The 63,230-nt window shown below is 35.5% G+C and overlaps 6 protein-coding genes across 9 annotated transcripts; 1 reads left to right on the forward strand and 5 right to left on the reverse strand.

Annotated features, from left to right (window-relative positions):
* Positions 1–496: 496 nt before the first annotated feature.
* Positions 497–3,439, reverse strand: LOC135594417 (aquaporin NIP2-1-like). Its single transcript, XM_065084793.1, has 5 exons — positions 3,231–3,439; positions 2,930–3,154; positions 1,316–1,510; positions 1,145–1,206; positions 497–987 (listed from the first exon to the last, which is right to left on the reverse strand). Exons 1-5 carry the CDS (start codon positions 3,387–3,389, stop codon positions 723–725), a joined length of 906 nt encoding a protein of 301 aa, XP_064940865.1. The 5' UTR covers positions 3,390–3,439; the 3' UTR covers positions 497–722.
* A 14,612-nt stretch (positions 3,440–18,051) lies between these two features.
* LOC103999197 (chlorophyll a-b binding protein 7, chloroplastic) lies at positions 18,052–27,971 on the reverse strand. Its single transcript, XM_009420866.3, has 6 exons — positions 27,788–27,971; positions 27,470–27,636; positions 26,547–26,693; positions 22,907–23,039; positions 20,038–20,130; positions 18,052–18,567 (listed from the first exon to the last, which is right to left on the reverse strand). The coding sequence occupies exons 1-6, from the start codon at positions 27,911–27,913 to the stop codon at positions 18,265–18,267; spliced, it is 969 nt and encodes a 322-aa protein (XP_009419141.2). The 5' UTR covers positions 27,914–27,971; the 3' UTR covers positions 18,052–18,264.
* A 556-nt stretch (positions 27,972–28,527) lies between these two features.
* Positions 28,528–35,307, reverse strand: LOC103999198 (F-box protein At-B). 3 transcript variants are annotated; one of them, XM_009420869.3, is made up of 4 exons: positions 35,004–35,307; positions 33,387–33,532; positions 30,105–30,204; positions 28,528–29,986 (listed from the first exon to the last, which is right to left on the reverse strand). In XM_009420869.3, the coding sequence occupies exons 1-4, from the start codon at positions 35,190–35,192 to the stop codon at positions 28,625–28,627; spliced, it is 1,797 nt and encodes a 598-aa protein (XP_009419144.2). In that variant the 5' UTR covers positions 35,193–35,307; the 3' UTR covers positions 28,528–28,624. The 3 variants fall into 3 exon arrangements, with proteins under 3 accessions (XP_009419144.2, XP_009419143.2, XP_064940274.1); XM_009420868.3 differs by having other exon boundaries at positions 33,327–33,532; XM_065084202.1 differs by having other exon boundaries at positions 33,327–33,452; positions 35,004–35,144.
* Positions 35,308–38,448: 3,141 nt separating this feature from the next.
* Positions 38,449–51,560, forward strand: LOC135593885 (NAD-capped RNA hydrolase DXO1-like). The gene is made up of 13 exons (XM_065084203.1): positions 38,449–39,015; positions 41,540–41,784; positions 41,882–41,947; positions 42,280–42,358; positions 46,137–46,216; positions 46,332–46,355; positions 46,553–46,677; positions 47,547–47,760; positions 47,873–47,926; positions 48,292–48,338; positions 50,278–50,362; positions 51,058–51,121; positions 51,232–51,560. The coding sequence occupies exons 1-13, from the start codon at positions 38,673–38,675 to the stop codon at positions 51,333–51,335; spliced, it is 1,530 nt and encodes a 509-aa protein (XP_064940275.1). The 5' UTR covers positions 38,449–38,672; the 3' UTR covers positions 51,336–51,560.
* Positions 51,561–51,848: 288 nt separating this feature from the next.
* On the reverse strand, positions 51,849–53,397 carry LOC135593886 (myb family transcription factor PHL8-like). The gene is made up of 6 exons (XM_065084204.1): positions 53,067–53,397; positions 52,918–52,994; positions 52,782–52,839; positions 52,625–52,703; positions 52,479–52,533; positions 51,849–52,381 (listed from the first exon to the last, which is right to left on the reverse strand). The coding sequence occupies exons 1-6, from the start codon at positions 53,149–53,151 to the stop codon at positions 51,956–51,958; spliced, it is 780 nt and encodes a 259-aa protein (XP_064940276.1). The 5' UTR covers positions 53,152–53,397; the 3' UTR covers positions 51,849–51,955.
* A 3,779-nt stretch (positions 53,398–57,176) lies between these two features.
* Positions 57,177–59,896, reverse strand: LOC135594418 (uncharacterized). Of its 2 annotated transcripts, none has more exons than XM_065084795.1 (4): positions 58,938–59,896; positions 58,420–58,785; positions 58,002–58,222; positions 57,177–57,499 (listed from the first exon to the last, which is right to left on the reverse strand). In XM_065084795.1, exons 1-4 carry the CDS (start codon positions 59,734–59,736, stop codon positions 57,251–57,253), a joined length of 1,635 nt encoding a protein of 544 aa, XP_064940867.1. In that variant the 5' UTR covers positions 59,737–59,896; the 3' UTR covers positions 57,177–57,250. The 2 variants fall into 2 exon arrangements, with proteins under 2 accessions (XP_064940867.1, XP_064940866.1); XM_065084794.1 differs by having other exon boundaries at positions 57,177–57,502; positions 58,938–59,894.
* Between the last annotated feature and the right edge of the window lie 3,334 nt (positions 59,897–63,230).

The raw sequence follows: 63,230 nt of genomic DNA on the forward strand, positions 1-63,230 counted from the left end.
TTATTGTTGATGTTGATAGGAAGAGGGGATAGAGATATCAAACAGAGGAAGAGTAAGACAAGCTTTCAATCTTCTATATTTCTCTCAAGAAAAACTCTTTACAAATTTCAGAAACTCTATTACACTCATGACTCAACATATGGGGTTTATATAGTCCCCAAATATACATTATATTAATTGTATTCAAGATGAATCATTCTCTTTCAAGAAACCCTTTCAAAAACCAATAACCAATTTGACTTATCCTTCTATAGACTTCTAATCCATCTTTTCTTCTTGATGTAATGATTCTCCCACTTGATGCAATGAACCTTTTTATGACACTTGAACAAGTTTAATTCCAACATATTACATAGCTAATGGGCTACATAATCACAGGTGTGTTCTTGTGCTAAGTAGACGAAGTTGCGAATTCCAATTCTTTGGTAAGTCCACTTGGAAGCGGAGAATATTTGTAGCATGAAATACCATTGAGCAGAGACAAGGAATCAAATCAGAAAAAGAATAGAAGACCGCAGCTAATACGAAGAACATACTGATCCATAGGGAGAAAATTATCATCTGCTAAGAGTAGTATCCTACAGCTACGAGACATGACTTGTCTTAAATCAGTGCCATAGCGGTACAAGAGAGATGACCATATCATCCGCTAGCATAAACTACAATTAACCTTCTTATTACATAAAGGAGGAAAGGCACAATGAGATCACTCCATCAGACAACTAAACGCCGGATTCAAAAGCATCATTAGTCGGACTCGCCATGTCCTGGCTCTGCACGCGACGCATCTTGAGGGAGGGTGACTTCTGGCTGTCCTTCTGTGACGATAACGAGTGCTCATCTAGTCGTATAAAGCTGTAGGCCAAAGCCCCTGCTACTGTGCCCACGGGCGGGCCAACGAAGTACACCCACAGCGAGTCAAACTTGTTGCTTGCCAACGCCGGTCCCAGCGTCCTTGCTGGATTCATTGATCCTCCCGAGATGGGCCTGCAAGTGTAGAGATACCTTCTCGATTATGTGTCATTACCATATATTTTGGCTATCTTAAAAGCCTATACTTCTCTAATCCTAGAAATTTCACGGCTTACATAATCGCTGCTGCTTCTAATGAAATTGTATATGAAAATTAGATATCTTAATTTACCCCGCTAAGATGGAGGTGATGCAAACTGCTGAGCCAACTGCGAGGCCTGCTAACTCTCCTACCTGTGGTTGAGCAAAGGAAATGTGTTCAAGAGATCATCCAAGGGCACACGTAAGAAGGACGAACACTGAACTGCTAACGAGAATGAGGAAACTATATAGAGGGACTTACGGCTTTTGTGTCCGTCGCTACCGCCGCGGTCACGAACATCATGTTGAAGGTCACTACGATCTCCGCCACCAAGGCTTTCGCGGCAGTGTGAGACGGCGTCGTCGTCCCTAGATCATGAATGGGATCGAGCAGCTCACGTAGGATGTACGAGGCGGTCGTAGACCCTGCTATCTGAGCTAACATATAGAAGGGCACCTGCAAGTGAAGATAGAAGCAAAGAAAGCTCTAATAAGTGACTTACTGCTCGAAGAGAAGACCAAAGAATTATATTTAACTTCAGATTGGTCTGTTCCTTCTGCAAGGGTTGCAATGCAAATAAAGAATGAATAATATCAAGAATTTACTAGGAATAGTTCCTATTTTTCACTGTCTCTTCCTAATCACGCCTATTTTGGACGCTTCTGTTCTCACGGTCAGAGTTACTGTTGTGCAAGGTTTTGCTGGAAGAATTGAGGAAGATGAAATTACTTTAATTCTATCTGTCACTAATTGGAGCTGCCAACTGTTCCACCATGCTCCATTATTGCAACATACAACTCATCAAACTATTTTCGACCACCTCAAGTTGCATCAGTTGACTGTTCCATAGAATGATGCAACCAGAGAACTATTGATAAAGGTATCCGCTCCCCAGTAGGCCTTAATTCATGCGTACATGTACAGAGGGGAAACGAGATTGTTTAGTTGGACATGACATCTCACGGACAAGAACAACAATAAAGAACGTCTTCTCATCTATATCCTTCAACTCATTAGAGAATCTACCACCATCTTTCGCATGTCAGAGTTTAACTTATATGTGTCCTATTATATGTTTATGCATCTAAAGAAATAACAAAAACAAGTTATTGGCGAATCTTAGCATGATATCGTTGTTTAGATTCAACGCCCTACACTAGAGTTGATAGTATGGTTTTATAGTATAATGCAAAACTGGGATCCATTACATGAAATAAGTTTTATTGGCGAAGCTCAGGATAACATTATTCAGCAGGTTCAACTCTCTAAAGTTGGTAGATATTTTGTTTTATAGATCGATACCAAAGGGTCTTTTTCTCTGATTTGACGTCCTACTTAGCCCAGCTATGACTTCATTATATAATCGCATAGGAAGATTAATATAGTAATTGATACAAGATAAACCTACGTACATCATAGATATTAGAATCTTTTGATGACTTGACTAATTTGGAGGTGATCATGTCGACATATGGAGTTAGAACAAATATGTCAAAACTTGTGACATCAAACAAAACACTGAAAGGAAATTTTTAAAGCGAGTATAGGTGTGGTTCATCATATATTGTTATTTTACTTCCGCATGACATGAGAAGTATGCTATTTTACACAACACCTTCAAGGCTTTCAAGAAATGAAATCAGCATCTGCCATCCCTGCGACAATATGTGCGTTGTGGTTTGCATGTATAGCTAATATGTTTGAGATCATATCAGAAACACTCTTGGAGTGATATTATCATGTATAGCGAGAAGTTCTCATTTTGTAAAGCGTATATAATTTGCAGGTAAGGGATACATAAGCTGTCTTTTGATCGGAAAAGGTTTTTATTTTTGTTGTCGAGGTTCCTAATACAGTGAGCAAGAAATGATTCACCTGTATCCATGGGAAATGCCGGGCCACGGCGAAGGCTAACGTGACTGCGGGGTTCATGTGCGCCCCGGAAATATGGCCAACCGCATAGATCATCACAGTGACGATCAAGCCACCGGCGACCGATTGCCCTAATTGCGACACCACGCCCGGGTTGTTCTTGTTTAACGCACCAGCTCCGCAGGTCACGAACACAAGTAAAAATGTAGCTATCATCTCAGACACAACCTACAATCATGCATATGTGTGAAACGTAGCATGGACAATAGAAGCCAAAGATGCAACGGTGAACTCGATACCTCACCTTTCTGGGAAGAAATGGTGGAAAGAGTTCCTTCAAATTTCTCCGACGATGGACTCTGGGGGGGTCGAAGAAGCTTGGGGTGGTCAACGTTTGAGCTGTGACGACGTCTATGTCATGGATTTCGTTGGAGTTGTTAGGCCTTACATGGGAAGAAGCCATCTCCAATCTCCAAACAAGTCCGGCAGCTCAGTTTTTGCTTTGCGTTCTTCTTGGGCTGGGCAAGTACTTATAGAGGGAGCTACAGGACTCGATGATGATGGACAAAGGGTCGGCCATTTTTATAAACCTGCATGCTAATTATTTCGTAGCGGGGAGCTCAGCATGACGTCGGTCATGGGGAAGGGACTTCTGCTCCTGCCAGTTTCACTGTTCATCTTCTGATGACGGGTGTCATCTGGTCTGTCCTTTTCCATTAACGAGGTGACCGATTGCTTCCATCTCGGATGAACCCCATGTGAAGGGTGACAGTGAGTGGTAAACCTACGTCTCCTTTTTGCATGCAGTCGGCTGAAGAAGTCCTTCACAAGCGTAAGCTTCCGCCATGCCTAGTTTCTATCATCACCCGTTAACCTAACCCACAGTGAGGGCTGCGTCACTTAGGAACCAATAGTTCCATCATGTTCTCATTTTTGACCCAATACTTATTTTAATTACTAATTATTAAAAAATATTCATGCGTAAAAAGAGATTAATATTGATAGGATTGGATGACATATATTGACTTTAGCTTATAATTTAATAGATTAAATTGATGTATCTAACACTAGTTATGATATATTAACCTAATTCATGTCAATTTGATTCAATGTGTCGATTGCTAAGTAGCCAATCATTTATCCTTCTAGATAATTATTATGACTTTTAATTCTATGTCTGACTAAATCGAGATCGAAAAACAAAAAGATTAAAATATTCTTGCTGTTCTTAAGATTCCACAATGCTTTCTGAGATTAATCAATAATTTAAAATGCAAATCATATCAAACAGGCGATTGGCTACAATTTAAAATGCAAATCATCAAGAATCACCTAATCTAACATCCATATATTTATCAATAATAGCAAAAGTCCAAAGGTTCAAGAACAAATTTGGTGACTCATCTACCTAATACGTTAGTTCATCCTCAATAGCAGAATTCAATCTCTTCTATACTCTAATAGCTTGAAGGCAAAGGTTATTCCATTCCTTGCAAGGCGTAAGGGAAAAGATGTTGACATCATTTTTTTCATAGGTTGATTTCCCATTGAAAAGTTCTGTGGATGATAGATCGTAGTACGGTCATGTGGTGCTCAAAGTATTAGCTCGAAAGAATGACGCCTGCATTGCCTAACCACAACTTTGATTGGCCATTCTATTTTCCTTTTTTTTATTTTGCACGCTTGACATGCCACAACTTTGATTGGTCCCAATGAGCGACTCCAGAGTTGACCAACCACAACTCCGACATGATTCAGATAAAGTTACATATATACATATATTATGTATACCCTCCAAAGTTGATGATGTCCTATTTGCTTCTCTAAATATCATTATAATTTATCTACGTACATAATTGATCAATTGATATTGATATCCGTCAAAACAAATGGGAGATGTGAGAGGATAAATAATTGGTGAAAATAATGAGGAATTTCTTATGTAGTTAAAAAATTATTTGAATTTATTAATGTTCGTGATTAATAGTAGTTATCTTGAATTTATTGATTGGATGTTAACTAGAATGACATGTAAAAAATAGATTTTAAATATGTTATTTTAAAAGTTCACTCCTAATGTATGGGACATCGAGTCTACGGTATAGGTCCCTCATCGAGATTTAATAGTATTACAATACATCATAGTTGTTTAGCGCGTTCGAGGGTTCAGAACTAACTAGGGTTTAGATTTAATATAAATCTAATGTTGGGAGACTAGGATATTCGATGAAGAGTCTTGCAAAAACTATATCGAAGCATATCAAACAAAAGCCTTTATAATACTTAAATTAGTAGAGTCGGAGAATTTGGAAAGTAGAAATATGTAGCCAACTTAAGTTATTCCAAAAAGAAGTAAGAGCGCACCTATAGCCCTTTTATAACGAGTTCAAGTAACATTCGAGTTAATTGAGAGGTTAATATGTGAGACAATTGTATAGAATCATCCGTTATTACTCAATCGTGGAGAAGTTTGTATTACTATACAAAGACTGACTTTGGACTATGTTCTCGTGTCTATGCCTATCAAAGGATAATTAGGTTGTCCGGCCGTCAACAACGCCAATCAAGTAGCAACATGCACGCAGACATGAACATTGAATGAATGATGCAGACTTGTTTTCCATCGACCTCGTTGCTTCTTTCATCCATTTGCAGTTTAACAACAGTCGATCTAACCCTAGTCACCGAAATATTAAACCAGCCCATATCATGACAACCGAAGCTGTGTACTTTTGATATCCTTGCTCGGTCTCATCGGATTGTCGATTGAGAAGATGATCTCATACTCTCTGACATGAGCTTCTTATCCCGAAAGATTTCTTCCTACTCCAAAACTATCTTTGATTATGGGTCTTCAAACTTGTTTCTAGCACCAGATATTTTGATTTGTTATCGATGTTTCACTGTCGCAACACATCATGAAAATAGGTTAGGTTATCTCAGTCTCTTGAGTGAAGAAGATCAAAGTGTACATTAATGACAGTGAACCCCAACTTAGCAATTATCAATCTTTTGCGGTGGAGGCAGACATGCATGCAATGACATATCCGACGTAAAATAAATGATCTGCCAAAGTCCAACCACTAAAAGTAAAAGGGTATATAATATTTCAATCTCGCAGTATCTTTCTGTCAGCATGTTTGAAATAGAGTGAATCCTAGGAAGGTCAAATCTTAGAGAGCTTTCCTTGGGACAAGCATCTCTGATCTACCCTCTCAATATCTGATTCCATAATGTGTTACATGACACATCATATCTTGGGAGAGTTAACTAATCCAAACATCACAATAATCCAATCCGTCACCACTCAGGCTCCATTGGATAAGCCCGTGAATCAGAATTTAACGCAGTTCTTTTCGCCGACATTTCGTCACATATACTATCTTATGTTCTTGACTACACAAAGTTGTTAATGTCAACAAAAGTTTTAGTTCCGATAATGTGCTATGTTTGTACTGACATCGAAATGTGCAATTTGGTGGTGTTAGAAACTCGACGAAGTGAATGAAACCTTGAGAGCTCCGATTTCTTCTTAAGAAAATAAAATTATATTAGTATAGCTACCTATTACAGACCAAATTATGCTCACAAAAAAAAAAAAATCAATTCCAAAGGTAAGTCAATCCTTCAAACACTAGTAATTTTAATTTTCATATCAGTAAATGTGAAAAACTACATGATCTTTAAGCAAGTCAAGATAAATTAATCTAGCTGAAGTTTGCAATCTATAACATAGTCTTGATCGAATAGGTAGCTTACATAAAGCATTCCAAATATTATTTTTTTATATTACAGATAGACTTTAGCTCAAGCAAAGCCCTGAAAATTAATCTGGTGGTGGGTGGATGGTTGCCCATTCAGATCAATCTTCAAGATTTGTCATCACAAGGTGCAGGTGATATATTTGTATTTGGTTTGAGAATTATACTACTTGTTGATGACCTGATGTGCCGTGGTCGATGAATCAACATGGCTTGGTCCACGGGTCGATGTCGGGAGTTTACGATCGGTTGGAGGAAGTACTGAGTCCGACTGTATTAGGAAGTCAGGATGCGGACATCGTCGGAGGAAGACGTCGCTCGGTCGAGACGCTGACTCCGTCGATGGGAAGACCTCTCTCGGTCGGGGCACTGACTCCACTGGTGGGAAGTCCTCTCTCGGTCGGGGCACTAAGACCATCTTCCGAGGGTGGCTGAGTTCCTACATAGAAGACCCTCATCGAGGGATTCCCAACTTTGGCCTCTCGTAGCTTAAGTTAGTCATTGCCTGATTCTCTTTTTCTTCTTTTTTTCTCCCTTGGCCAGATGCCGATCAGGGGCTTTTATACTGCTGTGCGAGGATCGATCGTACGCGGGTTTAGCGCGACGGTTGATTCTCGAGTAACGAGTTGGTACCTTTGTACGGCCATCACCCGGGACGCATGGAACAGCACCAGACGACGTCGTCCTGAGCTTTCCGGGACGGGACTTGCCAAGGGGTGCCTCTAGTACGAACTTCTGTCTTAGTGCATGGAAGTCCTCCCTCGTGCTGATGTGGCAGGGGCGTGGGTGCTGACGTAGCTGGAATCCAAAATATGCCTTATCACTACTCGTTACATCATCAATCCAAATTGCTATCCCTAATCAAGTGAGAAAGTATGTACTTATGCGAATTTTTTTACATTTTATTGAATTCAGAAAAACCATAGCTATGGACTGGACAAAAGACCCAAATCACCCTGTTTACAAAAAGCTAAGAACCTAGAGGTTCTTCCCAGGAAAACTAACTAATGTGCTATGCAGTTCACTATTCTAGGTACAAAACTGAGCATGAACACTTGGAAGCTAGATATGAGAAACTTGATGTCTGGAAATAATAGTCTTTAGTTACTAAGGAGAAGCATTGAAACCATTGATAATAGAGATGAGAGTTTGAAGAGTCTGTTGGGAGCCATAGCTTGCTGTACTATAGCTGTATAGCATGCTTCAATGTTTCTAGGATCGCCAAGGCTTCGGCCAATAATGGATTTTGAGCTTTGCATGGAGAGCATCCTACAACCACCATAGTGTATGAAGGTGAGAGGAAGCAATAGTCGAGACCTATAGAATGGATAGGGAGATAAATAAAGTAACGCACTGTAAGATGTAGTCGTACACCAACTGATGAGTTTTATGAGCCTAAATTCTAAATAGTGTTTCGGGCTAGCCGAGTTATGCAGTGTAAAAGTTACAAGGATTTATTGGCCAAGAAAAAAAAGAGAGGTGGTCTCCTCTCCTAATGCCTCGATTAAGCATAAAAATAATATAGAAGATATATAAGAGAGAATCTAGTCTATGAATCAAAGGGCAAAGTTAATGCTCAAAACAACATGTTCAATATCAGGTTTGAGGATAACTAGGAGATTTTTACTTTGGATTTGACAAGGGTGTGAATCAATTTATTAGCAATCAAAATATTATTGTGAAGGTTTTGCCCCGTAATGAAGGTAGACTGTTCTGGACTGATGAGATTATAAAGAAGGGGTTTGATGTAGTTGGTGAAGACTTTAAAAAGAAGTTTGTAAATAACATTGTGACAAAACAGTCTATCTATCTGATGGAAGAGAAGACAAGAGTTAAAGAATGAAGCTTTTAAGGGCTGTCCAAAAAGTATGAAAGAAGTTAACTCTAATAGCATTAGAGTTATTCTTTCAGGGATAAAAACTAGATGCTGATGATATGAAAAGAGAAGAAAGAGTTGAGAATGAGGCCTGGTATACCAAATAGAGAATATGTTGAGAATGAGATCAGTATTATCGAACACAAATCCATCCTCATTAGTGATGTGAATAATCCTATTTTTCTTATATCAATGAGGTCATTTGATGAAAGAATTTGGTATTTTTATCCCTAGGTTTAAACTATTAGATCTTGGCTCGCGACTATCATTTAAGATGAAGTTGCTGATTGAGGGCTGTAACTGTGCTATAAAAAGAGTAGAGATAAAGTCTTATAAGTCTATGATGTTTTGGGAAGCATCCTTGAGCTCAAGGTCTGAGAGCTTAGTCATGGCAGCTTTAATGGGTAATGATCATTAAACTTTCTCTAATTAGACAAGAAAATACTCAAGGTAGACAAGGATAAGGTTTAAGGGATGTTGATCAGGGTGGAAGTAGTTATTTATGATATGATCGACCTCAATATTCTTCAATCAGTAATTTTCAAATCAAAAGAGATAGGAGACTTGTATTCTTCTAAGAGACTGACTGTCTACCTTAGTTAAGATAGGAGAGTGGTCAAAATAAATCTTGGGTAGGTAAGAGATCATGATCTTAGAAAACAAAAACCCAATGATAATTAGCAAGAATCTGATCAAGATAAGCAAAAATTCTATCTTTGTAGTATGATTATTGCAATAAGTAAAGTGGCTATCTAAAAAACACAAATCGATCAATCTCAAATTTTTGCTTTGTTTAGAAAGTTATAGGAATGACCTCCTACTTTGTTTTCTAGAGAGGTAATTGAATTCTTACTTGTAAGGGTTATCTTGAACTTATCCGGTTTCCAAAGGATAAGGATACCTCCCAATCTCCTTGTTGCTAGTGAGAATTCTTTAGATATATCCTCTTATAAGTGGGTTTCCAATAAGACTATTAGATTCAATTTATACATACAAATCAGACTAAAAATGGAAGTTTGGCAATCTTTTTATAATCCCCTCTGTAGTTCCATGAAAGAAGATTAATGAAAAATTTTAAAGGAGTGAATCAATAGCTTTGACACTAGAGTATGCAAAGTCTAAGAATTTTCACAAGCTTATTATGATATTTGATGAAAATTAGAAAGTGATTGAGACTTTCCTAAAGAGGTAGATGTCAAATCTTGTTGGTTTTGTCCAAAAAGAGAACTAGCACATTCTTTCTTTATTTCACCTTTCAAAAAATCATCTTTACCGATTACTCCCTTGTCAGTTATTTTCAAAAAATCGACCAATGTATCGAAAGCTAGAGGAGTAGAGAAAGAGGAATAGGGATTGTTATACCCCGTTATGATAGCCTAAGTAGAGAATTAGAAACCATCTTGTGATAAGAGGGAGGAGACGAAAGTGACTAGAATTAAGAAGGTCCAATGGGGCGAAGGGATTTGAGATGGAGACGAGTAAGGAATTTGACTGAGGGGAGGAGCAATGTTTATTATACTGAGACCAACCCTTAGCACCCGTGGTATGCTAGGAATCCAGAGGAGATGACAGTAAATTGTTGCTAGCCTAGTGCCCAATGAGATTCTAGCTCACCAACCAAATGGAGACTAAAAAAGGTAGAGAATAGTTAGCTAGAAGGTCCAAATGGCTATATAGCAAAGATGTGTTGGCTTCAAGAGGGAGTTCTCAAAATAGCTAGGGCAAAAAAGTATTGGCCTTGAGAGGGAGTCCTTATCGAGACTAGGGCTTTATTTTGGACTATTCACTAAATATTGGGTGTGAGACATTACAGTGGAACCTGGCTACATTAGACCCAAAGATTCAATTGAGATAATAGATCAGATAAAGGATACTCATGGGCAACCCATTTGCCCTTATCTAGGTTATCAAAAGGAGGTCTAGTGGGTTTGGGCCAAGGTCTCCTTTGGACCTAGACCCACGACCCATATAGTGGGTCGTCATCTTCCTTAAGAGACTATGGAGAAACCTTAGGTTGCTCTGATGATGGCTATGAAGGTTGAGGATGAGATAAAAGATCGCAGTTGGAGGTGCAATAATTGACTTACCCATATTTGAAACAGATGTTAGGAAGATTTTCACAAGCAATGGATTGAAAGAAATGGGTGCTACCTACATAAATCTAAATACCTTGAAAAACATGGATGGCTAAGTTTAGAATAATGTAGAGTTAAGGAAGAGGGATTTGAGAAGTTCCAGTGAGGGAATCTTACTAAGAAATGTTATAAAGGCTTATTTGTCATTCCTCATAAGATTGAGTGATCTCCTTGACATCGAGCTCAACATGTAGGTCAAACCTATGATGGATTCTCCCAAGCTACTCACCTTCTTGAAAAGGCTCACCTAAGAGGAGGGAGGAGATGGGACTATAGACTTAGGGCGGTAGAGTGTCAACATAGCTAGTAGAGGCTTGAGCAAAGCAAAAAAATATCGTTGGAGAGGAAAAGGGAGAATCTACCATGAGAAAAGAATCAATGTGAGGAGTTGTTGGATAGAGACGAGGATACCTGAGGGTCAAGAGAAATAGGGGGGGAGGGAAATAGGGAGGTCGCTAGATAAGTTCTTACATGAACCTATCACAAATGGGCATATTGGAGGTATGTTTGTAAAGTTGTATTGATGTGAATTAGTATCAATTGTAATGAAAGTAGGCTTAAGATTAGGAATATCAATTTAAATTTTGCATTCTTGCCGATTCCAAAATTTTTTTAATTACAAATGCAAGTACCAAAGTGGAAGGATATTCTATAATTTTTTATTTATTTGATAAATACATTAGCCATTCAAATGCACGAGGTCAACTCATCAATATGCACGAAGCAAGGAAATGGATGAAATCTTGGACTCACTTTGGCGTTGAATTCGATCGAGTTTAACCAAACCCAATTCTTATATGATACATTATGATTTACATATGCATTAATATCTTATTCACTAGCCAACACATTTAATTGTCATTTGAGGACTCATTATTCAATGCAGACAACAAACAATTAAACTAAGAGATGACAATAACGACGACAATAATCCAATTTGACCATTATCCAATCAGAGAATCATAAACCTCAACTGAAGAGATATTTAATGAACTCTCTTACGACACCAAAGTTTTATGGACTTACAAGACCTTATAAGTTCTTATTGTTGCCCTCTTGATTTCTGTCCATTTAGTGCTATACTAAAGCTTGCATGCCCATCTCAGAAATTAGTATCTGATTCCTTCAAAATCTCTCTCAAGCAGGACTTGGAATTCTCAAGGTTGGACTTTAACCTCTATTATACACATCATAGAGATAGTGTTTTATTCTACCCATACAAATTAAACATGTAAATCAAATGGTCATCACCTATCCACTTCATAATGATTAAACCATAGTAATATAAGGTTGAAATATTTATAATATTTTTTTATGACAGAATATATTAAACATATAGTGTAAATTAGTCATTTTAAGCTTAAAAAACATTTCAAAAATACAAAGATTCATTTTAAAGCTAATTTTAGCTTATTCAAAACAAGATTATGTCAAATCCGAGTTTTCTTTATATCAAATAGCTTCTCATTTCTTTATCCTTTGGAATGTTACCTGAGCTGACCTAACCTACTGTGACTACCGGTGTCAGTCAGTCGGAAGCTTTCTACCGTATTCGTCGATGGGGGTGAAAGCCTTCTCTCTCTCTCTCTCTCTCTCTCTCTCTCTCTCTCTCTCTCTCTCTCTCTCTCTCTCTCTCTCCTTTTGTTCATCGTCCTCGCTGCTGAATGCATGCCTGCATGCAGTTTATAATTAACGCAACCGCGAGACACGGCCACATGTGGGTGAGATCAAGGAGGGAGCAGACCATACATGCAATTACGCTCCACCACCCTTGCAATCACGTCCGGCGGAGACATCCACTTTGGTGTGCTCAGCTGCGCCATTACTCCCTCTCTTCTGCCATCGCTTTCGCTCCTGCCAAACAATCGTTTTTATCATCCGCTATTCTCCATCTCTTCACCCGTCATAGTGTACGATTACTAACCTCTCTGTAGCCCCTCATTCACACACCACACACACAGGATTTACTAACATGGTGAGAAAGAAAAGGCTCCAACACTATCAAGTTCCAAGAACAAACATCCGGGTTGTACCACGTAGTAAATCCCTTTCCATCTGGTGCAAGTATCTGTTCAAGCGTACAGGCATCGTATGGATGTAATTGGCAAGAGTACACGCATGTGGTGGGCTGCCCAAACAGCGTACGCTGCTAAATCACAAGCCTTCTCTGATCTGATCTCTCCATCTTCATATCTACTCCACTAGTCATGTCTCTCTGCGATCACATGTGACTGAGCGAGCACCCATTGGAATGTGCGACGGAAGAGGGAGGGAGGTACGACGCCCCATGTGGCCGCGCCTACACAGAATTCATCACATGGTGAGCCATCTCGAGTGGGCTTGTAATGTTACATGCTCCCTGACACCTTAGTTAATTCGTAGGACCACAGGAGCTGGACATGTTAGAAAACTACTCCTCCTTTCACCCTAACCTCAGAGGAAAGGTGGATTGGATTGGAACAGACATGGAAACTGTACTGCTATTTGTGCCTCTCAGCACACGTCACATGAGCGTCTTCATGGGCTGATGATGGCCCACGCCTTGTCGGTGACGTGGGTGGAGTTTGTTTCCACGTCGGAATCCTCGGTAAAGAGTTCTTCAGCTCTATTTCACACTGCAGTATGTATCTATTTCTTGCCTCCAATCTATAAAGTCATCATCCTCTCCCTTCTTTTCTCTCTCGCCTTGCTTCTCACTTGTGCCTTTGCTCTCCATCTGCTGGCGTTAGAGGGCACGATGTCCGGTACAAGGTCCAGGATCTCGGAGGAGGAGCTCAAGGAGCTCATGTCCAAGCTCCAATCTCTTCTCCCCGAGACCCGCCGCCGCCGCAGCGAACGCAGAGTAAGCTTACTGAAAACGATGTTCGCACAGCACGCTATATTCTCAAACTCCCGACGTGTTGTACAATACAAGTTGAGACTTTTGCACGCGCGCGCGTGATGTGCAGGCTTCAGCTGCAAAGCTACTGAAGGAGACATGCAACTACATCAAGAGCCTCCACCGGGAGATCGATGACCTCAGCGACCGCCTCTCAGAGCTGATAGTAACCATGGACATGAACAGTGCTGAGGCCGAGATCGTTCGGAGTCTTCTCCATTCCTGAGCCGAGTCCGGCAATTTTATCTTCGTGTAGTTATAGGTAGAAGAAGATCTACATCATTATATATGTAGTGTAGCTTCGTCTATATAACTTCTTAGGACCGGAGGTAGTATCGATCATCTCTGAGGTCTGGCTCGAGTTGCTTCGTCTACAGACAACCGACCCACCGCTACTTGGGAAAGCATGCTACTCCATGTAGCTTCTACTCGATTACTATGTATAAGTTATTAGTAATCACTTCCATGGCTGCATCGATCCCACGTTCAAGCTTGTTGCTCCACATGTTTATTGCAGTGCTCGCTAGCGATGAGATCCATCTTATGCTCCACAATTTGGTCAACATATAGTCCTCGTTCCCACTTTTCTAGCTAAACACACCACCATGTCCAACTATAGATTCTTTAAACTGTTATGTGGTAGGCCAATTGCATATGAGGCTTCCCTTTCAAACTTTCGAGCATTATCGTGGACACACTTTAAGAAGATATATATATATATATATATATATATTACTGATTAATCTAGAAAAGCAGGTGGCTATAGACAGAACTGCTAAGAAGGAATCGGCAACCTAAAGAATCAAAGAGATGAATAGTTAAGATATCTTTGATGAAAATCCAAAAGTTGGTAGAAATAGTGTCTCGTAAATCTCGTTGTAATGGGTAACGATAGGAAGTCTCGTGTTCTTCTTGCCCAAAAAAAATATAAAATAAAAAGAAAAAAAAAGCTGACGTTCATTTAGATTTCATAATTTAAAAAATTTATATTAAAATTCTTATAATTTCTCATTTGCTCTAATGTTAGCTGCATTGACGAAAATACAACACGTGACAATACGAGTTGGATTGATATGAAAGGTTAAAAATATAATTTCAACATTCCTTCTATTTCCGATGATTATATCGGTAAAAAAATAATTTTAATGTCTCAAGTGTTGAAAACATAAGGGATGTTGAAACCACCATTTTGTCCATCAATACGTGATGTCATGTGTTGTCTTCTATGAATGCAACTGTTATGATAAATATGATTATTTGTTTCACTTTCAGAACTATAAGAATCTAATATAAATTTTTTAAATATAATGCTAATAGGATCTAAGTATATTGGACAATATGTAATTAACCCTCACAAGGACTTAAAAATTATAGTCTTTCACGGAGAAAAAACGAAGTCTTTCGAAAGAAAAGCTATATATATGAAACTAAAATAATAAGATAGAGACTCAATGAATAGAAAATCAAAATAACAAGCAAAATATTTACATGATTAAAATTAAATTAAAATTTTTATTATGTAAGATTAATAAAATATAATATGTAATATTTTTATCTTTCTTGAGTTAATCCAGGCCTAGCTCAAAGTCCATTATATATAATCGTATATAAATCTAGAACAATTTTTCACTCACGTCTCTTCAAATATGCTATACAAATCTTGTAAGTAGTTAAAATATATTTTTTTTCTCGATATATCTCCTTAACAACATAAGATACATAGTGTAGTACTCCAAATCACCACATATTGCAAAACTTGAAAATTCTATTTGATTCTAGAAATAAACTTCCATCACTCTCATCCACCAATAAGATTTTTTTTCTTTTATTACCATCTATACGTTGGCAACCATAAATATCGACTTTTGTTTTCTACACTACAAATCGACATAAGTAATTTGTCATAAGTTTGCATGTGAACTCTGTTTTCAATCCTTCAAGATATTTAATGTATTTCTTTTAGATAATATAAATCTTGATACAGTATTCCTTTATATTTTTCGAATAATTAGCCTAATATATTCATGCTCTTTACATTTAGAGTATTAAACATTATCTAAAAATCTCAATTTTAATCTTGAATTATCTTATTGATATCACCCTTATCAAAAAATCATTCTCGTCGATCGCCACCTTAAATAGGTAATGGCTTACCATTAATATTCCTATACGTAATTTTTTTCATGATATTATTAGATACTAAGACTTCTTCAACTTGTTCATAGGTTACAATATATTTCTCATAGAATATCATCTCCACAAAATAATAATAATAATAGGAGTTAACGAGTGGTATTAATTTATGTTCTTTATCAATTTTCAAATAATAAAATAATCCGAGAGAGAGAGAGAGAGAGAGAGAGACAGAGACAGAGACAGAGAGGTTGGGTCCAAGAAAAGTATTTCGAAAAGCATACGAACAATAATTGAAGTGAGGGAGGGAGGGGGAATCTTCTAATTACAAATCGATCGGTGCGTACCTGTCGGCGTTCCGTTGGCTCGGTGCACCGTTGACAGGGAAAGGAGGCTGTCGTTCTGTAGCATAAGCTGGGGTCCACGTATCTGATGGCTTTTATGATCGACATAAAAAGCCCACCCGATCCGTGGGGCCTCTCTTCTCATGTCTCTCTGACACATGTTACGAGTTAGTTGTGTGACGGTTGTAATCAAGAAGAGGAATTACGACAGGAAAGAGAAAAGAGAAGAGCAAAGCCAATTTAGAGCTCATTAAAACAATTTTCTTCATACAGAAAAACAATTTAGAGCAGAACGCCAATGGAAACAGTAAACAAGAATTAAAAATACCGAGAAATTGCGAGGGAATAGTTTGTGTTAGATCGGATAACTAATGAGGTAACAGTGGCACGAGACTGCAATCTAAATTTGGATGTATCATATGAAAAAACCTGATAATAAAAAAATTACTGAAAGTGAAAAGTTCAAATTTTTAGCTTAGCACAATGTGACAAGAGAGAAGTCATCTGACTGTTATATCATAACAAAAAAATAATATTTTTTAAAAAATTATTAAGACTGAAAAGTTCATATGATTTCATTAAAGATGAAAATTTTTGACTTTGTACAATCATATGTTACACAAGAGAAGTAGTGAGGACATTGATGAAAAAAAGTACTGAAAGCGAAAATGTACCCTTTCAAGAATTAGAAATTTTGAGTCAACACATGTGATACCAGAGAAGTTATATAGACCAATGTTCTGAATACTATATCATACCAGTGTGTTAATCAGCTATCAATATGATATGTACTAAGCTGTCTCGAACATACAAACACATGATACATTAAGATGTACTAATGTACCATATGTATTGATCCTCTATCGGACCGATACATATCGCTCATGCGAAACAGTACAATACGATATCGGAGAAAAACACAGCCACTAAAAAAATAAAAGTTACCTGAAGCGAAAATATTCATAAGATTTTACACAGTAGTTCAAATATATAAAAATTATATTTTTCATTGCAGTATAGGATCCAAAGAAATGTATGAACATTGTTTTGCAGAACAATATCACAGCAAGAAATTTACCCAAAATATAAAAGTTTACTCGTTTTACATGAGTTAAAAATATATAATTTTTTTTCTTTCCATTACAATATGACATGAGAGAGACATTTATTCCAAAAGAAAATCTAAGTGTTAGAATTACCCAAAATATAAAAGTTTGCATCATTTTGCACCCTAATACAAAATTCCAAAATTTAGTCTTTCCATAATTTTATATATGATACAAGTTGCACAGACACTGTTTTGAAGAAAAATAGGATGGTGAAAGAACTTACACGGAATCAAGAAATGTCAAACTCTAGAATCTAATGAACATGGACAATCAATTCAACAAAATTGACTCATGGAAAAATGAACATCAAAGCTAAACAAAAAATTTATTTTTTTTCATTGATTCACTTTTAAACAAAAGTCATACTACTATGTTTTGGTGCCTAGAGCATGACAAGAAACAGAAGAAAAATAAAAGCTGCTTCACAGCTTTGGGTTGTCATAGCATAACATCATGGAAGTCCTCCGAAATGTCGAATGGATTTAGGTAAACTTCACCATTGTTGCAGTCAACATTTATATAACTTTTTAAGAAGCCAAATGCTTTCCGACAATAAACATTGAGACTCTCATAAACATAATTTCGTGACACAATCCATTGTTTAGTTTACAATTGTCCACACAAAACTGGTTAATTACCTAATATTTAGGTAAGCATGTCACTAAGGTTATACAAAAAATGAATTCTCCTCAAGCAAGACAGTAATATACAAGCCAAAAGTACCAAAACACACTACTAGGTGCCTCTAAGAGTCTAGACCAATAGAGAAATGCAGCTAGCATATCTTTAAATTTACAAAATTTTAGAAATTTCTTTGAAATTTACATCATTTCCTTGTTACTGAATTACAAGAACTCACCATGTCAAAGAGGAAGATGGAAGAAGCCACTAAGGTCATACAAAAATATCATTTCTCCCAAGAAAAAACATAAGAAGCCATAAGCACAAAAACACACTAGTAGGTGCCCCTAGACCAATACAAAATGCAGCTAGAATATCTTTAAATTTACAAAATTCTAGAAATAATTTGAAATTTACATCATTTCCTTGTAACTGAATTAGAAGAACTTATCATGTCAAGAAGAAAGATGGAAGAGGCTTGTCACATTAACTTGATGAAAGCCGTCACATTGTTGTGAAGGGGGTCACTTACGTGTTCAAAAAGGTTCTGTATCGGACCTTTACCTGTTACGGCTGCTTGAAGATAGAAGCCTATCCAAGCCACCATTGCCAAACGGCCATTTTTTATTTCTTTTACTTTGAGTTCTTCAAAAGCAACAGGGTCTGCAGAAAGTCCCAGAGGGTCGAAAAGCAAGCCTCCTGGATAATTTATGTCACCAGGCAGGTATAGACCCAATGGCTCCAGGGCCTCTATCCCACAATATCTAGCATACTCTGGTCCAACCTATTAATAATAATCATATAACAAATAATACATCTTGAAAGTATCTGAAACTTCACCATTGTGAACAATTCAGTTTTAGATGTGAACATTTGTAAATCTTACAACTGGGGCAGTATGGAGAAACACAATGCTAAAATTTCAGAACAATGTTTCAATTAGTTAATTCGCCAAATAACTAGACAATGTAGTTTACAACATATATTTTTATTCCAATCTATCTATCTACGTGAAAAAAATATAGTGGTGAGAGATATATTTCAAATAAAGTTGAGATCCTTACACTAAACAGTAATATTTGCAGAGAAAATGCCCTGATAATAAGCTAAATTATAATGCACTTAAAGCATGTTTCATCACCTACACATTGTTTAAAATCAATTCAGGGTAGCTAATAATCATAGTATAGAATCATGTGTTATACTTATGTATAGTATAGAATCATGTGTCATGTGCCAATACAATGATTCGTTTAAGGAAATAGCAACATCATGTTTAGAAACAGAATGTGTAAAATATAATAAAGTACTGAAGGGAACACATTACTCCACAAACAGTTTAATGTGGACATTAACAATTTTTTAGTACCATATATATCAGCACCCAATCCGTTAATCATTCATTGTACAATACTTAATACAGTATAGAGTCATGGGTTTTGTATAAACTTATGACCTTCAGTATTAGATACTTTAGTAAATCATTCTGTTCCCAAAGCATCATTTCATAAGTTTTATCATTGTCACTGGAGGGTCTAAAGTGCATTCTCAATTTAACTTTCTACAGTATGGTGTATCACATTGCTAATCTAATGAACACAAAATTCATCAAGCTAAGAGTTCTTAAAATAAGTAGAAAATTAGAAATTGCAAAACTTAAGTACAGAATGATTCCAAACACTAGCCTGAAATTTGGATTACAAAATGAATCATTTTTTGGATTGGTATAATAGTAGACATAAGATATAGTTGATAATTTGGGGTTTTAGATTTACAGTTTAGGCAATCGAGTATAGAGTTTGAATTTCAGGATTTACAATTTAAGGTACAAAAAGGTATGGCATGGCTCACAAGGTTTGTGATTTAAAATTTAGGGATTTGGACATAAGGTTTAGTCTATAATATAAGCTTTAGGACATACCGCAGAGGGTTCAGTATTCAAGTCTAGGGTATAAGTTCTGGAAAGATGCAGGCAGTGGGAGTGGGTGTTGCAACATTAACATTGGTGAGGATGGCAGCTCCACCACAGACGAAGAAGCTTTCTTCATTAACCAAGTTCCCATTCAAAAACTAGCTTATCTCAGCATAACAAAGCTCCTCACCAATGCACTATAAAGTTGAATTGTAAATAATAATTTTGCCAAGTTCATAATTTTAGCTCAAGTAAAATTCACATTGGAATTTATAAACACCATAATTTCTGTCAAGTTTACTCTAGGGCCTTTAATGAAAAAGTTGTGTGTATGCTTACTACCATTAGAAGAGCTTGACAGATTGCTATAATGATGACTCCTTGACCGCCAACTATATGAAGTCCAGGAATGCCAAGGTAGTCAAGAGTATCACCCTGGAAGTGAAAAATTGTGTTTAAGAAATACATTTTTGTGAGCTTGATGAAGTATGCTTGAATATTACATATAAAAAGGAGTTATCAACTAATACAAAAATTTGAAAGGAGTACCAATCTAAAAAAAAGCTTACAATCAATATACAGAACCTATGCAAACAAATGTTATTTTCGAAACTCAAACAAATGTTATTCAAGTATTCTATAAAAAATTATTATCTTTCGAAGATATATTAAAGATTCTATAAACCCAATCACATCGATAGGTCAAGAGATATCTTTTCAAAATTCATAATTTAGTGAGATAAAGAGAGAACTTAAGTGGAAGGTCAAAAAATACAACTCTCCTACCTAAAAGAGTTATTTTCTCAATGCTTCTTCCCTTCTCTATGAAATCAATTGTCACATATGGGACTAGAAAAATTGGTCTACATGCATTACAATATGAAGATAGCATTGAGAGAGCTATTGCATTAGGGATAGACAGGATGAAGTTTATGTTATTTTCTTGATGCATATGCCACAATGGATAACCAATATCATGGTCTAGCTTTAAGCAAGAAACAATCATGGAGAGCTCTGTGAAGCATTAGTTTCTTCAAGTTGACATAGTTGTCCCATGAAGAAGCTATGATAATTATTTAAATGAGTAGTCATCACAAAGCAAAGCTATCAATGTAGACATTCAAGGATCTCAACCAACTCAAACCTGCACAGAAAACTGATGGTGATGAGTGGTGTCCGTTATAAGATTTTAAAGTTTAGTTCAGGCTAAGGTCTTTGGTAGAGAAAAGACTAACCATCACTACTAGAGTAGCAAGAACAAAGAATAGGAAGCCCAGAAAAGGCAAGTTTAAAAAGCAAAATGAAATCTTCCAAACCATGTCTAAGAGTCTACTTATCCTTTGATGCTATTCATGCTTTGCGTCAAGGCAAATGATGATGGAGACACCACCAGTTACAGTAACATAATATGCTTTAGAGACAATAAGAGCAATCATAGAAATTGGCAACAAGTAACCAGGATGCAGCATCTGTTCACAGACAACAAATGAGAAAAGAATAGATAAGGAGTCAAGGGCTAATCACTACATAAAGGCAGTAACCTAAAATTAGAACTAGCCACCTATCACCAAACACAATCAGGGGTATCAGAGGAGAGACATAGACAATAGAAAATAGGCCTGTCACTTATGCTTCAACGCGGATCAGCTCCATGCGCTCATACTAATGTTGTAGCAGCACATGATTAGCACATAGCCATTGACAACACTCAAAACATGCCGATCACAAGCATCATGAATTTGAAGTCACACTTGCATAAACTATTATTCATGAGAGAGTGTGCTGCACAAATTCAACAAAGGATATGGTACAAAATCAAAAAAATAGAAAGATAGTTACTAAAACAATCAAAGCATGATAGCAGAACAATGAGTTCAGATTCTGAATATTACAAATTTACAACAACATATAACTTAAAAGATTTGAATGTAAAAGAAGATAGAATAAAGAAAACAGAAAGTGAGACCAATAAATAACATCTTTCATCTACAACAAACTTGCAGTGAAAAGCCACTTTAGCAAAATTTTTGGCTGTGTTCATCACCAAAACATCGTAGTCAAAAATCAATAGTACAATGATTTGCAGAATGCTCATAGAGAATACAACTAATGGTGAGGAATTAAGCACATGGATTTAAGGTAGGAAGTTAAACAGAAAGACGGAACAAGGTGAAGTAGAAAAAGTTATGGTGTTTAATATGGACAAGTTAGTTTACTGCAGTAGCAATGGAGAAACCCTTTCCACTTTCTGTTAGTTGCAACTATTCATTCAACAATGATGGTCAATACAAGGAAGACCAAGATATAGTATATAAAGAGATTGAAATTGCAAGGCATCCAGAACTCATGCAAAGTATTAACCAACAAATAAAAAGGGGCCAATGTTGCCAAATGGAGTCTTTAGTGCCATGGCAGACACTAAGCATAACCTAATTGCCATATCCTGCTATTGTAGTACATGGTCAGGCTACTATAAACCAAGATGACCATGACATTGTGATGATACTTGAGAATCCCATTTCTAGAACAGTGTCAAATCATGATATAACAAACTTGCATCCACTTTCAAAATCCTAGCGTTCAGAAAGTAGATATCAAGTGCTGCAGAAAACAAAGATGTGTGCCTGGGACTGTAGTTATTTTCATGGTCTCAAGTAGACTCAATAAGTATCTTCTATACATCTGTGCTAGTCCTTAAGCATATGTATTAAAATCCACATACACCATAATTCTATGCAAAATGCAACATGTACCCACGGATAACTATGGTTCACAGTACCACCAATCCTCTATAATACATAAATGTCATATTGATAACAGACAATGAATAATATTCGTGTTATCATCATACTGTAGTGACAACAATGATCACATTAAATTTGTGATGTTCTCGCACCTGCAGACATATGCAGAGATTTTGCATTGCAGTGTTGTATGTTTTTTTTATACATTCACAATGTCAATTTTTCAATGAAAGCTTTATCAAGCATAATGCCTAGTGTTCAGTAAATGCTTGTTTGAACTCTTTGATCATCTATGTTTTGGGGTTTAGTAATGGCTAGTATGAGATTTTAGTATGCTATGCAAAACAACACAAATCATGGGCCAAGTTTTGCACAGAGACCACATACACCAGATTATCAACAGCAAGTATATTAATCTTTAACTGAGATCACTTGCTTAAATTTATGAGCTGCACTAAACCACTCACCTGAAGCTTTGCGTACCCAACTTTCCACCACACAGGTTCAACAAAATGAACAAAACCAAGTTCTTCTAACAACTCAGGAACTATTACACCAATAGATGCCAACATCGCCCAACGAGCATGCAAAATTTCGAAGCTGCATGGTACATATATTAAAGTTAAGAAACATTTAACCTCAAGAAAGGCATCATTTACCAACAATCATAGAAAATAATCATGCAACCATGCGATCACATGAGTGTTTAGCGTTTATATTCTAAACACTAATAAAAACTGTCATATCAATATGACTTCTCATGTTGAAACTTGAAAGTATTTCTTTTTCCTTACCATATATACAGATTGACCATAGCTCTCAAAATGAATTTTAAAATCCCAATTAAAAAGGATTGTATCCTAAAATTTTCATCTTTAATCATCATATAATGCATGGTGTCTCTTCAATTACCTGAGAAAATAAAAATGACTCGTTATTTCCATCTCATTTGCCTCTCAATATTCATGCTATAACTGCAACCAACAAAAGCTCATTTCCTTTGATCATGACCATTAAGGTTGTGTTTGAGAATACATTTGAAATGTGCATTGACAGCCCAATGCACATTTCAAATGTGAATTGGTGCTTGGTAAACTTTTTTATAATCATATCTGACCTAGATGCTGCATTAAAAATGCCCAAATATTGATGTTACCTTAGGATAGTATTAGCATATCAGCATTTGTGAAAAGCCATATAATTTTTCAAATTCCCAAAGTACCCTATGACATTATCCAAAGTCATAAGATTACCCCAAAAAATCATAACCCTCATTTCCTCATCCATTCTCTCAATTTATGTCATCGCCTCTTTTCTCATAAGTCTAAAATTTTATTTATTTATTTTTAAATTTTATTTTGCATTCATTTATATGGTTAAATTTTTTTATTTATTATATATCTAGGCCATACAAAATTTTGTAAGATTATATACATTCATTTATTATTTTATTTATTTATTTATTTAAATGAAAATATATGTATTTACCTTTCAATAAATATTAAAAATATTAGAAGGATATATTTATCACATAATATTCAATGGACTTTTGAAAAACAATCTTACCAAACAACATTTATGTCAATGCAGATTTAAAATACAGTTTTCATCTACTGCTTATCAAACACTTAAAGTATTCCACAACTGTACATTCACTCAAACTCCATTCTCCAAAATCCAAATGCACATTAAGAATACAAATGTATACCAAATGCAACGTAAATATGGTGTCTCTTTATTTATCATCTATACATGATAAATAATTTGTGATTTATTTCCACTCACATTTGGCTCTTAGTATTTTGTTATACGACTCATAACTATGGTCAAATTTTAGTTATACCAAAGATTATATACAACTAAAGTTCTTTGTCTTCAATCATGATTATCAAGAATGATATGTCTTCAATTCCCACCTAGTTAATGCAAATAGTTGCAACTAATTTCCATTTAGATTTGAATCTTAGCAGTCTGTTCTACAACTCTAACTAAAGTGGTATTTTAGTTGTACCAAATACTATACTTTTTAATCATAACTACTAAGCAAGATTTCTATGAGTAACTATGACTCACTTTTATACACATCCAGCTGTCAATTAACTTTTGGTAACTCCAGCTCTTTTAAAGAATTATATAAACCATCAAATACTACCATCATTATTTGAATTCTTTTTCAATTCTATAAGAATGGTTAGAATTAAATCAGAACCATATAAATTCCTACAAACTGGCCTCTTCACTTCTACAGCTTCAAATCTTGCCAACGTAATTAAAACTTTTCAAACAAGATGTTTAATACATTGTAATTTCATCAACAATTACTAGAATAACTACAAGGCCATCTCGTCACATTTCCATAATTCATGAGAAGTCAACAAAAAAAGTGCAACGTCACTTCTCAATCACAAAGATATTTTATTTCACCAAATCATGTCAATTGTTATAATGCCTCTTCATTCCCAAAAAAAAAAGTAATATATAAGTCTAATATATCTTCATGTCCTTAGAGTATCAACTTTCTACAATGTGAAGAGAATATCTTTATTTCTATTAATATTTGGCAGTTACTATACCATTTTATTACTTGAACTCTTTCAACATAATATCTTTTCTACCAATAGGTTGCATCAAGCAAAATTCATGACTATTCGGGTAAAATCTATGATGTCAAATCATAACTGTACATTCAGCTGAGTCAAATTGCTTGGATTTTGCGAGTTATTTCAATTGCTTTGGATTTTGCATAATAAATTTCAATTCACAAACTTCATTTTCTTTTTTATTTCTCAAGTCATCTTCTTAATTCATTCTCCCTAATATCTAGAATTCCTGTTCTAATTATCTTTCATCAATGCTTGAGATTTTTCAAGTCTACATGTCCCATGTTACAAGCTTCCAGGGCCAATATTTTCTCTCGGTTCCTTCTATCCATCATATCATGCCACTCAAAAGAAAAGGCAAAATCAAATGGGCAAACTCCCTTTTCCTTTACTTCTATCCTTTTACTAAAATCTCAGCATGTCCTATTCATGTACTCGCCTTTCATATTTTTTTCTTTATTTTAAATTAGCTCCATCATATTATATGTTCTTGATAATTGATTTCACTCAAGCTAATTAGATTTTCCTTTCTTTCATGAATTATATATCAAAGAATAAGTTCAATCACATCCATATTCTTTTACTATAGAGCCTTTAATCAAAGATTTAGACCTCCAATTTCATTCCTGATTCAACACGTTCATGTGCCAATTGTGCATATAGCAAATCTCATGATGACACCATGTCATGGTTGCCGACCACATTAGATCCATCTCCAGCCATTTGTCTAATTCACTTCTTCCTGTGATAAATACCCTTCTGTTTCAACTTTATATTCTACCTTTTGGAAAATGGATCATTGAGCTTTTGCTCATGCACCAGATACATACACAAGTTTCCATTTAGTTAATGTTTAATTAACTAAACAAAACTGTCAAAGTGCAATATTTAGTAACTAGATCATGCAAACACATTCTTCTGAAATGCATCTTGTAGAACTAATTTATCTTCTATTACAGGATTTAGGACTCAAAACCTTGAAATGAGCTCTCGCTTTTAGAAAAAGAGAAGTGGTGAAGACAGGATTCAATCCCAAGACCTTGCTATCTAGGTCAAATTCTTTACCAGCTGAGTTACCAGACATCCTCATGATCTTCATGTCTATATCCTCACTCTAGCCTTACATAAATATTATCATATAAAGGGTCACAATTCAAGTTTTGAAGGAATCCATCTAAATTACAACTTCCACAGGGACATTAATGAAAATTACACTTACAGATGTTGATAACCAGTCTGAAATTATAAATTAAGCTGAATATTTAAGTGTGAAATCATATGTATTTATGGTATAAGACTATTCAAGAAAAATAAACAAATCATAAATCAATAAGAAAACAAAGATCACAGAGTTAACAGAGAAATGTGCTATGTAATAATCACCAGGAATAATAAAAGATCTTGTTCTCTTTCATATGAGAGATAAATAAGAAATTATCTTTGTGCCACCAGGTGAGCTATGAAGAAAGGCAATGGTCTTTTGATGAGTGATACATAGTTCACCTACTTAAAGTACTTCTGCAAAGCCACAGGATCCTTGCCCAGACCTGCAACGTCAAAGCCATAATCACCAGGAAGCTCTCCTGTAAGGTAAGATGGGTACTTGTATGGAATAGGACCAAGCCAGCAAGGACGTTCACGCCCATACCAAGAACTGAAAAAATAGTTGAAATCTTTAATTAGGGGATGGCATTCTTATATCCTGGTGTAAAAGCTTGATAAAGCTGTGAATGCTTAACTGTAAATTTTAATGAGTTTCTTCCTATAATTACAAAGCCAACTGAAAGAAAAAACTGGATAATATTGGACCAGGATAGTTTACCATAATTCAATAGATATAAACAGACAAACAATAGGAAACCATGCACACCCAAAGTATATCCTGCTATGCTCCAATTTACTTTGTACAACTTTTAAGATTTTTGCTGTATAAATAATATAGGCTCCATATTCAAGGATTATCAAGTCCACGCAACACCATAAAGATAATATAAAAGGTTGGCACTTTAATTGCATTAGTTGTACAAGCTCCAAATAAGAAGCTTGAAGACAAATCAAGATATGGCATTTGGAGCAACATCCAGATGAATTTCTCAATTACAAATGTACCTCGTTTGCTATAGCCTCAACCATGAGGGGGAGGTATTGGAGATTATAGCATCCAAGAAGGGCACAGAAATAAATTGAATAGAGTTTTTCGTTTGGAAAAATTAATACAAATAATTCTACTCACATGATTTTTCATGTAAAAAAAAAAAGACCACAGAGAATGGCAAAACTTTGATACCACTTTCCTTATCCCCAAAGAAGAGAATGGCAAAACTGGTTTGAAGATCTTAGATGTGCAATCAGCGGTGAGCTCTTTTTTATTGCTGTGTACAAATCCGTCGCCACCAACACATTGTAACCAATCAAGAAATGGTCAAATACCTCGCTTCTCTGGCCTTTTGAGCGAGGACTTTAAACCTCAATGACTTCTCCACGGCGTCCCTCTTGGTTTCACTGAGTTGCCGACGGAGCTTTTCTCCCAGGGAGCTATTGGCGACGGCCTTCACCGCGGTGAAAGGGATCGCAGAGAAGATGAGGACCCCTGCAAGCTGAAACCACTGGAGATGAGAAATTGTCTTGTTGTAATTCGAAAGACAAGAGATCGTAGCGCGACGCGACCACCGCGAGGGTTAGGGATCCCCTCGATCGGTGGGAAGAGTGCAGCAGAACAGAGAGAGAAAGAGAGGAGAGAAGTAAAACCTCTTGCCACGACGCTTGCACGACGGAAACAGATTTCCTCCTCCGGCTATTAAGCCTCGAGGGAAGCGGGTAGCGAGGAACGCGGGGAGCGAGAGAAGAGACAGGGCGTGGTAAGAGCATGGCCATAGCAGCAGAATTGTTATCGGGAGACGGTGGTGGAAGTTCTGTGAATACAGTGAAACGGAAGAATGGTTGGGTGGGAACGGGGTGGGTTGGCTCTGTGACGGGCTAGTAAGAACTATACCCGATCCGACCCACTAGTAAATGAAGATTTCTAAGGAATTGCTATCATAATGTCATGTCGTATGTCAAATGTACCGTGTATTGAGCTACCCTTATCGTTCCAATGAAACATTTATACTTAAAAGCAAAACATTCCTTATACTCTAAAAGATTATATTTAAATCTTTATATAAAATATTTATACTTCAAAAAATACATGATATTTAGACTTTATCTTATTTTACTTTATCATAAATTATACATGATATTTTTATTAATAAAATCAATAATATATAAAAATAATAATATTTAATATTTTACTTTCATAAATATAAGAATCTTAATGTAACCTTTGAAAGTATAAGAAATGTAATGTTAAAATAACTAATTACAATAGATAATCTATAATTAATCCATCATCCTTATAAAATATCAAAATTAAATATGATTAAAAATAAACTAAGTTTCGGCAAATCAATTATGAAACACCATAGGATTTAGTTATCAACCCTCCAGACTGAAGCTGTAATGTAAAACCCAATAATTTATCTAACATTTTTGCCAGGAGTACAAGCAGTAACAATTAGACAAGTTAATCTTTACAACACCTTTATGTCAGATACATTCATGGCATTGCCAGCCATCCTTGCAGCCAATCTCACAGCCACTAATACATATGCTTAGCCCAGGTCTTTCAATACCAAGTTCTATGAATCTATATTTGCCGTCCGCCAATAACTTGGTGCTTCCAACACCAAGCCATCGGAGACCACAAAAAAAAGGACCCCTCAGCAACCTGAATGAATCAGCGGACAACCCACAACAGTTATACAAGTCAAGTTTTCTGAGTGATCTTTTTCCTTCAGATCTTTCGGGTGAACCCAAAGCAGAGATAGATGTGTCGGTGACAGCAAAACAGTTTCTGATACATAGGTTGATGATTTGCCTGCAAACTTTTGCAACTGCAACCACAGCTGTGTCTGATACTCCAGGAAGGTAACCCAAATCAAGTGTTAACAACGTGTTACCAAGAACACCATCACCACGCAGCATCATAACTATGCCCCTATCAGTGATCCTTTTGCAACCCCTAAGACACAAAGACACAATTGGGGAACTCCCACCACCAAGAGCTGACAAGCCACTATCAGTAATGTCAGCTCCACAAAGATCCAATGTAGTCAGCTTAGACAGTCTAGATATTGAGTTCAGCCCAATATCTGCAATGCTTTTGCAGCCAGAGAAGTCCAACACTTGTAAATTTCTGCATACAGAAAGAGACTCTGCAGTTTCACCAGTAATAAGATTGCACGAAATCAATCTCACCTCAACAAGGGAGTTTGGAGCATCAGCGAGATCATGAAATGCCAAATCCGACAAGAAAAAAGCATTCACAATTTGAAGTCTCTTCAGATTCTTGCAAGAATGAAGAATAGAAACATAGCCAGCATCAGTAACTTTAGAGAACCCACCAAGTCTTACTGATTCAAGTCTTTTACATCCTTCAGCAAGCACAAGAATACCAATATCATTTACCCTTTTGAAAGTGGTCAGTGAACTCCTATTACGCGAAAGAGATAGACCAATCAAATTCCTAAAAGTGCCAAGTGACTGAAGTCCACCGTTGGTTAGGTCATTCATCAAAGAAGGCTCCTCTGGTGGATTGTCTTCAAGGCATAGCTCAACCAATTGGTGAAGATTATTCGTGATGTTGAAGATAAGTTCATCTGTTATATTATTTAAAACAAGAGATAATGACTGCAGCCAATGAAACATGGGCTCGAAAGAGGATATGCCAACACCAGCTAAGGATGAATGTGATCCTCCATCAACTCCAATGTTCTGGATAAGCACCTTTGCTTGCCAATCCGATATAGGCTGCAACAGCAATGCTTTGACATTTTTGGGGAGGGTCAGTTGGATGGAAGAAATATTACCGGAATGAGAATAGTCAGCATGGAATTTTATACTCACAGACTGCAGAACAGCAGATGCAAATTCAGTAGATCAAAGTTAAGACAACTCTTCTGGTTACAGAAGTAGTATATTGATTATTCAACAAGTAGAAATTATGAATCTTTAGTCAAATATTCACCTCCAAGTACAAGCACCTATCAAGCATCTGTCCTATGGCCTTATGGCAGGAACCAGCTGATTCATGTTCATTGGCTTGTCTCATTTCAACTGTGAACATCCTGACATGAAAAAAATGTGGGTGTAAGAGAGAGAGAGAGAGAGAGAGAGAGTTGTAGGATATAAGCTATTGCTTCACGTTATGTGAAATGACGACATGTATAGCACACGAACATAATGAAAGGGAATGATGACTAAAAGAATAAATAGCGCACAAACTTTCTCAATCTACAAGATAATATAGTGGTATAATATATGTGATGACCGATGAGCCTTGAAGTTACCTTGCCTACAATAGCATCTATCATAATTACCAATTCTCCAATGGCCAATTTTCAAAACTAAAGACTAAGATTTCAAAACTTTGTGGTGTAAGTGTATTTACAGTGTCATACATAACTAATGAGTGAAGTTACTAGGAGAGGACAATATATGCATGCTATTCCTTGATTTTTATGTTGCAGAACCATGATCTGTAATCTTATGTTTTATGACTAACACATGTCTCGTGTTTTAAGAAAAAAAATCCTAAAGAGCAGTCTAATGCATGAGGATCTTATCAATATGGAAATTGGGAAGGATCAGTCTGTGCAGCCTTAACTTTGTACCCCAGAGAAATTATTTTCTCTGTTTGAACAAGATCTTTATGATTGAAATTGTGTACTAATTCTAGAATTTTTAGTTACTATATGCTTTGATTTTTTTGTTGTATGATTGATAAAAGGTTGCAAAAATATCATAAAGTTCGAAGTGGGTACAAAATATATCTAAGAGGTGATAGGATCAGGTATTGATTGATACTGATCCAGATCGCTGCCTAGATCAGAATTAAGTTGATATTGGTATTAGACAAATGATCCAAACTTGCACAATAAAATGAGTTGAAAAAAAGTATTCAAGAGAATTTTCATGTTACAGCATTACCCAAAAGTCACATTTTAAGACATTATCACAACACAGGGAGCCCACAAAATACTTAACACTGTTATCCAACTAGATGAAGTTAGGAAAAATGTTGATGGAAAGTCACCGCAAAAATAGTCCCTATAAATTCATTAATATATTGGCACCCTCTAGAAAGCTTCTAAACGGTACACATAAAAAGTAAATCCAACGAACAAGCATGCCACAGCTATTGACAACATTAAAAGCATCATTAAAATTGCCAAGGAAGTCAACACTCGCTGCAACATAGAGAAAAGACCATTGTTCATAGTACATTGGGCAAGAATGGAGTGTGAAGATTTGCGGACATCACGATCAGATTCTCAAGCATTAGTGTGGTACAGGTATTTTTGAGTCATATTTTTGCTACACCTAAAATATTAGTTTAGTGATGATATACTTAATTTATCTTATCTTAGGTTAAGGACTCAATCTCATGCAACAGATTTCACACCTAAACAGTTGGAATAGTGATGACCTAATTCACTTATCTTAGGTTGGATCATCCTGCAAATTAGACACCTAAATAATTAGTATGGTGGTGGCATGCCGAGTCACTTACCTTTTTTATTCTTCATCCTATGAATTTTAACACCTAAATAATTAGTCTAGTGATGGTTGAGGGTCTGGATCATCGTCATACAATTTTAAACACCTATACCATTGTATGGTAGTGGAATACCTTGCTTATCTTAAGTTGATGCTTTGAATTTTTATTATATCAATTACATCTAAGAAATTAATCCGGTACTAATATACTTAAAAATTCATCCAGTAAGTTTTTACATCAAGACAAGTAGTTTGATGGTGGCATATCCAATCCACTTACATCAAGACAAATAGTAGAGCGTTTGAACCTTCATTTAATAAGTTTTAACATCTAAAACATTAATTTGATGGTGGGTTATCTGACTCATTTAGACAAGGTTTGTAATCTCTTATATAAATTTTATAAATAAACAAATAGTCTGATGGTGGTGTATTCAATAGACTTACCTTAGGATAAAAGTTTGAAACTTCATCTTACAAATTTTTTAAAATGTTAGCCAGTTTAGTTGGTAAAGACTAAGATCAAAAATTCACCTTCGTCACTTACCGTTTGCACGAAAAGAAAAAAAAAAAAACAACTACCACCTTGACACTAACTGACTAAAGTAATAAGAGGCTATCCGCTAGGATAGACTCTTATCAGGTATTCTCATATTCGATTAGAATTGGCCTCCTAAAAAAATTAGATAAAACAAAAAAGATATAGCTTTTAAGCTATCACTAAAATAAAGACAAAATAAATAATGAGTTTACAAGCATAACCTCTTGCACTTGCAAGAATTCCTATTTATAGTTGTGGAAGAAGACTTATACTTGTCACCCTACAACATCCTACCCAAAGAGACAAAAGACTCTAAAAATATGACTCATAATAGGAAAATAATTTCCATAATTAAAGAAAGCCTTGATACACATTGTCATTGTTAATGCAAGTCTAAGGAGGATCGATGCCCACACCTATATCGGTAAGTAAAGAAGGAGCCAATTTTTGCGATTGAACCCTAGTAACTTATGTTGCAAAGGAGCAACCTCAATATACCACTAAAACTCATCCTTAATCAATCCAAAATAACTAAAAGTAAAAAATTGTATCCTAGTGTCCTCCCATCACCTTTCCTAACTCGATTAAGAGTGGGTTGGAAAGCATCTTTTCTACACCTATTCCAACTAAAAATTGACCAAGTTTGCAACAGTCCAGGTAAGCTGCTACTTCCACCTCTTGTAGCCTATAATAGTCTTCCAAGGGTTTAGCCATGACAATTACATCCAAAACTGTTGTGAGACTCAACCCTAGTGAGCTTTCTTGCTCAAATATGTTGAAATGCCATGAATATTGGATCACTATCATAAGTGTTGACAACAACCACGGACAATTTGGTTTCACGAACTTATTGTCTCAGCACTAATGGCTCAGTTGACAATGAACTTGAATCCAAATTGATTATATATTTGACATAGGTTTTTCCTGGTTTTAAAAACTTTGCAACATAGAGATAGAGGATTCTAATATCAGTGATTTGTGGTAATATTTTTTCCTTATGAGGATAAAAACTCATCACAATTAAAATTTAGTTATTTTTTATTATGAATGATAAATAACAGAATTATTAATTAAGTAGTTCAGCTGAACAAGTAAAATCAACAATCCATCAGAACATTCAACCAAATTTGTGTAAACTTAGATTTATACCTTATTTTGGGACATTTCTCTGCTATAGCAGTAAAAACAAAAGAAGAAAACATGAAGCACCTCAACAGAACAAGTTCTTGGATACTTTCTTTGGCGAAGACTTCGACTGAATAATCATCAAGCCGTCTACAATCAAGAATAAGAGTTTTGAGGACTTTATTATTGCTGAGGATTCTATTAAGAACCCAGGTGGTGGGAGACAAATCCTATAATGAGGACCAACAAAAGTTATACATCATGCTTCAGAATTAATTTTAAGCTTAAAACCATGCGAAAAAGAGAAATCAAAAGCTGAACCTAAATAAATACCGACAGAAGTAATACATTATACTTGAGCATTAAAATTCAGCTTAACACCATGAAAGAAGAGAAATAGAACAGCTGAACATAGATAAATGTCAGATAGGAGAAAAAGAAAGAAGATAAAAAAGGGAAGAAGATAAAGCAGTGGGTAAGATCAAGATTCTACATTTACCACTCTAAAAGTTCAAGAATATGTGCTTTAAATAACATTAAGTAAAAAATAAGAAATCAGAGGAGTCAACGAATGAATGATACATCTATGTTGCTGCTGAAAAGAACAAGTATGTAAAGACTAAATATCCCATTACATTCCAACTCTCCAACTAAATACCAACATTTTTGTGATCCAACAGTTAATTTGAATGAAGTTAAAAATATGTTTCAGTTACTAACATGATTAACAAGGAACTAATAGCTTCTTTTTAGAGAAAACTAAATGGATTGAATTCAACCCCAGAAAATTAATCAATTAGAGAGTGGTATAAAATTCATCGAGTTTGTGAGATTCTGGTTTATTTGGAAACATAGAAATAATCATATATTCAGAAATAAATCAAAGCAGATGAATATTGATCTTGAGACTACCTCAAGAAGAAACTAACTTTTGCTGGAAGCTATAGCAACAATCTTTGAACTTCTTCTTCATCTTTTTTGTTTCTCTGTTTTTATTTGTTTCCTTCTTTTCTTTCGTTTCTTTATTTTTTTCTTCTATTTTGGTATTCATTTCATCTCTTAAAGTGAAACTTTTACTTTGACATGATTGTTATAATGAACAAAGAATGCGGATAACACAGGGCATTCGCTAAAAAAAAAGGTAAAATAAGCTAATAAAGATTACACGACCTAATCAACCCCTATTACGAATTTCCACGCTATACATTAATAAGATACACAGAGAAGAGGAAAGAAGCCAAATGATCTTTAACACAAACGCTATCCATGTTTTAATTCCTTTCTCTCGAGGGGAAAATTACTTGTAATGTCTCTAGCAGGAAAATGGAGGAAACCATAAAACAGTGTTTATTAAGAAAGAAGAAAAGCGTCAATCTGTGACACCAATCCGGGTATTATCGTTTAGAACGTAAATGTTTTTCCATAAACTTTATAAAACCTCCTACACAAATAAAAATCTAGAGATTGAGCGCCAAGAGCCCCCAGCTATAAACCACATATACATATTCGTGCATAAGCAGGGACATCTTACTAAGAAGAAAATTATTTATCCCAAAAAAAAAAGATAACTTGCTTCATTAGTAACATTTCTCGACGAGAGAAATAAAAACACAACAAGATTTCAACTTTAGCAGGGTTTCATGAAATATAAGTGGAGAAAATGAGGATATCCTGCTAGAGAAGAGGGATTCGAGAACTAACGGAGAGATCGAGGGTAGAGATAGACGAGAACGACTGAGAGACCGAGCAGCGGAGAGCTTTGCAGACGGGAGCCAAGGAACAGAGAGACTCCAAGTCGAGCCTCCCCATGATCTCCAGGACTAGTCCTTGGGGGAGCGTCTCCATCAGCTTCCCACCGCCGGCAGCGCTTCGAACGATCATCTTCCCCATTGCCGAAACAGGGTGGAATGATTATTAGGTCGGAATCGATTTCTCCAGCTTCCACGTCTCCCCCCACACCACAGCCAAAACCCCCATTCTAAACTCCAATTCCAAACACCTTTTCCAAGAGAGCAAAATAGTAACACCAATGGAGTCTCCTATTTTCGGGTTTATTTTTCCTGACAAGTTCATCTTTTTTTTTTTTTAGTTTTTCTCGAAAATACCTCCATGTTTTTAGTTATTTTCATTTGGTTCTTTTTTTTATTTAATATCCTAAATATTTTTCATCATCGTTATCGTCCATCTTTTAAAATAATGTAATATTTATTTTATTATTTACACTCTAAATATTACTGGTTTTTTTCTTTCCAATAATCTCTTATTTCATCATCGATATCGATATCACTCCCTATTGTTGTCGCTGCTCGATGTAGGAAAAGAAGACAGAGAAGAAAAAAAAGAAGAAAAAAAGAAATAGAAGAAAAAAAGATGATATTTTCATTTATTTATAAAAAATAGAAATATTAAAAAAATAATTAAGATGAAATTGTAAATAATAAAAAGGAAGTTACAAATAGTAATCTCGAATAGAAAAATATAAAATTAAAAGGAAAAATATTTTTGAGAAAAATTATGCATATAACTAAATCAATTAGAAGGTTACAATTTTTTTATCAGAACTAACACCTCATCTAGATTTCATGTTTAGATCCAGGGTCTTATATATATTTTTTAATATAATAAAAAAAATATTTAAAAAAGTTTAAAAATGCCTCGAGAAAAGAAATCTTACTATAAGAATTGTTACTATAATTTATAGTAGCTCGGGAAAAGAGATTTATAATTCATTTAGACATCCTTCGAAGAAAGATTTTAGTTTTGTATAAAGCATTGAATGATGTTGTTTACCGTCGGTATCTTCATTAAGGGCAAATCGAAAAAAATCATGGATTGTTTAACAAACATAATATTAACTTTATAAAAATAAATAAAGATATCATTGAGTCTCAAATCTTGATGATGAAATTAATTAATAAATTTAATAAATTAAAATTATATTAAGTGATGTAGAAATACTTTAACATGGACTATAACTATCAAATAGCAAATATAGAGTCAAACATTGTACCAAAAGATTATTATGCTGAAAATAAAATTTTATACTATGGGTTTAAGCATCATGCCAGAATATCGGATATCAAGACAAAAGATATAATGTCATAGCAAAATTGATATGTTGGAGGATTAAGCAACGTGCTAAAGGTTTGAATGAAGTGTTGAAAGATTGAATGATATACGGATAAGTGGATAACATGACAAAAGTTTTGATAAAGTGACGGAAGAAATAGTTGTTGATTTGAAGCCTTTTTTTAAGATAATTTTGGATTGAAATTAGGCTTTAATTATATTACATTTGTGCTATGTTAGGTTAAAATAAAAAGTGGAGTAAATTTGGATTGAATTTGAGCTAGCCAAACCATTATATAAGTGGTGGTACCATCCAAGAGAGATGGTGGTATTATCTAAAATAATAGTGGTACTATCTAAAACAACAGACGACTCGAGCGACATTATTTTAGTGATGTCGACAATAGTATCACCATTAATACCATTGGTACCTCTGATTTTAGGTAATTTTTCATAATTTATTTCAGGACACTCTGGGCTATGATTATCTGACTTCAAGGATGATTGAGTGGAATAATATTTGAGCTTTGAAGGGTCGAAATTCTTTCTTAGAGCCTTGCTTGAGTTTCGCTTGAATTTCTAATTGAGTTATTAAGTTTAAAAGGTATAAGATTAGGAAGAGTGATAAGTGTAAAGAATTCACTCTTAAGTTTTGAAAAAAAAAAGTTATAAAAAGATTATTAGTTTTTATCCATTAAAAATAAGATAAAAAAGTTGATGACCTTAATAAAATAATAATCAAGAGTAGACGTAGATTAATCACTATATATTAGTTTATCTTTTTTTCTTTACTTGTTTTCCTATTCATCTTTATTTCTTAGTTAAATTAGCTTTGATAAGATTTCAAAGTTTTTTAAAGTTTATAATTACAATAATCCACGTTCCTCTCGGTACCATATGGATCCTAATGGATATAATAGTATCAATAAAATAAGTAATTGACTAGAGGAAAAGTGCAATGCTTACAAGGTTAAATTTGTTGTTGCATAGTTGCCTTGTTCAACATAAACTATGGGGCACCTCTCAAGCTTTCAAAAAAAAGCCAACAATAGAAACATTGATGTTGATGGTAAATGTAGTGTTCAACTTGTAAACGATATTAGAAATCCATGTTGTTGCAAAAGATGATTCAAATAATCTTATCTAATAGAACTGTAAGTTTTGTAAAGATCAAAATTTTAACTTGTGTGGGGTGCCTCCTATGATTGTTATGCATAATATCATGACATAAAGCAATATTAATATACATAAGTCTATTTCTCAAGAAATCAATAATTTTATGTAATAGCTATTATAATTTATTTACAAAATTTTTAGAAATCAAATGATTTATAATTTTGCAAATAAATAGATGCCTAAAATATGCAAAAAAAAAAAGTATAATTTTAGGATGATTTTCTTAAAAAAAAATTGGCTTTTAATTTTTTTCAATTGATTTTTTTTTTTACGTCCTAGATGTCTCTGGCTATCTCCTCTTCGGAGTGAGTATTGTCCATTGGTACCTTCATCTCATATTTATGTTCTTTTCAACACTTAATTCCTTTTGTCCCTTCGTATTCTCACTATTCAACTCAATCACATTCATTTAAAGGAAAAATTATCGACCCTTCCCTTTCTACAAAGGCTCCGTACTTTCCTTTTGGAGCGTGTCAACGAGAATAAAGGTAGAGGAGGGTGATAAAAGGGGTGAGTTGAATAATGACGTGAAGAAAGCCATGCAATTTTATTCGTATGTAAAGTCAAGTCAAGTAGCAAAAAGAGTAACGTGAAGAAAAAGATAAAAAAGAGTATGTGAGGTATGATAAGACGAAGGATGTCGGTGGAGGGAACTATCGATAATATCCATGTCGAGAAAGAGGTGCTAAGGGACATTTAGGATATAAAATAAATTAAATATGAAAAATTAAAAATAGAGATATAATTTAGAAAAAAATTGAAAAAGAGAATTTTTTTTAGGGATATGACCCTTAATTTTATTCACTATTATTATTTCGAATCGGTTAAAATATTGTATTGGTTGAAAGGGTAAGGGGGAAAGGGAAATTAGAAGTGAGTAGGGGACTTCTTATAGGGAATTCAGCCAATCGCTTCGTAGGGCAAACTCGATATTTAGGAGCGAAAAATACTTTCTTCTCTGGATCGCCATTTCACCTTCCCGGACTTCCAATCAAATCCCCAAACCGTGCGTTAGTGCCGCTGTTGGCTTTTACGCCGCCCCGATCCCCGCCGCCCATATCCCAACCCTCACCAGACCTCCGACTTACAGTGGGAAGAGGAGGATCTTATTTGTTCTTCTTCGTCATGGATTTCTCGGAACAAGACGTTGATGTTTTCGGAGAGGATATTGAAGACGAGGAAGAGGAACCGGACGCCGAACACGTGGCTGCCGCAGAGGAGGAAAACGGCAGCGGCGATTCGTCTGCTTCGTCTTCTTCGTCGGCTTCCTCTTCCAGCAGCGCGAGTGACAGCAGCAGCCGAAGCAGTAGCGACGGCGAGGAGGAAGACGGCAACTCCACTGCTCTTGTCAGGTCTGCCGAGACGGGAGGCGAATACGTGGAGGAAGAGGAGGACGAGAGGGATCTATTTGGCCCAGACAATGAAGCGTACATGAAGACGCACGCCCGCAGTCCTTTTCCAGTTCCTGGTATGATCTTCTTAGAGCTTTCTCTTTCTCTTTCTCTTTCTCTCTCTATATGTATACATATGTAGCAGTATGTGTGTTTGTCTATGCGTTTTATTTCCTTACGATCAGACGATTTTTTTTCTTATTTGGCACCTTGGAATTAGGTTCTTTTGCAAGGAACAGGATTATAGTACTTTGGTTCCAAGGGTAGAAATGTAGGTCTTCATATCTTCTAATCCTTCTTATTGATGTCACTGATGTTTGTTCCCAAAGGTGTTCTTTTTCCCTTCTTTTTTCCTTTTTGATGCATGAAATGTGGGTTTTCTCAGTGGTTGGTCGCATGAGTTTGGTTACACGAAGAAAATCTAAAACTGGATTTTACTCATGTCCTAACTCTGCCAATTATTAGTAAACCCTTGGTGGATATGAATTGCTTCTTCTGCACAAGTTGGAGCCTATGTTGAACATCTGAACATTATGCAGCTCAACTGCCTTACAACATAAACGATATTTGCAGAGGTAGCTACTGTCAAGTGTCTATATCATGCGTTAGAAGATTGACATGATGTTGGTCCAGTGGATGAACGTTTAAGTTTAAACTTCCTTCTACTGGGAAAATTGTTCAGGTTATTCCAGTGGTCTATTGTCTCCTGCAGTACAAAGGTGGGTTAATAGTGGGGCAAGTCTCAAATATTGTTGGAGCAACAATTTGGCAAAAAAAAGGTCTCTTATGTTCATAGTCGCGTATATTGTCTCTCTTGCTCTAACATTATTACCATATCCATTTTATTTTGATTAGCTAGTAGACCCTAAGCACCACATTCATACTTTTCAGTTTTCATGGTTATCGTACCTTTTAGAAAGAGGGTTCATCTTCATACTCTCCTTAACATTTATGTTTATCATTGTTGTCGTTCTGTCACGCACTTAGTTGGTTTTGCCTAAGTTGTGCGGCACCCTTGTGTGTTCGTCCGTAAAGGTCAATCTCCTCGAAACCTCCTATGATCCCTTAAGACCTACAAAAGAGAAAACGGGTTAGAGAAAGCGTCTCACTCGGGATCCACAAGCAATCATTTTAGTAAACACTTCATAGCCAATGTAAATTACAGACAAACTTCACAAGCTCTGAACGATTGCACAACAAATGGTCCAAAATGATTCACTACAGATCGAAATCCTCACAAGTGCCCACATGACATAACCTTTGTTTGCAAGTCCAAGGCGACCACCAAAACTAAATAAAATGAGGCTGCTAAGCCTACTACCAGCCCTTTACATGCTGTGTAAAGCATGAACAAAATCGAAAGACACGGATATACATGAGCATTATATCAAACATCCCGTTTACAATTTTGTCCGTGGCAGTCTGTGACTTCATAAAAGGTGACACCTCCAACTTCAATTTCACTTTGGGCATTATTAGTTGCAATGAAATGGTATAATCATTTATCCATTGATATTGAGATTGTGTACTATTTCATTTCGGAAGTCAATAAATGGTTTTGGATTGTCCAAATTATTGAACTCATACTGATTTTTCTTACTCATGAAGTCAACTTGAGTTCGACTCTGAGTCTTCCCTATTCGTCACATGGCACAGTCAAATCCATCTGGTGTAGTCAACACAGCCAAATTTTAAGTCAATTTGTTGATTTTTTAACACTGCACATAAATCACATAATCATCATGATGACCTTATCATTTCACATACTCGTGCACTAAGACAATATCAAACATAATACTTGTAAATATGCTGCAACATACCTAGCATGAGTCTAAATTCGAATGACGACTGAATTTGAATACCATGATTAATCCAATCAGGATAGATCCTGAACATCTGATTATGTAAATTTAAATTGACTTTGGTCACATAATCACATTTGTTAAGACAGATAATGATCTAAATTGCCCCAGTTCATGATCATGTCAGCTTAGTATCCCTTAAATTGATATGTGGCTATTCAACTAGTCATATTTATTCCCAAACCTTCATTAAGCAACGTAGACACCAAGTAACTCTTATTCCATATGTTGTTGCCATGTTAATATATATTTCTTTTGAATAAAAACATTTTAGAGTAAATTATATGGCATTTTGCTGATCCTATTCAACACTATTTTAACTCAAACTTTTGTATGAGTTATTTGATTTATACACTTGGCTTCCTCTTGTATCATTTTACTGAAACTTTGTTTCTTTTTGCTAAACTGTGACAATATAAATTTGACTAAACTAGAATTTTAAGGAGTGGATTGTAACTTGAAAAGGGAATTCAAAACTTGGGAAATTATTATTTTTTGGCTTGTTGAGGATGCAGCACCCAAGGTTTAAGTGAGACAGTTTATTTACTTGAGTAATTTCATCCTTCAGATAATTTCACATTAATATTTTTGTCTTCTAACAAGTGTTGTACTTCTTGTGGTATGTTCGATTAGCCTTTTAACTGAAAATAATTGTCAAATTCTATTTCTACCTCGTCCACAGCACCCAGAAACTTCTCTTACAGTAGTTCTCCTCTAATTTTGGAATTTCCTATGACAGTATTGCCTCCTCTTCAGAATAACCAGAACAGAAGTAACTTCGGACGTGGTCGATGGCAGTCTGGGTATAATAACAGAGGTCCACCTCTTCTTCCACGGCCAGGGCCTTATTCACAGAGGCAGAATTATGGTTTTGGTTCTAAGTTTTCACATGGAAATGGTCGTGAGAGTGAACATTTTGTTTCTGAAATGAAGCTTACAAAGAGTGAAGAAACTTTGTCTAGGAAGATTATTCAATTTCAGGAGGTACTTATTGCTGTTTCTTTGTTTTGCCTATCTTCTTGGTTTTTGCTTATTAGTAAGTTCACTGATACATTCTTTTAATGTGAAATTTGACCAAAAGCCTTCTGAGATTGGGTGTTATAGCCGCGTTGAAGGTGGGGTTGTCTATTTTGATGACCGAAGCTTGGTGAGAACCTTGGCATCACGTTGAATTTCTTTCATTTTTTCCTTGCCTTTCTAATAGTTTCTTTTAGCTAGTATTTGTTGTTGCATCTTATTATGGAATGGTTTTTCAATTAGTCAACATTTTTGTGCAATTAAGTGTATTGGTGTTCGTACATAGACATGTAATGCTGCACAACTATGCTGAAGTTTATTAATATTTTCAAGAAAAAAAGTGTGTTTATTGTTTCTTTTCATCCTTTGTTAACGTGTTCTTATGTTTATTTTTTTTACTTGGCAATAAGATCAGTTGTTATTGGTACTAAGTTAAATGCTTTTTTCTTTTTAAATCATTAGAGACTCTTCAAACGCACCATATGTGAGGATGTTGGAGCAGATCTAAACAAAGGATTTGAGTCCTTTGTTGAAAAAAGAGGTATTGTTAAACGTAAATAGTTATGATTAAATTATCTCTAAAACTAAGTAATGTATGAAGAATTCAATTATCTATATTTGCTTGTATATAGTGCATTAAAAATCATGCGCTGATTATGTTAGCTAGCATGAAGATTCACATTTATAAGCCTATGCTTAAGTTTACTTGTATCATATTTTCCATTTGGCCATACAGTGGGATTTTTTTCAGTAGACTTAAATATGGTGCAATGATATAATCTTACAAGTAAATTTCTATATTTGATATATTCTCTATTAATTAATGTTACCTATTGTATTGCCCCTTCTTTCTTCTTAAAAATTGACCCAATATGATAAATGTGAAATCTAGAGGCTTTTCTTTGTTGTTTTGTCTACCAAAAATATCCTCTTTTTCTCAAATTTTATGTTATTTTTTTAATTGAAAATCTTACTCTTCTGGGTTACTAGTTTAATATTTCTTTTCTATGTTATTCTTTTAATTAACATCTTATTCTTCCAGGTTACTAGTTTGAAAATTCTCTTCTATTTGTCTTAACAAATTATGATAAATTATGATTTGCAAGATCATTGTTCGAACTAGGATTGCGATTCACTAAACAGTAACTTAAAAATAAAAATATAGAATTTTTATGAAAGTTATTAAAATAAGAAAATATCGAAAAGAACATGAGCTTAATATATATATATATATATATATACATACATATATATATATATATACATACATATATATATATATATACATACATATATATATATATATACATACATATATATATATATACATACATATATATACATACATATATATATATACATATATATATTAACAGCGAGAGAATTAGGATAGAAACTAATGATTTATGATAAATTTGTTAATCTCCTGCCAGTGCTAGTAGCATCCATGAGATTATTTAAGAAAGAGAAGAGAGGCAGGATAGGCAAGTCAAAAAAGAATTCTGAGGGAGTCGAGGATACTTTATAAATTCCAATCATATGCTTTAGGGCTTACATGCTTATAGAGTTGTGAAAAAAAAACAGGCTATGACCGTAATATTACAAATGATTAAAGCTCTTGTATTCTATTTAATTGTGAATTAAAATATAGAGACTCTCCAAAATTATTTTAAGAATAATTATGAAAATAGATAGATATTTCTATAACTTTCTAGTTTGTTCTGCAGATGTCTTCCTTCTGTTGGTTTATGGCCTTGATTTTCTTTGGTAAGGTCAGGATTTTATTAAGCTTCCCCTATTTGATATTTGATTTTTGTTGCTAGTGATGGTCAAACTACAACTTTAATCTTGTTATAATTAGTAGTTGTGATGGAATTCTACATGAGTAGTCAATTTAATTTGTTTCGAAGAAAAAAATGCACTCCAAGTTTTTTCAAATCATTGGAGATGGTAGACACAGATGAAGAGGTTGCATGCTAATTCGATACTTGAGGTGACACTGAAGGATCTCAAATAGGCTGAACAAGGCTTGAGAGGGCTGTAACAATCCTAGGGATGAATTTGGCTAGTGAATTGTCTATAGTTAGATCTTGCCATGGCTACTTTGGCTTGGTCCCATGTTGGTTTGTCTTCATTAACATAGGTGATGTTGATGTGGTGGTTGAGCCTGGGTCTAAATGATTTGTCTATTATGAATGATTTGGAATAAAACATTATGATCATGTCATCACCATGATTGAGATTTTGTTGCTTGAACTAGTTGGCTAAATTGTCCCATGCAAAACCTGCAAAATACTTGACCATGATCGTTTAAGGTTGGAATAGGTCCAACAAAGTTCTGGGCTGGTTTAACCCAGGCTGGGGATGATACCAAATGAGAGTAGTAGTGATGGACTAATAGTATGGTCATTATGTTGCTGTACTATAAATTCATTGTGTTTGAATCATGAATCTGTTCTTTTTTCTCTTTTTTTGTAGAAAACAATCATAGATAAACAAACTCCAAGCAAGTAACAGAAGAAAAATAAAAAGATGTTAAAAGGAGATGACTCAAAACCCACTCAATAGCATTTTGCAGCATGTCGAAACCCACTCATATATAGGACAATAGCCTCATTGTGCAAAGAAATCATTTTTCTACTGAATTTTCCATGAACTTCAACACTGCTCTATTGAGAGGGCTAGCTTTTATACATTCTTACAAAAGTCTTGTACTAATAGATGATTAAATGATAAAATTTTCAGCCCGCATTCCTATCTTAGATGATATATAGACCCATATGATTTTAGTTACTAAAAATCAAGTCAAACTCAGAGGTAGGATCTACAACAAGTATACAATAAAAAGTGAGAATATTTTCTGGTGTGTTAACTAAAATTAGGCTGAAAATTCATCCATGAATTTGAATAATGGGATAACTCCTTGATTAAAACTTGAGTTTGTTTAAGCTCATCTAGGGTCTAACTTGAATTTCCCCGAGTCAAATTATTCTACTGCAACACAGTTTTTTGGATACTGTTATTGGCTGGGGTTGCAATCGAGCAGAGTCAAGGGGAACTCAATCCCACTCAAAACTCAAATCTTGCTAAAAACAATGTTCGAGCCTGAACTGACTTATATTAGGGAATGTGGTTTGGTACTTGAATTGAGTTTGAAAATGTACAAGGGAACTTAACTTTGGCTTGTCTCTTGATAGCTTGTTTGTCTTGTCAAGTGAGTCGAGCCGAAGTTCTAGCTTGATCTCACATATGAAATGAACCAACATAAGTGCAAATGTAGGTTGTTTAAAGGCCTAGCAATTATTTGAACAATGGTTAGGAGATGTTTCGCGAAGTTAATCATGAAGTTTATTTCTGATTCTTCTCAATTTTAACAGTACATATGTATAAATCTACAACATTAATTGATTAGAACTATCAAAATTGATGCGACAGTGAGTAAAAATAAAAATGTCTACTCCAATTGTGTGAAATAAATATCATTTTTAAATAATATAATAAATGATATATGTCTAATTACATGCCTTGTGGTTAATTTATAAAATTATTTATGAATTTATATAATAATTTAATAAGCCCTTAAACTTAGCTTATTCACGAGTCCACAAATACTCACATTCATGAGCTTTGTTACCGAGTCAGTTTGAAGCCTAAACAATTCAAGTTTCATGGTTGTGTTCAAGCATTTTGGCTTTAGAATTAGGCTCAAGCTTTGTTCACTTGGCCTTGGTGTATGAGTCTGAACAAATCTTTGACATGTTGACAATTGAGCTCCTCCAGCAAGGCTCATTCGCAACACCACATGGGCTTGTTGCCAGCCCTACACATAGTGTTGTGTAAATGACTGTTGAAACTGAATGACTGAACCAAACTTTGATTTTTTTAATTGATAAAATCCGAGTATTGAATAATGTCTGGTACATTGTGGTTTGGATGAAAATCATCCAAAACTGATCCAAATTAATAAAGTCTGTTTTTTTGTCAATGTTGTATAAAATATATTATGACACTGTATGCATCCTGTACAATATAATATTTTTTTGGTAAACATAATTATATGCAACATAATATCCTTGATATGATAGATAAGTATTAGTAGAAATGTGAACTAAACTTAATATATATTTTAGTCTGGTTAGAAGGACAGTGTGAGGGAAGACTCCTATCAACATTATTCAGCTTCAACCTATCGCAAAAAAGCTAATCATGCTAGTACAGTGTATGTTGCTTGTCAGCATATACAGTACTGTGTTTAACATAAAGATAATGCTTTGTTCTTTTTTGTTTTAAGCTTGACTATGCTGTTTTGGTCTTGTCAGACTTGGGCTCTCAAGGCTTTGGTGATCTTCTTGCTTGCATAAGAAACAAAAACATACCTCTTCAAAATATACATTTTGTTGTAAGTACCATACTTATTTTCCCTTTAGCTCTTTGCATCACAACACACTTCTTGGTTGAATCAAGTTTTTGCATTTGCAACTGTTATATTCATCTCTTTCTTTCTTGTTTGACAGACTTTTCGTAACAATCTCAACAAGGTATGCTCAAGGCCTGTATGAATTTTGAGTTTATGTACCATATGGCTAGATAGCTCTTTTGGGATTTTTTACTTGATTGCAAATTTAGCTTATATACTATAATTTTATCTGCTTCATGAAGTTATGTTACTGTCTTCAAGTTCTTGTGTTTGGATCTAGATTGGGGGAGTAAAAATCTTTTGCTATTGTATTGTCAGATTCTTGCTACAGCATATATAAGAAATGAGCCATGGAAAATGGGTGTGCACAAAAGACGTGGGGTTGTGTATCTTGACGTGCATAAGCTTCCAGAAAGGCCACAAAGCCAACTAGATTCTAGGAGGTAATCCATTCTTGTGCAGTGCCAGGCTTTTTATCCATCTTTATCTTTTGCTAGTGTGGCGTATTCCACATCTTATGCAGGTTTTAATATTTCATTTTTAGTTCAATTTGTTTGATGCTCCTTTAGTTAATTAGAACATAAGTTACTTCAAAGTTCAAACATTATATACTTGATCTGCTTTGTTTTAAAAGGGTATATATTGATCCAGCAAGCTATCTATTTTTACCTTTTGGCCTGTACTCATAAGTCTTCTAGAGATGTTTGGTCTGTCATCTGAACTGCAATTGAAATTCAAAACATTTAACCAATTTGTTGAAATATATGGATAATAAGTTTTTAAGTTATGGTCTGTAATAACTTTTAACTAGTTTATGTATTTATTTATTAATTATTTTAGTTCCACTATTTTAATTTATATGTATTTAAACTTGATGCAACTATATGATATATTTTATTAATCAGTGGATATGAACTAAATGTGAAGTAAAGGTAAACTTACATAAATAAAGGTTTATTGATAACCATATGTAAGTTTTTTTAAAAGAAAAGTATTCATTCATTCAAGAGCCATGGCTATCACTTGCGAGAAAACCCATGTGTTTGTATGATGTTTGTGGATTTGATGAGGATGTTAGGTAATTGAGTGTTGGGGATTCTGACACTCCATGATAGACCACAACCAGGTGGGATTTCAGATAATGTTGAAGTTATTACTTACCCATAGAAGCACTTCCAACATTTAGTGGTGCTTATGTCATCTTTGGCTTCAGTTATGATACTTAGTGCAACATGCTTGTTCATTTGACTTACTGATTTTGTAAATGACCTTGACATAAAAAGCTTGCTACATGTGTGTTCTTTCTTGGCAGATGCTATTGGGGCTATGCATTTGAGAACCTTGCCACCGAAAATTCCACCGAAACAGATATAGATGGTAAAGGTATTGATGCAAATGTAGAGTTCTGCTCCGTGATAAAGACTAAATTGGGTGCACATAGAATAATTATGGGTGCTGAGATGGACTGCTGTGATTCTACTGATGATGGAAGAAGGTTCTATGTGGAATTGAAGACAAGCCGCGAGGTTCTTTCTTACAGCATTATCTTTTTTGCATTTCAGCTATATCTGTTAATTGTAATTTTATTTTGTTTACTTATTTACTTGTCATCCTTCCTTTGACCATTATCAATTACAGTTGGATTATCGTACAGAGGAGAGATATGAGAGAGAGAAGTTGCTGAAGTTTTGGGTAAATTTTCTATCCTTTTTTATGACTTACAACTTGTCATCCTGGTTAGAAGTTGCTTAAAAGTAAACAATTGATGACTTACAGCTTGCTGAGCCATGGTTGCTAAATTTATTAATTGTCTAAATAAGAACTTGGCAAATATGGAACATTGATATACAACATATTAGGTAGAAATTCTTGGTATTTACATGTATTCCTTGGCACCAAGATATGTCTTTCTTCAACTCATCATATGTGGCTTAATAGACCTAGTTAACTAGGTTGCCCATATGACATATGGGAGGTGGTGCACACATCTTCATGCAGTTATATCAAATATAAATTTCAGAGGGCATGGAGTTTTCATTTAATGTTTGTTGTTGCAGATACAGTCATTCCTTGCTGGTGTCCCATATATTGTTATTGGATTCAGGTATGTGGTCTTTTACATGTTTATTGGTCTTTCCAGAGTATCAATTTTTTTTCTGTATTCAGCTATTAAATTCTGTCAGAAAATTTTCACACTAACCCCAGAACCATAGCATAATAACTTTTTGTGTGATATAAGATTTCAGTCTTACCCAGCTAGTGAATTTTTTGGGAGTGAGTTTAAAAAATTTAAATAAATAGTGATAAAGATCTTTTTAAGCATAATATAGGCAATCATAACTTTTTGCTGCTATTATGTACAAAAAACCCAATTACGGGTACCAGACCCATGGTGGTCCATGGATGGTTAAGTGGATGGGTGAGTTTAAGTTGCATTGAACTGCACTAAGTCAGTTCATTGTGCTTGGATGTGCAAGTGAGGTGTTGGGTTCACAGGTTCAGTGGGGTGGGGTGGTTAGGCTTTTGCGCACAGGCATGACCCACGTTGATATTTATGTCTTGTCTTTTGCAATTGATACTTCAACTAGCGCTATTCTGTCTAAATAGACAGTAGGCAGTTGGCTTAGGCTTTAGGCCAGGCCATCAAACAAATTAAAACATAGAAGCTCGTTGCCTAACCATACCATGGAGTGCAAATTGGCCAGACCATTTGGGGCAAATGTGAAAAATTCCCGTAAAGGGAACATTGTAAATCTGACTTTACCTTGGAGGACTATGCATGACAAATGCCATTGTGGGCACATGATCTTTGGTTTCTTCTTTGTAGAAGAAACATGTCAAATATTGACCCTTCTATCATTCTTCATTGTAATATACATCTGCAATGGTTTTGTCATCAGTACACCTTTATCAACATGGAACACATGATGAAAATCTTAAGAAAGATTCAGTAAGTCTTTACAATTTACTCCTTCAACCATTGTATATGGCCATGAACTAAGAAAGCTATCATTGGCTTGGCTAGGATAGAACGACTCGTTCATTGTTTAGGAGAATACAGTGGCTCAAGAAATGTGGCTGTTCTGACCATATTTTTATATTACCAAGATCTACGTATACTTTAGATGTTACATTCTTTTTATTCTTCATTAAAGGACGAACAAAAACTAACATCTTAGGGTTGTTGCATTATATGTCTTAGCAATGTAGTAGCATAAGTTTGTAGTTTGACAAAACTAGCATTACTATTTGTTTGTTTATGGTGATAATAGAAACTAAAGACTTTAGACTAACTAGGATTATGCATATATACATGTCATTTTAGCATTCCCTAGAGAACAACTTAAGATGCAGTAAAGATGGGTGGACAAGTAAATTTTCTAACTAAATGTACTTGTGAATCTTTTAACTGTTGTATTGACAACCATTTTTTTATTTTGTTGTCCATGCTCTCTCTCTCTTTTTCATGTATTAGTAGTGATTCCCTCACGTGCTCTTTCTCTCTCTATCCTCCTCCATCATGGCCTCTTTCTCATCTGTACTGCCGTTGCTATTGTCTAGTCTTTGACAAACTGCTGCTTTCTCCTCCGACCAGTATATCTCCTCCACCTCTACCTCCATTTTTGCCTTCTGTTCCACCTCATCTTTAGTCCCTTTCTTCACCTTCTTCACCTCCTCCTTTGCCTCCTCTTCTGCCCCTTTGCCTTTTCTTACACCTTTGCTTCCTCTTCCTCCACCTCCTCCCTTCTCTCTCTCTTCCCCTCTACATTAACCGTACCAGTCACTGCCATCTGTTATTGGCATCCAATTGATTTGATTGGGATCATTATGACGTTTAAACAAAGCTCTATAACCCTGTACCAACAAATGCTTTCTTTGGCACAACATTATACTGAAAGCATCAGTAAAAGGAATGATTTTATGCATATTGTCCTGTACTGCTTCTTTCATAATCAAAAGAACAGGAACTTTTCATTTTATTGAAAATTTATTCAAAGCAATTTTCAGCTGATTAGTGTTCTAAGACCTGGTAATTGCCATAGGGATGATGCAGGCATACTAGTCCGAACTGAGAGGCTAAGAACCAAGGATATTACTCAAAGGGTGAAGATGAAAAACTATTGGCAGGTTAATTCAGAAGTTTTTTTGTTGTTTTTTATCCTTGTCTTTACCCTCATTGTTACTGGTTCTTCTTGTTTTTGCCTGCCAATCTTACCTTTTCTGTTTCAATAGCTTGGTGGTTTTGGCCATAGCTTGTTGGTTTCGGTCAATATTGGTTAAAGAATTTTCTATTTGTTGCCTTGTTTGAACATCTTTTGAGTTTATTTTCCAATACATGAGAGATTGAGCAGCTGTCAAGTCTTGGTGCAAGATTAATGTCTGAATTGTATCTTCTTTATAAGCATTTTAAACTAGATGAGCAATTACCATATTCAACATAAAGTTATGCTTGTTATTATTCACATATGATTTTGTGTAAATGCTTATATTATTGATATCTTATGTTATTGTTCTGAAAATAAGCATGAAATAGGCGATATGCCAAACTAAGAATCACACCTGACTCCATAGGGAGGTGGAAAATAAGTTCTGGATTCTAAGAGTAATCGGTTGTCTTTGTAATAGGAAAATGAGGTCTCATTCCATTCTCTCTTCACTTTCCATGTTGCCTGACTTACCCAAGCGTCGCCGAAATTTTTGGGTTTTTTAACTAGTGACTTGGTTGAATTATCAGCTGGACTGTTAGAAGACTGAAGTAGCATCCTTTGTTGAGGTTTTTTGGAACTAATGATGTGTTTTTCTACTTTTTGTTGGTTGTGCAGGGGGGGGTATGCCTTGCTTTTGCCGATGAAGTTCTATGTTGGCTCTATGGAACCGTCAAAGAAAGTCAGTGTTTTATCTAATAAATTGAATTAGTCCATTTTTTATGTTCAAAATCTGTGTTTTCTTCTCACTTCATGAGGCATAACTGAACATTAATCAACTTTTGCATCCAGATGAAGACTATGTGTTGCAGTTTGTGCCACCTTTCCATCGCTTGGAACTTCTTCGAGCGGAGTCTTGCCCTGACATCATCGCTGAACATGCTGAGCAACTCTGAGTAGCGTCGAACAAATTTTTTCATCGTACCATTAGCACCAACTGAATTACGAAGTAGCATAACATTCACCATGAAGTGGATGAAGGACCTTAGATGTTTTGAACTACTTGATTAAATGTAATCGGGTGGCTCAACTGTGGAGGTCTTATTGACCATCAAGTCTGATGTCGTCGCTGAACATGCTGAGCAAATCTGAGTAGTACTCATGGAACAAATTTTCCATCATACCATTTCCACCAGTTGGATCACGAAGTAGCATAACACATGCCATGAAGTGGATGAAAGACCTTAGATGTTTCAAACTAGATTGAATATAATCGGGTGGTCCGGCTGTTTTAGATGCTTAAGTTGGCTTAAAAATTCTACTTGATTGAATTATTATCATGTACGTTGGAAGTGCATGATCAGATTTATAGTTCTTCAGGTAGAAAGGCTCATCAAAGTTATTGACCCTACAGCAGAGAGAAGATTTGGAATTCCCTCAAGTTTTGTTAGTTTTTGACCCTTTGGCAGTTGAGAGTTTCTTAGTTTTCATTCCTCAGAGCGAAAATAGATGTGTTCGAAACATAGCTATCAGCTAGCATACTAGAGAGTAAAGCTTATTACACATCATGCGATTTCTATATGTTCAGGTCAAGCTCTTCTTGTATGGTAAAGCTACTCCGTCGGCAGCTTCTCTTGGCTCTGCAAAGATCGTCGTGCACATCGTTCTGCATTCTCTTCGTCGTCTTCTGACTGAACTCATCGGATTCCTGGCTCCGATGGAGTGCAGACGAGTTGTCGTCTTGCTTTAACGAGTTCCCTTCTTTCGTCTCCATCACATCGCCACAAGTTAAGCAACTCTCCGCGGAGCTATCACCAGGGGAGATGGAGGAGCTCAGGCATTCCGTGTCCATAGCCGAGACTAACTCCGAGAGCTCGGTCCTGACAGCTTCGATTCCGATGGCACTCGAGCTGTATCCAGCAAGTGCTTCCTGGGCTTTCTTCAACACCGACTGCAAGTACTTCCCCTGGGCTTCGATCCGGAGCTGCAAGTGTCTCTGCACCTAAAGGAGAGAGAGAGAGAGAGAGAGGAGGAGATGCATCGATTAGACCCCAATTTAGCTGGAACCCATGGCTACGGGTATCGGCCAGAGCACTTGCCTCGATCTGTTCCTGCAGCTTTCTCTGGACCTCCATCTGCATCTTTAACGTGGTTCTGTAGCCAACACAGAGAACATTTTGGTGAGCAGAGTCAACGCTGCAAGCTGATGAATCAAGATAAGGACAAGTTGGTGATCCCCGCGTACTCGCACTGCGGTGGTGCTTCGTTCGCCTCGTCCTGGGTGGTTGCGTCCTCCGAAGTCCACTGGTGCGTGACCTTGGCATCTGCTACAAACCTTCACCGTAATCCATGCCCATGTCTAAGAAATCAAAAGACCCATGTAGAGTAGCAAGATACCCAACCTCGTCGCCTGTTACCGCGGAGAATGCTCGATTCTCGATTCTTCGCTAGTCTATATTTCTGCAACAAGAGATACGGTGAAGCTGCTTTGTTTCATAACATAGATCGAGATAAGGATGCATAGAATCACGTCAAGACCTGCAGATGGCTCTTCAGGTGGTGCAGAGTAAGTCCGGGAACTCCCATTACACGCATCACGTACTTGGGTGTAGCTTCTGCGATCGCAGAAAGAAGAGAGTCGCATGAGATGGCACGACGATCGAGTGGGCAAGAGGATTCGAGCTTACTATCGACTCCGCCGAGCTGAGAGACGGCGTCGACGAAGAGTTGATGAAGCTGAGAAGTCCATTTCAGTCGCGGCTTGGAATCCATGGGGGACGATGGCAAGAGGGATGATGATTGAATCGGAGGGGAACTGGAACTGCATCTGGGAAATCACCGGGTTGGTGCCCGTCTTGGGCATCTAATTATCATCGTCAAAGATGCCATCTCGATTTGGGTGGGCTTTCACTTTGTCTTCGAATGTGGATGCACATTGGGGTCAGGTGCGAAGAATATGTGCGTGAGCTGTGGCTCATCTTTGCTTTTGATCTCCATGCCATGACATCTATCGTTTCTTCTTTCTCCTTTTGAAACCTTCTTTGACTGTAAAGGCAAAGGAATCGTAACGCAGTGAACAGAAAAAGAAGAAGGTAAGAGAGAGAGAGAGAGAGAGAGAGAGAGAGAGAGAGGATAGGAAAAAAAAAGGTGGTAAAACAGCTCGATTTTGTGTCTCAAAAGGATAGAAAATAAAGAGAAGGGACGTTTTTTCTTGATGTTATTCCACATCTATTTCCACTTTGCTGGATTCTCTCCATGAGAGAGAGGCCCACCCATGGAGAGAGCAATGAGTGAGCCACTTTTCTCGCACAGCATATTTCTTTGCCTCCCCTTTGTCGTATGTGATAGACAACTATAACATAAAGCAAGAAAGAGGATTGTTATTATTATTATTATTATTATATATATATATAAGATGAAACCACAATATTAAGCAGTCCAACCTAACATCAAAAACAAAGTGGGAAAGAAGGCATCCTTATAGGAATCTGTCCTTTTAAGCTACAGCTGTTTGGAAAAGCAAGTTAGCATATTATGTAGCCCACAACACCTCCGAACGATGACTATGGATGCTTTTCTTGATACAATTTCAGGAATTATTTATTATGTGGATAGCAATTTTTTTTTTTTGACATAAAAGAGGATAATCCTCCACTAAAGTGAAATGCAAATGTTTAATCTCTAGCTCTCATGCTTAGATTTTATTAGTATCGTAATTCTTATATTTAAAAAATTTACATTGTAATATCTATGATTCTAAAAATAAAATAAATAATTTTATTTATCCTAATATTATCAAGTGTATTAAAAAAAAATATAATATATGATACGATATGTCGGATTGACGTAAAAGTGATAGACAAAAAGATAATTTCAATATACCTTCTGTTTCAACGACTTTATAGGTAAAAAGATAATTTTAATATTTCATGGAATAGATGTTAAAATTTTCTTTTTGTTCATTACTTTTTTATCGACATAGCACGTGGTGTCACATGTTATGTTTTTCATTAGTCCAACAAGAGAAATGAGATTATTTATTTCACTTTCAGAATTATAGAGATTCGAACGTAAATATTTTAAACACAAAGATCGTAATACTAATAGAGTCTAAGTATAAGAGGTAATACGTAATTAGTTTTTCAATCACTCTTCCAATTTTTCTTTTCAGATGAAGCTTCTAGAATTAAATTTTATTTTCTTTTTAGACGAAACTTTTGGAATAAATATACAGTAAAATGAGGGTAACAAGTCAATTAATTGACTTACTAATTTTTCTTTCGGGAAAGAGAGATGCTTTTCGAACTCGAGTTTTTGATTGGTTGTGATGCGAACTGAATCGGATGTAATCGTCTTATTTATCTTCTTTATTTTTTTTGTCAAAAACACAACAAAAACTGTTCTAAGTAGAATTAATTATGCATGGATCATAAGTAAGCACTCCCACGAATTGGCCACAGATGCTGAGACACGTCCATTCTCACTTGTCGGCCTTATCATTGGACGTTGTTTGTGAATCATCACAAAAACGTGTATGCGAGGAGGAATGAAAGAGGAGGAAGCAAAGAGGCGTGAAAGAGGAGGAAGCATAGAGGAGTCCTTTTGCTCCTACTAATTAATTGCTCTACTTGCAAGTGCTCGGTGGCTTTCATATATTCCAGTAGAAGCAAAGCAGAATCTTGGCTGATGTTGTGGGTCCCGAGGCGGGTTTGCGGTAGGTGAGTCCATCATAAGGTGATGCCCACCTAAAAAAGGTCCTCAAGGTTGCTTAACACCACCGAGTCGGTAGCCACATATGCCGCCAAGGAATCATCACGAAGAAGATTAGTAAAGATAACCCTTCAAAGTACTTATTTCTATGGTCAATATTTAGTAAGTGAGTGATCCAATGGACTTAAAGACCATTCTTTTAACGTCAATTTGATAAGTGATCTGTTATTAATGCGATCCCATAGATTTGTAAGAAATTATCCGTTTTGGACGTGAGTTAAGCATGATCTGATGGACTTATGAGTCCTTAATTATTTATTTTTTTTAATTAATATGAGACTAAATATCTTTATTAATCTATTATTTATTTTATCCCTTCAAATATTTTTAATTTGATATAATATTTATCTACTTAATATATAATATTATATGAATTAGTCAATATGATATTATTGTATAGATCTATAATATTTTGGTAGATGTGTTAAAACATTAAAAGTTTATATTTTAAAAAACAATGTGGTGTCTTAATAGAGATGTTATTTGATGGCTTACTATTTATTTATTTTTTATGTTAAATGTGCAAGAGCAAACACGGTAAAATCTTCTTTTTTTTTCTCTCTCTCTTAGGAGGCATTTTTTTTAATTTTTGAAAAGTGTCTTCTATTTATTATAATATTTTTAAATACTCCTAACAAGACAATTGGTGTAATATTGGTATATACCGTATGGATTAACCAGTATGGTTAACCAATCCAATTTTTTAGTTATAATATTTTTATAGAGGTCCATAGTATTTTTAATAGATGTCTTAAATATATTACAAGTTTATTCAAAAAACACTATAATATATTAATAGATATGTTAAAAACATAATAAATATTCATATTTGGTTGTTCTTATTCTTAAACTGATAAGAATATCTATTTAAAATTTAATTTTGTATGTGAGTTGATTTGTATTGGGTTTTGTGTTCATTTATCTCAGTTATAATTATTTAGTAAACTTGTAGTATTTTGATAGAGGTGTTAAAATCTATATATTATTGGTTTGATGCTATTGACTGTAGAGTCGATACAACTTGATTTAATCCCGAAGGCGTAAGCTATCTAGGGGGCCCATGAGGGGTCATGAGAGGAGGTTAGAGAGGGAGGAAAATCCGGTTGGTACGATCTCGAGGTGCTGCTTGTTTGTCAAAGATGAATTTTGTGTCATCCCAAGGTATCTCTTAGTCTTGTTAAGATCTTTGTATAAACGGTCAACATCAGGGGATGTTCTCGACTTAACCCATTCAATGATAAAGTTAGTTGGGAGGTGAAAAATGGTAGAGATGCTCTCTCCCTTTAGGGTTTAGGGACTGACTTTTATACCTAAGTGGTCAATGAAGCGAGGTTGACGATTGGTGGGCACACATCTCAATGGGTGGCGTCAGTGAAGGTTGGCCGTGGGAGTGTTGTTTATTAGGGCTAGTGCCTGCCTAGGATAAGTAAGGGATGATCCCCTATGCCAGGTATCTTGCAAGAGGGGAAAAGAAAACTTGGTTACTTTGCTTGGGATTAATGCCCTATGCAACTAGGCATACGAACCTTATCGAAATTAGGGTGTCAGGTCACTTGCGATAGGTGACTCGGAAAGAGAAGGATAGGTCTCACTACCAAGAATTAATATGTCCTACGGTTGGCTCGTGTAGTCCTCTTGTAGATCAAAGTGAGCAAGAGCTAGAGGATCGTGCTCTTATCGATGACTACTGGGGAGGGGCATGGGTTCTTCCGCCCATGCCATAGCCCAGGTGATAGTCCTCGATTGGATGAATCAACAATGTAATACTTACATCGTTACTTTCCCTATCACTATGAATATAGTGGATTGAATCGATTCATCATATAAATCGGTTCATAAAATATAATCTAAGTATTATATTATGAGGGGAAATTTCAAAGATTATAGCAAATAAAAGATGCCCTCCTCTCAAGAAAAGTTCAAAAAAAAAAAAAAGAAATTTACCGAATATGTAAATTTTTGTTAACATATTTCTTGAGCTTTTGGAGAATTACCGCACCATATAATATCTGCCACTTAATTGCTCATATCTACAATCTATCTTACTATAAAGACTGAAATTTACATGCATCATTTATGGCTCCCACTAATTTACAATGTGTTACGAGTGTGGAAATAATAAACCACCGACATTAGGAGGAGTCCGAACAATTCCTTGCTTGAACTCTATGCTACTAAGCTTCTCGTGACACCACCTGAGTTGTGCAGATGTGACCACTGACATCTTTAGCACCCTTATCACCAGATTGATATCGACCAAGCAAATCAAATTCTCGACTTGGATTTCTTCACGAGGTGGTGTAGTCTTCGTGCTGCGGCTTTTCTTCACCAACGCCTTCATCTTCACGTTCTTCTGAAATAAATAGCAAAAATAAATTATCATTGTTTTGAATGACTGTTTGATAACGAGTAACATCGTATCCAATCATATCCATAGTATATCCTTTTAATTAAGATAATATATATTGATCTCTCTTTTAACTCATGTATTGACGAGAGCATATGTCTCAAACTTATAATTACTTTGAATAGGAATCCCCAATCGTTACAAATAGTACAAACAAGAATACTCGAATATTTGATATCCAATAAGCTTTTATTAGCATGATGACTAGATAGTGTTCAAGGTGTTGTTATATGTATGAGGCAACATAATTGTCCTCATAGCTAACTTGAAGCTTATCATTGAATCTTAGCCTGATAGAAAAACTTATTAAAGTGTCTTCTACAAGGTTAAGACATATTGAGAATGTGAGATGATGACTGAGTAGCCTTTGGGCAGATGATTTATGTGTGTGTGTGTGGGGAAATGATGCTGATAAAGATAGAAGTATTAACAGAGTTCTTCTGACCTTGTGAGCTTCCTTGGATAAAGAGGTAAAGAGTTGCAAGTCCTTTGGGTCTTCCACTTGGCAATCACTCAACTTGAGCTTCTTCAAGATTCCCCGACACCTTTTATTGTCACTTCTGAGGAAAAGCCAAAAGGAACTCATGGCTTTCTCAATGGCCTCCGAGACTTGGCTTCCCTCCATTGTTTCTCCTTTCGTACCTTCTCCCACATCCTCTACATAACCTTTCAGAATCACACAAATACTTCTCTTAAGTCCCTCTTGACATAAATAAAACATGACCATTTCTATATGATCATGACATCAAATTTACTTACTGCTGATGAAGCAGAAAGCAATAGAAAATCTATCTATAGCAGATGGGGTCAAAGAAACGAATGAATGAATGAATGAACTGAGTACATTCCTAGCTGAATACTACCTGAAACATCCGGAATTTGGAGAAGCTGTGCATTACAAAATTTAGTTTGAGCATAATTCCAAAACCTTTTGCCTTCAGAGTTCTCGGTCTCGATGAACCTCTCCAGCAGTATCTGAAACTGCTGAAACCTCTCTGCTACTTCGCCATGGAAACATCCCCTGTGCGCATCAGAAATCAGCTTCACTTTTCTATGCTGATGACAGAGGGCTTCCCAACTCAGGCACGATTGACCCACATACACCAACTCGAAATCGCTTTCTATGCTTTTGGCAAGCTTTTTATGAGCAACTACAGGGAAGGAAAAGTTAAGAGGATCGATTCTGTCATGGAAACTTGTAGCCCCCAGTTTCTTGCCCAAAACAAAACCTGCACAAGGATGTTTGTTGCCATATAAGAACCAACACAGAACACTGATTTCATCTCCCATAAAAATCCTGGAGATGTATGGGAAGATCATCATTTATGCTGGTGAAGACAATTAATCATCTTCTACTACTTATGAGTCAAAGAATACATACTTACTGCAATTCTTCTTTCGTCATTGAGTTGATCAAACCACCTCATCCTTCCTCTGTAGTTTTCGTAGAACAAATCGATTTCAACCCATTTGCTTTCTGTTCTGAATACCGAGACATGTTGAGAATAGTCATCGATATCTGGATCATCCTCTGTTTGCACCATCAACCCTCCATGATCATCCATTCGATCTGCATCCCCATACTCGTAGATATCTAACGAGAGTCTTGGATCATATAAATCGTATGCCACGCTACTTGCGGTTGATTCCTCTTCCTCTTCATCGGCAAGTTCATACGCTCTCTCTTGTAAACCTGGAAATAGATGGTGACTTGCTGATGCGAAGTTGAGTTCCCCAAGTATACTCGAGTGTTCCACATGAAGACTCGATTCCTCATGCTCTTCGTCTTCATCCTCACCTCCTTCCGAGTACAATCCCAGGCTGCAGACTTGTAGATGACCACCGCAGTCATCGTGTGTCACAATGCACTGAAACTTATCAGGATTTGCAGGAGTCTGAGAAGCATTGGTCGTGAAAGATGAGATCTCATCAACCTCGGAAACGTAGAACAGGAAACATCTCACGAATAGGAACACTGTCACGATGACACTGCGGGCGATACGGAAGGCGCAAAAGATTGGATTCGACAAGCTTGTGATCAGCAGCTGCGCAAACACGTAGAGCTGGAAAAGCACAACAAAGACTGGGTGGACAAAGAAGCTCAATCGGCGCCACCTATCGAATCCTTCACCGAGGAGCACATGATCTACAATGAGCCAACACCATGAGAGGCAAGCCATTTCAGGGAAGAAGACAGCGAGTTATCTCAATCTACCATTAGATAGATACCCAATGCAAAGCTTTGGTGTGCAAGGCACTGCCACCACCACCAACTATAAGATTTAGTTGGGTAAGTGGTCATCATAATCGACAGCAATGGGTATGACTTACTAAAATATCATGTCGCAGAGCACAAAATTCTATCCATGTCAAGAGTTTAAATTCACTGACACTTGTTTGTGACAACAATATCTCAGTAGCTGAAATATGATGATGATAATAATAATAATAATAATAATTAGAGGGTCAATGGCCCTTTAATTTCCTGCGGATGTGAACCAGTGGGACATCACTGTGAATCTTCGTTTGTCCACATCCAATGTTGTGTTATTCAAACAAGTTGTTACTTGGATTATGCGTCTTGTGGGTGATGAGGGGAGGAAGATGAAGTCATGCAAGAATCCATCTTGTCCAGATAATGCCTGTGGAAGTCAATGCATTGGTCAAGTTCAATGTATTAATAAACATTTGGCATGGAAAATATACTACATTATCCAGAAGCTTTCTGACGTGGTGCCACCTCCATGCTGTTGGGCGGTGCCAATTCTTCCTTTAATTCGTTGTTGAAATGAAGGAGAACTTGCCTCATGCTGAAAAAGAATACAGGAGGAGAAGCGTATCATTCACAGCTACAGCTTCAGCTACAGCTACATCAACAACAATGATGTGATCTTGGAAACGGCCAAACATAAAATAATGTATTTTGATTGTCAATATTTGTGTTATTATTTTTGTTGAGATATCCGATTAATATATTGTTGTTATAAGTTAGATGTCTTAGGTTTGAATTTACGTGTGAGCGTCATGTACATCATTTGATGTAATAATTTTTATAAAAATATTTATGTTATGCTTTGAAAAAAGAAAACCGACTAAAAAATATAGATAGTCATTTTAGTGCTGCTAGCAGGTAGAAATAAGGGAAAAAAAAAAAGATTTTCTTCGACGATGTATGAATATCTAAATTTCGCTCCTTAAATTATTTTCAAACCATTATTGATACTAAGTAGTAATTATAAATTTATGTCTGATTTATGATAATATGCCTCGATCAAACATATTAGGTCAATTCCTCAAAAGATTCTTCTACGACGGACTATGATACCTGAGATTTATTGAAATAATAAGTCACTCATCTCATTAATATGAGTACATGTTACATCAACAAATACTCACAAGTTACTTTATTCAATTCAAACTTTTTTCTTATTTCATTCTTTTTGTCGCTGGATATCTCGTTCATATCCGGTGATAGAATTGATAGAAATGAAAAAAATATTAAACCTTTGACAATTCGATTCTAGAGAAAATGGTCTATTGTGTAGGGAGTTCCCATCAATGTAGAATCTTGTGTCAATGCATGTGCATGGAAATTTGTTTTCGTGATTTGAATCTTGTTCACCTTGATAGAAAAGGACTGATGACTGATGGGGAAAGCAAAAGATGAGATTGAAAAATATCTCTGAATTGAGGAGCTCGATGAAAATATCTACAACTTGATCATCAAATTTGATGTAGTCCAATAAAACTTTTTTTTCCTTGATTTGATCTTGTATAAAATGGTAATAAACATCAATATGCTCGTTTCGTTCATGAAAGACCAAGTTATCGAACAATGCAATCATCGATTTGTTATCAACATTTATCTATGTAGCTTGATCTTATGAATAATTGACTTCATTCAAGAGCTTCCTTAGCCATATAGCACGACATACACATAATGATACTATTATATATTCTGCTTTATATGTTAATAATACCATAATGGATTACTTCTTCGAATACCAAGTAATGTCTCTCATATAGAAAACAAACTCGATTGTATTTTTTTGATCTTCTAGAGCTTCACCCCAATCACTATCAGAATAGTCAATAAGTTAAAAATCATTAGAAAATGAATATAGTAGACCATAAGTTATGGTACTTTTGATGTAGCATAAAATTCTTTACCTTTATATGTGTCAGCTTTAGTTCTTTCATAAATTGGCTTATTAATCCGGTTCTATATAGAATATCTGATCTCATGCAAGTTATGTATCTTAAGCTTCCTATTAAGCTTTCGAAATAGATTGGATCAATTGTGTCACCATATTATCTTGTCTTAAAAGTTTGATGTTATATTCAACCGATGTACCAACTAATTTACAATCTTCCATCTTGAATCTTTTGAGAATCGCCTTTGCATATCTTACTTATGAAATAAAGATGTTTTTTTACTTTGCTTTATTTCGATACCAAGGAAATAAGATATGAACATAATGTTGGTTATTTCAAATTCTTGAACCATTCTTTACTTGAATTCGTAAGTTGCTTTCTATAAAGACAAGATCATCTATATATAGGGAAACAAGAAATATATCTTCAATTTTTTTTTAATCTTCTTATAAAGGTACTTTCATAAAAGACATTACTTATAACCTTTTTTCTTGAAGTAGACATCAATTTTAGTATTTCAGGCTCTACGTCTTATTTTAACCCATAAATTTTTTTTTAACTTAATAATTCTTTTTATACTCCTTTTTAATATAACCAATGGTTGTTAATGGATACTTCTTCTTCATCAAGAAAACCATTCAAAAATTTAGATTTAATATCTATTTGATAAATTAACTAATTATTTTATGCGATAATGGATATAATCATTCTAATAGTTTCCATTCGAATAATAGAAATAAATACCTCATCATAGTCAATATTAGATTTTTATTTGTAACCCTTTGTCATCAATCTAGCTTTGTATTTATCAACTTGGCATTGTAGATTTTTCTTGATTTCATAATAAACTCACTTCATACCAATAGGAATTTGTCCTTGAGGTAACAATGCTAGCTTCCAAATTTTATTTCTCATAATGAAGTTAATCTCTTCATCCATTATATCTTCCACCTTTTATCTTTCATAGCATCTTTATATTGAAGTGGTTCACTATTTAGAAGGAGACAAAAAGATGTAATTTATCTGTTACTTTAAATAAATCTCTTAGACTTCTTATTCTTTAAGGTACTAAGCTATCTTCTCAAGATAATTGTGAAGAAGATGTTGGCGATGATAGTGAAGCAATTTCAAACTTTATTTGTTTTTGTTCGTCTTCATGTAACTTTTCGATGCTTTTCTTCTAATTTCATATACCTTCTTTATTGAACTCGATACTCCTACTTATAACAACCTTTGAATTGCTAAGATCAAATAATTTGTAAGTCTTGGATTTAGTATTATACCCAATGAAGATGAGTTTGGAGATATTGTCTTTCAATTTGGTTCTTCTTTCATCAAGTATATATGTATAATCGATACACCCAAATACCTTGACACGTGAGATGCTCAGTTTTCTTTTAGCCCATGCCTTTTATGGAGTCTTATTCTCCAAGCTCGATGTAGGGTACCGATTTAGGATGTACATGACATAAGCCATAGCTTCGGTCCACAATTCTTTGGGTATATTTTTTGTCTTGAT

Source organism: Musa acuminata, chromosome BXJ1-9 (assembly GCF_036884655.1).
Source record: "Musa acuminata AAA Group cultivar baxijiao chromosome BXJ1-9, Cavendish_Baxijiao_AAA, whole genome shotgun sequence".
In the NCBI taxonomy this organism is placed as follows: Eukaryota; Viridiplantae; Streptophyta; class Magnoliopsida; order Zingiberales; family Musaceae; genus Musa; species Musa acuminata.

What these genes read in the sequence shown, in the direction of transcription:
- LOC135594417 (XM_065084793.1), bottom strand. Translation starts at nt 3,389, where the DNA reads ATGGCTTCTTCCCATGTAAGGCCTAACAACTCCAACGAAATCCATGAC. An exon ending in TAGCGACGGACACAAAAGCC is followed by an intron (nt 1,207 to 1,315) that starts GTAAGTCCCTCT and finishes GCTCAACCACAG; the next exon opens with GTAGGAGAGTTAGCAGGCCT. An exon ending in ATCACCTCCATCTTAGCGGG is followed by an intron (nt 988 to 1,144) that starts GTAAATTAAGAT and finishes CTACACTTGCAG; the next exon opens with GCCCATCTCGGGAGGATCAA.
- LOC103999197 (XM_009420866.3), bottom strand. Translation starts at nt 27,913, where the DNA reads ATGGCCATGCTCTTACCACGCCCTGTCTCTTCTCTCGCTCCCCGCGTT. An exon ending in CAAAAGGCCAGAGAAGCGAG is followed by an intron (nt 26,694 to 27,469) that starts GTATTTGACCAT and finishes CTATTTTTTCAG; the next exon opens with TTCTTGGTATGGGCGTGAAC. An exon ending in TCTGTCAAGCTCTTCTAATG is followed by an intron (nt 18,568 to 20,037) that starts GTAGTAAGCATA and finishes TATTATTAATAG; the next exon opens with GTTGGACCAGAGTATGCTAG.
- LOC103999198 (XM_009420868.3), bottom strand. Translation starts at nt 35,192, where the DNA reads ATGGGGAAGATGATCGTTCGAAGCGCTGCCGGCGGTGGGAAGCTGATG. An exon ending in GAGAAATGTCCCAAAATAAG is followed by an intron (nt 30,205 to 33,326) that starts GTATAAATCTAA and finishes TTTTCATGTCAG; the next exon opens with GATGTTCACAGTTGAAATGA. An exon ending in ATAGGTGCTTGTACTTGGAG is followed by an intron (nt 29,987 to 30,104) that starts GTGAATATTTGA and finishes GCTGTTCTGCAG; the next exon opens with TCTGTGAGTATAAAATTCCA.
- LOC135593885 (XM_065084203.1), top strand. Translation starts at nt 38,673, where the DNA reads ATGGATTTCTCGGAACAAGACGTTGATGTTTTCGGAGAGGATATTGAA. An exon ending in CAGTCCTTTTCCAGTTCCTG is followed by an intron (nt 39,016 to 41,539) that starts GTATGATCTTCT and finishes TTCCTATGACAG; the next exon opens with TATTGCCTCCTCTTCAGAAT. An exon ending in AGCCAACTAGATTCTAGGAG is followed by an intron (nt 46,678 to 47,546) that starts GTAATCCATTCT and finishes CTTTCTTGGCAG; the next exon opens with ATGCTATTGGGGCTATGCAT.
- LOC135593886 (XM_065084204.1), bottom strand. Translation starts at nt 53,151, where the DNA reads ATGGATTCCAAGCCGCGACTGAAATGGACTTCTCAGCTTCATCAACTC. An exon ending in TCAGCTCGGCGGAGTCGATA is followed by an intron (nt 52,995 to 53,066) that starts GTAAGCTCGAAT and finishes CTGCGATCGCAG; the next exon opens with AAGCTACACCCAAGTACGTG. An exon ending in CCGCGGTAACAGGCGACGAG is followed by an intron (nt 52,704 to 52,781) that starts GTTGGGTATCTT and finishes GGTTTGTAGCAG; the next exon opens with ATGCCAAGGTCACGCACCAG.
- LOC135594418 (XM_065084794.1), bottom strand. Translation starts at nt 59,736, where the DNA reads ATGGCTTGCCTCTCATGGTGTTGGCTCATTGTAGATCATGTGCTCCTC. An exon ending in CCAAATTCCGGATGTTTCAG is followed by an intron (nt 58,223 to 58,419) that starts GTAGTATTCAGC and finishes TGATTCTGAAAG; the next exon opens with GTTATGTAGAGGATGTGGGA. An exon ending in TATCCAAGGAAGCTCACAAG is followed by an intron (nt 57,503 to 58,001) that starts GTCAGAAGAACT and finishes TATTTATTTCAG; the next exon opens with AAGAACGTGAAGATGAAGGC.